The following is a 72,089-nucleotide window of genomic DNA, read 5'->3' on the forward strand; positions in this document are numbered from 1 at the left end:
AGAAACCCTGAGCTGACTCGGGAAGCGGGATTATTGTAGTTTATACTTTAATGATGGCGTTTTATTTGCTTTTACATGTTTGCTTATTATAAAAAGAAAAGTAACCAATTAATATAAATGCAATTTATTACAAAAACTGCCTTCTGAAGCTTTGATTTGATTAAGAACATACCACAGAGAAGTCTTCTGACCACATTGTAAGTAATTTAAAATGCTTATAATTTAGGCCAGATTCGATTTATCTTACCTAACCTGAGAATAATAAATAATAAGGTAAGGTGTTAAGATCAAAGTACACATTGCGAAACAACAGCTAACAAAACAAGTTAATGGAAACTTTATCATAAGGCCATACATTTCCCAAAATCTAGGGCATTCTTGTACATGAAAAGCTGTAAATCAGGTTAACAATTACATTTAATGTTTTTATACTGGTCATTTAATTTAATATCTAACATTTGAAGGACTTTTGTGGATTCAACACAAGTTAAACTCTATCAGCATCATTTGTTTCATTAGTATTAGGTTTCAACATTATATATGTAAACGTCACTTAATATTTATTTTTTTCTGTGTAAATTAGCATCCAGTCTTTACTTTTTTGTCAAAACATAGAGCTTATAAGCCTGTTAACTTTTATACGATATGCACATGGATACCAGAGAGTGGTGTAAACATCTATATCAGAGGTCAGAAATATATCAGAGGTCGGGATAAGCACTGGCATGTGACAATAGATAATGTATTTAATTTAAATAAAGTCACTCAAACTTACATACGGACGTTTTGAGGTAATTATTCCTCATAGTCATACAGCATGTTTATTAAGTTAGATAGTATAAATGCTATTGAAGTGTGATATTTTAACCTGCGCTGGTGCACAGATCAGACAATCCATTCACACAACTGGAGCTTTCTTTGATCCCTTCACATGCTATAAGGTTATAAAGATGCCGACCTCTTATTTATATAAAAATTTAATGGTTTGAGTCAAAGTTATTTTCTGTTGAGATCAACACAGTGTAACACATGTTGTGAATAGAGATAAACATCTACTGAACCCGGAACATCCCTTTGATTATGATTAACAATTAACTTGAACTACTTATTTATCTGAAGCAATGTAAATCATGTACAAAAGACAGTAAATCAGGACACTATAAAAGGAACATGAGAGGATGTGAGGATGAAGAGCAAGAGCTGGAAACAAACATCAGTGAAGAATGAAGGGTTTAGTGTGTTTACTGCTGCTGTTGGAAACCTTTGTGTTTGTCGTACAGCATCAGCATCGTACAGCATCAGAAGACAGAATCCACCTCAAACAGACACTTTGAGAGATGAAGCTTCAACTGACAGCCAACAAAACTACCATCTGTGCTTCAGTGACATCCATGCAGCGCTGAGAGAACTGACCGCCACCGTTACAGAGCAGAAAGGAAACATCAGAGAACTGACCGCCACCGTTACAGAGCAGAAAGCGAACATCAGAGCTTTAGAGACGAGACTGAGGGAACAACAGACGTTTATCCTGGAAGAGATGAACAAGAAAAATGATGGTACCTCACCAAAACATTCACTCTTTTATCAATGATCCTCAAAGTAAAACACCAATGAAATACATTGCATGTTATACTTTGTAAAATGTGTTATCTATCTATTACAATAAGCAGTGTGAATGTCATTTAACAGAATATTTATTCCTTCACAGAAATTTCAAATCTTACTCTGGGTCAAGTGGAGGAGTTGAGAAAGGAAAATAGAGGTGAAAGTGTGCTTGAATGATGTTAAATTCAGTGTATACATTCTCAATGAAATAGTAATATGTCACTATATTGCTTATATTTTTCAATATCAGACAGAGAAATAGCTTTTTCAGCTTCACTGATGCAATCTGGCAGCGGAGATATTGGTCCTTTTACCAATGAAATCACAGTAACCTACAGGAATGTCTTCACAAATATAGGGAACGCCTACAACCCAATTACAGGTAATTATTAATTAATAAAATGGAGTCATAAAACCCAGTTTATAGTAATGGAAACCCTTCTGCTCCATTCAGACCTCTCTGCAGTTGTGTAATGTGTATAAGAGAATTAAAATTATCTGCAATCTTTCAAAACTATTACACAGTGTTCTTTGTAATTAAGCAATCATGCAGGAAACAGCTGATTCTGTATCTTTTGTTATTTGATTTAGGTGTTTTCACAGCCCCACTGAAAGGAGCGTACATGTTCAGAGTCTCTGTATTTGGTCATGGCCCAACTCCAGCATCTGTAGCCATTATTAAGAATGGAGAGCATGTGGTTGTAGCCAATGCTCTTCAGGCTAAGGATCGGTTAAACTCCTCGAATGGAGTTGTGTTGCTTCTGGAGGTTGGAGATGTTGTCTATGTGAGACTTTGGTCTGGCAGGAGGTTATATGATAGCAAGAGTAACCACAACACTTTCAGTGGTTTCCTACTGTTTCCCTTAAGAGAACAGGAGCTTTGCAGAATGTGATTCCAATAATTCTGAACCTTCAGCGTATGATTTAAGATGAAAATCATGAAGAGTCATTAACATATGAACCTTTATTAATGAGGACTAATGTGTGTGTTTGAAATTTGCAATAGATTACTGTATGACTTTATATGAGACACTATAATCATAAGTTCTGTCAGGACCACTATCGTCAAATATGATTGACAATTAGCATACAGTTTGGATTGGCGGTATGGTTCCGTTCTGGGCAAGAACTCCCTTCGCATCCATGAAGCCTAGCATAGATAAGAGCAGGGAGAGCAGCAATAATCCCCCATGGGGTAAACAGAACAGAACCAACATGAAAGTTTGCAAATATATTTAATTCAAGATTTTAAAGTACAACATAATTCAAGAATTTATTCTGATTCAAGGGGAATCAGAATGCCAAATCCTGACTGACAAGAGGAGGAGCTGAGGAGGGAGGAGGCTAATTAGCTCCTGAGAAACGTAATAGCTGCTGATAATACTGAAGGAGCTTATATATGTATACGGTGATAGGCGTCGTATTCCTATAGGTAGACGTGGATCAGCTGAGAGTCAGCTGATGCGAGCTTGACTAACGTGACCTTCCAGAAATGACGCTACGCTTGATTTCTGAACTGTCTATAAATGTAACTTTGTATAAAGAGTTTCAGCACTGAGACAGACAGGACCCATGAATATCACAATGGACTCAAAAGTGTTATGTTAAAGTAGTAAATCTAGGCCCAGTTTCAGACAGGGCTTAGATTAAGCCAGGATTAGGCCTTAGTTCAATTAGGACATTTATAAAACATTACTGTGAGCATCTTGAGACAAAACAAAGGCACTGACATATTTTACTATCAGGTACAACTTGCAGGTTGTTTTCTGTTAAAAAAGCTCAAACATCCATTTTAGTCCAGAACTAGACTAAGCCTTGTCTGTGAAACCAGGGTCTTGAATGTTAATTAATATCTTTTTAAATGTACTGTAGCTTGTTATTGATCCTTGATCTGTATCTCTTCATCCTACATAAATAAATAATATAATAAAGAGACAGTGTGGCATTTTCTTTTCCTCATATCTTCATGAACATTTCCCTAACAAAGTTTGATTTGAAGCACTTGTGGTGTCATATGTATCAGTTCCACCAAGATTTCATGATTTAAAAAAAAAAAAAAAAAATTGTGACCAGAATGACTGATTTCACAGAAATTTGTGAAAAAGTGTTTATCAATCATTAGGACACCCTATTTACCAGATTATGCATTATGTTAGATGCACAATAGTCATACATGTCAAAACTGACAAAATCTGATACATTTTAACTTTTAAGACAACCTATTGACTTTTTTTTTTTCAGGCTTGGAAAGGGGGGTATTGAGTGTAGGGCACGGTCTAATTACACAAGTCTTCACATCTGAAATCATATTATTTATTTATTTTTCAAACTTGTTAGGCTATTAAAGATAGCTAGTCTAGTGGTGTACCAGCTTTTAGCATGAACATATATATGGGATTTATGAGTGTGACAAAGAGGAGGAAGCTTATGGACTGCTTTAAAAGGTAGACTAGGTCTGCATTAGTCATTACTGAGTCACTACTGTAGCATCTGGACCAATCAGACACACAGTTATTCATTATATTTAATGAATAATCCAACAGACACCTCAAGACTGTAACAAGCAAAGGTCCACGCAGGCGCCGGGATGTCTGCTCTCCCACTGATCATTATCAGTTTTTATTCCCCCTGGCTGACACTAAGGGTGGCTCGATACCACTTTTTCAAGTCCGATACCGATTCTGATACCACAACCTTGAGTATCTGCCGATACCGATGCACTACCATCTTTTACTCCCTCTTAAACAATTAAGCTGTTAATTACACATTTGTCAGGAGAATGCACTATGCTTAACCTATCCATCTAAAAAGCATCATGTTCAAACAGTGCAACAAACGTTCTACTCCGCTAAAGGAAGAAATAAAGTAGCCCACAACATGACTCGGTTGTGAAATACTTATGCTTAATTATTATTATTATATTTTCAAACAGAACTTGTTGCAGCATTTTTAATTAGTCAGCACAATTCATAGTCAGCTGCAAATATGGCTTGACCCCAAAAAAATTCTAACAAAAGGTTTCTCAGTGGTTTACAGTAGTATCAGATGTACTTAAAAACATACTAAAAGTTTACCAAAGTTTGACTCCAAGAAAGGCCCCATTTTCAAAATGGCGGCCGTCAGGTCCTTAAAATGACCATTACTCCTTTGTATTCCTCCTAGACCAGGAATACTGGTGTCTGATACCTGTTTTGGCCATGTAATATTCTAATTAGCATATTTCCATGATAAATAAGTGATTACAAGTACAATTATATATTAAAGCAATTGGTTACAAGCATATTTATGTGAAAAAGAAGTACAATAATTGTAAATTTACAATAATTGCATATTTCTCCTTTATCATATCGTTCTTCCTAGTGTTGGTGGTTTCTGTGGTTCATAACCATTATTTTGATTCCAATAAAGAATAAATTCATTAGAACTGTGTGGTACTGTAAAATTAGTCAAAACAGGGCAGCCACGTGAAGGCTCAGTGCCGCTAACCCCTTGTACTGTTTTGTGTTTCATTTTTTTATATATATATTTTTATATATATTTTATAATGCATTTTGTTTTGTTTTTTTGCCTTTTGTTTTTTATATATTTTTTATTCTTTTCTTATTTATACATATCTTTTTCTATTTTCTTCAGTTGTTTCCTCTTATTCTGGTTTATTTTTTATACTTTTTTGCACTGTGACCTTCACTAGATTCACCATTAGTCGTCACACTCTTCCTCCCAATGAGGTTGATTATAGTGTTTCTCACAATTCCCAACTTGCCATGGTCCACAAGCAGGCATGCATGGTAGTCCATATGCCCTGCAACTGCACCGTTGTGTTCGGCAGGCAGTTTTCTGGGGCAGCAGCCTTACTGGTCATAACTGGCAGGAACTGGTTGTCCACCCGTTTCCATCCCCAATCCACTGTGTTCATGTCACCTTCCTTTCCAATCCACACCATGATCTGGAGGTAAACTCTTTGGCAGTGGTATTTGGATGAGGACTCAGTTGGAGGCAGACGTTCTGGGGTAACAAATGATTTGGCGGTAATGATTTTCTTGCTAAAAAGGTTGTAGTGCAAAGAGGCAAGTGAATCGGTACTCTTTCCGCCAAACAACACTGCCATTGCCTTGGTCCTCTATGACATTCCTTGCTTGATGTGGGAGCAGAAACACATTTGTCACCCTTTTTCCATGCCAAGCGGTGAACCAGGGAGCAGTCAAGGACATAATGCTCAGTTGGTGGGATGGAATCCAGGACAGTTTTGTTAGATTTCTTGCTTGAGAACTCAGTGACTGCCTGCGCTAGTCGGGGCTTGTTGGCTTTACGGAAGATTTCCTTGCCTTCGAACAGGGCTGCAGGAAATGAGCAGAGCTCATAGCTCATTACATCTTCCAGTGAAAACTGTCCAGTTTTCGACATGATCAGGAACCGTTGGAACAGCAAAGCAGGATCAATGGTTCGGTCTTGGGCAACTTTGATGGTGGAGTCATCTGCAAGGGTTTTTGCCCGGTCTCTCCGTTTGAAGGATATTCCAAAAACGGGTTTTCCAATCATCTTTTCAATGATCTCATTGCCAACAGTCTCAAACTCATGGACATTTACCTCTTTTTTGGCAACAACACCAGTATCACCAGTATGTTTCTCAGAGATGGGTCTGGAGAGAATGGTGTGCAGATGGTAAGCTTTTCCTTGATCTTTTCTAGATCAGAGTGATCTCTTTTCATCCTTGCTTCTGAGGATTCTCGGTGCTGCTCGCTGGTCGTGTAGGTGAGGTCATTGATTTCCTGCGTGGCGTTGTTGTATTCAGATGTGATGGGTGTAGACATGGTCCACAATGCTCTCATTTCTTCAGTCATTCCACTTCCATGGGTCAAGCCTCCACTGCTTTTCAAGGATCGCATCAATGTCTGCTCGATGACAAGGTCAGAGCTAAGGCCTGCCCAGTACTGGTTGCTGCGGCGGATCACATGGAACCCCCTGGAAATCTTGTCATGTACATCAGGGTGTCTGGTCTCGAGTTGGCACATTTCTTGGAGGTAGAAATATGCCGATTTCAGGTAGTTGTAGTGCCCAGCGGCAGCAAATATTGGCAGACAGTCCAACATTGCTCGCAAATGCATCTTCCAAGATCCTGTATGATCTGCTTTGATCAGAGCTCGGGCTGTCTGCAGCATCTTCTGATAGTTTACCCACAGCCGGCTGGTTTTTGACCTTGTGCTAAGGTGTGCCCTCTTTGTGTCCACCTTTTCCTTGATTTGGTTCAGCATATCTGATGCTGCAGCACTCTCCAAAGTTGTTTCTTTCGTTACCATGGATGAGTACATCTCTCCAGCTTGGTTCACCAATGACTCAAACTGTGAGTCATCCTCCTGCAGCTCTGACACAACTAGGTGATTGAGACATCTGTCCACCAGCAAATGTCCACGAAAAGCTCTTTGCACTGACTTTCCAAGTCATCATGTGCTGGACGGCATTTGATCCATAGACAACTTCCATAATGTTCCTGAGTCCTGTGCCTTCCATCAGTGTGCCTATTGCACCAAGGCCAAGTTGTAATGGAGCTACCACAGCACGTGGTCTTGCTGCCTGGACAATTGCCTGTCCAATTCCTGCAACCTTTCGGCTTGTCTCCTTACCCACAAAAAGACCATTCAAAAGTGTATGGAGAGTCTCAGGAACAAACGAAAGGGCAGAGTCAAGCTCAAGTGACTTTGTGCTCGGATACTGATCCGTAACGGAGAGGACATTGGACTTGATATCACTTTTGATCAATCGCACAGCTGTTTGAATGATTGCTTGTCTCTGGGATTCCTCATCCTTTTCTTGTTCACTGAAATAAGATCGTAGTATTTGTGATGTCTTCTCTCTCATTGTCACTATGTCATGGAGGCCTTCCCCTTCAGTGAAATGTACATTGTCCTGGAACTGTTCTCTCAATTTTCTCTTGAGGTATTGATTTCCATATGGTTCAGAATCTGGGTTTGTCAGAGATTCCTTCATTTTGTCTCGAAGATGTGTAATTGTCAACTGTTCCTCATCATTACTCTCGAGGTAAGAGCAAACTTTCATGAATGCCTGCTCCTGATCTTCATTTTTGGGGCGGCCAGACTTTCTGTGCTTTGCCCCTGGGTCTTTCTGGAACTGTATCGGGATGTTATATCCATTATGAAAACTACTACTGCATAAGTGGTGGTAAACACAGTCTGCAGCACGTAGATCATGTCATAATATTCAATCCTGCCTTTCACAGTGAAAGCCCATTGATCTGCACGATTGTCACAACACTCAAGAATGGACTCTGCCAGCGTCTTAACACTACTTGTGTCTTTACTTCCATGTGTTATCGTAGTCCCACAGAAAAGACAATTGGTTTGGCTGTTGAAAGGACCAGTTTCTACTCTGGCACTTCTTTTTGGTGGCTCAGCTTTATTCTCTTGTTGGATTTTAATGTCTTTTTTATTTATGTACTTCTGTCAACATTTTGAGTGTACTATTTCACCAGCGGAAATGTGTACGTCGTCGCCTCTTTGTACACTTGCATTGTTGATTCCATCAGCTCCCTTCTGATGAACCTCAACCACATAGGAGCCATCTCTTAAATTTTTACAGCAAATGAGGCAAGTTTCTTGGTTTACAACGACGTGACTCATGGTCAAAATTGCATTTAGAGTGTACCTCTCTCCTTACTCCTCTCTTAACACACGTGTTAGAAATCTGTCTATTGTTCTGTTGACAGTTGAGTTACCATGGAGACAGGGAAAATAACTGCCAGAAAATAACTGCCAGAAGGAGGGGTGGGGTTTAAATAGTTTTAAGGAGGAATTTTGTTCAAGCAAAATGGTATACACTGTGCTGCCAGCAACATTTTAATGGGGCTAGCAATATCAAATGTCAGTATTATCTTCCACCATCTTCTGAATTGCTGGAAATTGTGAATTTAGTTTTGTTGGGTTTAGTATAATGCCATCTTTATACTCAAAAACATCTATAGAGGATGCATTACATATGTATTACCTTATACAAATTGAAATGAGTGACCATTTTAGAGGGTTCACACACAGGCCTAATTGAAGTTGTTTATGATCAAAGTTATACAACTCCAATTTAAGTTACTTTTAACTCTTACATTGAATGTCAAGTTTGTGTTTTAGCAAAAAAAAGGGTATGTGTCCAACAACACGTACTGAGTAGGAGTTACATGACATAGGCTAAATCGTTTACATCTCTGGTTCACCCCAAAGATGAAACCTTACAGTAATATCACAAAATCATGTATTCCATAAGTATGTAATCATGTCAGTGCAATTTAGACAAATCCAATGGATTCATAGACCCAGAAAACATGGGGTTAGACACCAAGATTACTTGGCTAGGTCAGAGAATGTCTAATAGGAAGAGAATTGGCACTCTCTGCTTACTTCCGGGTTCTGGATTGGTTGCAGTAACACGTCTCTATCCATGCGGGGGCGCTCGCGAGCGAGTGCAGAATGAATGGAGGTCTATGGCGAAATACCCCTCAAAACCCACTTTTCTCAGGATATAATTTTTTGTCTAGTAATTTAAATGTTGTATTCGAAAGGGGGGGCTAAGATAATACACTCAGCTGAAAATTGCATTTTTAAGTTCACTTATCTGCTCTAAAAAAGCGTTCAAAAATGTGATGACGTCACATATTTTCACACTGCCAGAGGGTCTGCTTTACGGCAATTTCTGACTTCCGCTTCATGGCTTCCTTACTCGTGGCATTGACGATAACACCAGCTGCTACTTGAGGTAAGGCTCTTTCGGTTAATACACGAGTTACAAAGAGTTTTAGTTAGCTAATGTAAAAAGGAAAATGCGCGAATATTTTACATATGTATATTACTTACAATGGTAATGGCAGCGACTTTGATTTCTTCGGCTGGCTGTCGAAGAAATCATATTTTCTTCGACAGCCAGCCAACAGTTAGCTATCTGTTATGTAGCCTAACGTTAGCCAATTTATGGCGGCAATGGTGAAGGTAAAATAACCTTATATATTAACATCATTAATTTACGGATGTTGCCTGTATTGATTTTTCTCTAGACAAAGATATACCTACTGAGCTCACAGCTAAAATACATGGATGCATTAATTGAAGTTTGATTTTCTTTAAAACAATGTAGAACAATGGTGATGGCTAATTAATAAATAACAATCGTTCCATGTGGTATTTTTTTTATTTAGACTACTTGTTTTAAACTTCGTTAATATTAAGAAAAAACTTCTTCACAGGAACAGCCACAGCAATAATGGTCTTCTAGCTCCAGCTCCATTCAGGCCGTGAAGGAGGACAGCTTTCTCTGAGCTGCTATGGCGCTTTGTTGTTTGCTCAGCCTCCTGTTCCTCTCGCGGATTTCTGCCCCGAGCCTGCACATCACAAATTTTTTAATAGCTATTGTCTCCAATAGGCTGGCATGCTCAGGGTGCGAGCTAAAGAGGCTGTTGAACACACCCAGATTGCCCAGAGTCCTTTCCATTTTTTGGGTGATCTTGTTGTGAGGCCAGAAAGTGTCTATGTGCCTCGCAAATTCCCCCTCCAAAAGCTGGATTGCAGCGAAAAAATTTTCCGATGGCTTCATGAGGTTTGCCGATGCCGTGTATTTTTTGGCCTCCAGGAATGGGTGGTCCACACTTGCGGCATAGCTGTGGTCCTGATGTCGGTCACCCAACAGCAGCACCTCGCAGTGTGGACAGGCTTGGATTATTTCCTCCTGCTGAAGGACCCGGACAAGCCAGCCAGCGACGTAGAACAGGCCCTCCTCCTCGATGCAATCGCCAACAGTCTACAAGTAAGAGAAAATACAGTGTTACATTGAATATGAGCATTAATATGAGCATTATCATGTCTGTTCCATGTGATTTATTTGTGTCAATGCAGTGTTTTGTGTTGTAGAGATGACCTTATCTTCTACAATGTCCGACATCAACACCAGTTCTTTGTCCTCGATCTCTGTTGTCAGTGAGGTAGGGAGTGCCAGTGAGGTCATTAGAGCTGTTGTGGAAGAGGTAGAGGGGATTGCATCCTCTGAGACTGTGGCTAGTAGGGTTGTTCCATCATCCACCTCGCAATTGGATGCTGCCGATGCAGAAAGGGCAGGTAGGATATTGGAAACACTCAATCCCCTGAGCGCAGCGGTGAACTCTCTCGCACTTGGGTTGTATTTGTGGCCCCCTTTGCCCCGAATCAAGGAGAATAGGTTCTAACAGAAAAAAGCAGGTGGTCAAAATCCTAGTTTTCAACTTTTTATTTTATAAACTTTTTATTTGAAAAGTAATTCTGTGTTGCACTACCTCAATGCAGTCCTGATTTAATTTCGAGGTGCACAGATACTTCATTCCAGCATCTGTGCACCTCTTGTGGACTAGAAGAACGCTCTTTATGGAGAGGCACATTCCGTGCTGGCACGGTGGTGGTTTACGCTGAGATCTGGGGGGTGGGGGTTGGTTAGTGTGTGCCTCAGCCTAGATGTTGATTTGGTGTAGTTTTTCTTTTCTTATTGACTGACCTGAATTGCCAGCCTGCCACCCAATTGACATTCACTCAGGAAGTTCTCTTTTTCCTGGTTTCCAGTACCGAGGGGTCGTCGCCAGGGATTTGAGTCGTTGACGGATCTGCAAGTAGGATAGGTCGTAGTTAATCGTGTGTAGTTAGTAAGTTGTATGTTTGAAGTTAAGGTGCTATTTTTTTTTTTACATAATTACCTGGAATTTAGCACGTCAAAGAGGTGATTTATTTTTGCAACAAATTCTGCTGTATCTTTTGCCTCTGCTGGCAGTCTCTGCAATGTTACCATCGCAGAAATGCCTGGGTCACAACAGATTTGACAATTGAATAGGTGGTCAGTATCACATTACAATCTGCAGTTAGTTATTGAAGAAAAGTTTTTGAAAAGATGGATAAACTTTACCAGCAGAGACAGTGTGGCTAAACACTTGTGTAGCCAAGCTGACGCGCATTTTGGAAAATGCAGGCAGGTGGATGTGCCTCTCTGTTAGTTTTGGGGCCATTCTAATGGCGTGAAGCTTGTCCAGCTCGTAGAATTTTGTGATGTAATTCCAACGAACATTTTGTCCTTGTGTCTAAGGATATAAATAAATATGTACTGGTGTGTGAATCAATGTGATATCTTTTATGTTCAGTATGAGTCATTGCAATTGTGATTGCTTTGTTTACTGTGCTTACCTGTAGGCCATATTTGAACAGGTTGTTCCTGATTGATTTCAGAAGGTGAGGTACATCAAAGATGACTGGAACCCTCTGAACCCCCACCAGGATGCAGTGGGACTCCTCACCTCCCAGAGGGTCCAGGCTAGCCCCGAGGTTACGCACAGCCTTAACATTAGGGCTTCCCTGGTCACATATTACTGCCTGCACCTTTGAAATTGGTTTATACATTTTGTCACACAATGCAGTAATGCATTTGTTAATGCTGTTATTTAAAAAAATAAAAAAATCTGTGCACTACATACTGTCAGCCCTATGTTTTGTAGGTGGTGAATGGCATCTTTAATAATGGCTGCAATTTCCTCCGCTGGCATTGAAGTTGGGGAAAAGAAATATCCTATGGTCTGTTGAAAGACATGATTTAGGTAAATGCGTTTGAATATACACAGCAATATCCAAAACAAATGTTTTTCTTAAATATGGCTTGCCTGCTTCCACTTCCCCATAATGCCCCTAGCCATGACGACCATTGTTTGTTTGGCAGCAGCTCCTGATCCGGATACACCATAAATGGCGTCATTTCTCCGGTCGTAATCAAATTGTTTTTTGATTGCCATCTCGTCCAGGACTACTGTGCACATTCTTTCCACAGGGGTCATAGTGGTGGCGATGACTCCCATTTGGGAGATGATTCCCTACAGGAAGCCAGGCTGTCGGAACAAGTAAGTTATAATCAGAATAATTATATTTATACTTACTCTAATAACTTACTCTAGTTATAATAGAATAATCAGATTTTGTTATATCTTCAAATTATGAAACTGGTCGAAGTTGAGTAGACTAATTTCATAAATTGGTATTTACAGAGAAATATCCCACACGTCCAGTGACATAACGCCTAAGCGTTCTTGTTGAGGGAAGAGCAAATATCGTCTTCAGTTGACGATAGGCCTTTGGACTGCTGTGTAAAAGCTGCAGCCCTAGGTCCTTCATGTTCCGGTCAAACCTCCTTCCTCTGTCTTTTTTCCCTGCCTCTGACAGCTGTGCCTTGATGAATTTCCGGCAGCCCTCAGGACACCTCTGGAGCATCTCAGCCATAATTTCATGGGGACTATGGAAGAACAAGTAAGTAGATTGTAAGATTCAAGATGCATTCCCTTTTTGTTAAATCAAGGGTTTATAATTCTAAAGGCAGCTTTTTTTTGCCTTTTTTTTTTTACATTACTTGGGTTTTTTAGGCCTGACAGTTGGCTTTCTTTTCCTCCGTTTTAGCCTTTCCAGCCGTGCAAGGCGTGCCTCTAGTTGTTTAATTCTCTGTAATAACAAAAAAGGCATCCTGTATGTGTGTCTTGTGATAATGCTAGAGTCACAATCTTGAAATTGAAGAAGATCAGATCATCACCTGGTCCTTTTGTTTGAGTGGAATGGTCACCTGAACCTGAGCCTGTTCTTTTGTGCCTCCATTATCTGTCCCTTCTGTGCTCTCCTCTGTCCTTTCCTCTATCTCAACTGGTGTCTCGAGAGTCTCCTCTGACCTTTCCTCTATAATTTCTGGTGTCTCCTCTGTGCTTTTTCCTGTCCCTCCCTCTGTGTCTATTATATCCCTCTCTTCTTCCTGCTCCTCAGATTGTCTTTGCTTAGCTTTTGAGAATTGAATCAGTCAATTAATATCAAAGGATCAGTTAAAGTTAATTCATTTAATGTAATGTATGTAAATGTAATTTCATGGTCTTGTGTCTTAATTATTTGTTTGGTCTTAGCCTCAGTTGTCATTGTTACCTTCAGTTTTTTTCCGCCTTTTTAGAGGTGGGGAGGCAAGTGTTGGCGGGTTGTCGCAATCCACCAATTTAGGGATGGCATCACTGGTGAGTGTCGCCTTTCCATTGTGCTATTAGAAGCACACAGCACAATGTATCAGTAATTCTATTAATTGTATTATTTATTGTATTATTTTTATTTAAATTGTCATTTCCTTCCAAATGCACAACTCACTTTGACAAGGAAGCATTCCTCAAAATGCATTTCACAAACAACATATCCCCCCTGTATTAACTCCTCGTGTGACATGGAGAGTCTGAGGTCACTTCGTCTCATGTTCATGAGCCATTTCTTTCTCCTGAAATTGAAGCCTGGATTAGAATCATAATTTTCCTTATCCACATATTGGTTCTTCACTAGCAGTTTTCTCCTTTTTATTGTTGAACCACCTTTGTGTTACAGACTTAATGGACTTTATTTACATCATCCAACAATCTCCAATTTATTTAACATTGGTTATTCTTGTTATTATTGTTATTGTTCTTATTGTTAGGTATTCCACTTGTTCTTTTGATAGGTCTTTCACTTTTTATTGTTCTGTTGAGAAGCCCCCTCGCACACACACATACTCCTGAATTCTTTGTTCTTTTGATCTCTTTGTTCTTTATTCTTGAATTTGTAGGACTTGACTTGACTTAGTATAGTAACCTATCCTATCATTTCTCATTATTATTTACTATTGGTTGTGTCCAAGGAACTAAGGAGAATAGGTTCCACCAAAAAAAAAAAAAAAAAAGGTGTTTGAAATCTTAGTTTCAGCAGGCTACTTTTTATTTGAAAAGTAATTGTGTGTTGCACTACCACAGTGCAGTCCTGATTCTATTTTGAGGTGTAAAGATGCTTCATTCCAGCAGCCTGCCACCCAATTGATGCATTCTCTCAGGAAGTTCTCCTTCTCCTGGTTTCCTGCACCGAGTTGTCGTCGCCAGGGGTTTGAATGTTCAGTATTGTTGTAGTATAATATCCTATCATTTTTCATGTTTGTTCATTTACTAATTTACTATTGGTTGTGTTCTTGTTGTTAGACCCCTCGTTTTTACAGTTCTGTTGGTGTGAAGTTTACTGTAGATGTAGTATAAGATGTTCTTTATATAGATTTTAATCTTCTGGTCTTTATCTTAATGTTTTGATGCCTTTTATTTGTATTTCCTAAACTGTGAATAAACTAGCCTGTTGCAATGTTTTGTGTAATTACTGTTTCAATGTGATTATCTGTCTGTCTATTAGGAGGTCATGTAGCCTAGACCATGTTCCTCATTTAACAAATTTGTAGCTTATAATGTGTTGCAGGGCTGATGGTTAATTCAAATTCAATTTCAACGGCTAACAACAAATTATGTTGACAAATTTAACTAATGAATACATACATAACATTTATAACATCAACATAGCTGAACATGAATTCCTCAATTACCTACTTGATTATCTGTTTTGTTTGGTAAAGTAATATTTAGTAGTAATATTATTTACGTACTTTTGTATATGTTATGCATTCTAATTGTATCAACATCTTTTCATTGGTAATGAGAGGCTATCTGACCTACTGCTGCACTCCATCGAGCGAGATATTCCAAATAATTGTGAGAAAGTCATTAAAATATATAAAAACACAACAGACAGACGGGTACTGCTTTAAATACAGGTGATTTATTTTTAAAAAAATCTATGTTTTTTGTGCCCTTTTTGGTTCTTCCGCCCCTGCCCCGGAGGTCTGTGCACACCACTGATACAGTCTAAGCAGATGCTGAAGTTGTTAAATCGTAAACAAACGATCTGTATGTAACAATTGGTTAAGGTACGTTAAGTGTTCGACACCCAACCACTTGGAAGCGCCAGAGAAAGTCTAATAGACAGGCTCTGGCAGCGCGGACTCCTATTAGACATTCTCTGGTCATGCGCGATTTTACCCGCGCTCCAGTTTTTGCCAACATTCCCGCCCAGGTGCCGGTATCCTATGACCATTTATACAGGAGCAAGAAAGAACATTACCTTTTTTTGTCCTTGGGGAATGAAAAGAATGACAGTCCATTCCCACTGTTGGAACAATGCATTGCTGCACATCTACGAGGCATTGTCTTTATTTCTAATTTATGCTATGATCATTGAAATGTTTTTGAGCGGGATATTGACTGGATTATTTAAGGTTGTCATACCATAACCTTACCATGTATATAAACACATTGAACACAAGAATAGAAAAAACACTCAAATTCCATTTATTCCCATGTACTTTTTACAATACATTTATAACGATATGAAAATAAAATTGCCCGCAGCAAAATATAAATACAGTACACAAAAATTAACTTCGACAGAAAGTCCTCCTTAAGATAATGTCAGACATTCCAGAGCCCGTCTACATTAGACATTCTCTGGACATTCTCAGACGGGCTCGAGCTCTTTCTTCTGATTCTGCTTTAGCTTCAGGTGCCATCAAGCGGGGTCTGTGGTCGTAATCAGTCGCAAGTCCGTCACTGACCAATCAGCATTCATTAGCAGAATGCTAGCTTGTTCCGGCCAACAACGGCCCCACCTGTAAGAAATCGAAAGGACATAAGTACTGGTTCATTCAACTTTCGACCTATAACCTATGTTGAACTTGCAAAGCCTACAATAAAATCTGAGATTTCTCAACGGCAATCGGGTGAAAGAGACACATTTAGCCGTATAGCCCCATTGACTCCCATTCAGTCTGCACTCGCTCGCGATCACCCCCAGTGGAATTCTAATGGAACTGCAACCAAAATCAATACAATGGGGCTGAATAGGGAGTGCCAAGGCTCTCCGTAGACGGGCTCTGGCTAGGTCAAATAATGAAGGAGTTAGGATATTTTAAGGGCTTCCTGCCCATCTTGGACGCCATCTTGAAAATTACACCTTTCTAGAGGTCAAACTTTGGTAAACTTTTAGTATTTTATTAAGGACACCTAATACTACAAAAAACAGCTGAGAAACCTTTTGTTAGAATTTTTTTAGGGTTAGGTGTTTTTTTTTCCATATATGCAGCCACCTATCAAACATTTAAAATGAAATTTAAAGTGCAAATTTAAAGAATTATAATTCCATTCGAATACTGGATGTAACTCAACACTCAATGTAGTCATACCTCTAATGTAAACCATAACTTATATAAATAAAATGAATAAACATAAAAAATAATAGCATCTCATTATAAAATGTACAGAAGAAAACAGTGCAATAAGTACAATATTTGAACTATAAATAATATTTGAATGTTTGATTGTAAAACACCTGTATAAAACAGTATGAAATTCCAGTATGAAAAGATACTTGCCATGTAAACAAAAATATAAGTTTTCCCCTAAGTCAAAAAGAAATCGCAGTAGCTGCCTGATCTTAAAACTGTCACAAAAACCACTGACTCATGTTTTTACAGTCCTTCTGTGACTTCCAGTAAGTGTGTTCACTTTAACATGAGGGGCAAATTCTTCTTTAGAAAAATTAGCATTTCATCCTTCTCAGCTGTCAGGCTGCTCCTCCTTTCATCAATAATAATAGAGGCTGTGCTGAAGAGTCTCTCGCTCTCCACTGCGTATTCAGACGAGGTCCCCTCTGCTGGCTCTGAGGCTTCTGATATGGTCCTCCTCAGCACTTCTCCCATCTTCCTTGCTTCTGCCATTAATGCATCCTTTGCATGTTTTGAGGTTTCTGCATTTGTGAAGTACCCGTATCAATATAAATACACATATGTAACATTTAAAATTAGCCTATCCTTAACATCAAGAGATCCTATTCTGAATGCTAAAGCTTGATATGAAATACTTCACACATATCATATTACATAAAGTTAACAGAGACCCCACATACCTGTCTTTATATCTAGGATCAAGGAGGGTGCCTTTCATGGTTTTAATTCCCTCGTCGGCCTCGTTTACTCATGTGAGAACGTGTTTAAGGACACTGACAATGGGGATGACATCAGATGCAGAGGCAGACTTCATTGGCTTGCATTGGCTATAACCATAAGTTGGAGTTGTCTGTATTAGATGCAGTAAAACACTGCAGAGACCAATCATTTTACTGCTTTCCTTGACAAGTTATACTGTTACTGTATACTGTAAAAAACCTAAGAGAGCTTGATGCTGTAGTCTCTTAATTAGGTGCATGTTTGATAGGATTGGTAGATATCTAGGGAGGCTTCATCTTTCAGAACAGTGAAAGCTGTCTGGTCAATGTATGCTAGGTAGAGATGAGAGCTGAAACTCATGTGAAAGATGTTGTGTATGATGGGGCTGCCTTAGATGAAACTAACTGTTTACAGAAAGCTTACATAAAGATTTTGTCATCAAATGTAGCTTTGCATACTGCCAGCATCTGAAATGATTTTGATCAGCATTTTAGGCCACGTCCACACGAAGCCGGTGCGTTCCCGATCCGATTTTTTTTTTTCCTCGTTCTAAAAAAAAATTCCGTAAACACGGCGTCGTCTCAGGAAATATCTGCGTACACACGAAACCACTGAAACCGACTGAAAACGGTGTAGTATATATGCCAGACCAGTATGGGGCGCTGTAATTCTGACACAGAGATACACTATACACGGAGAAGAAGACTTTGAGCATGCGCATAACCTTGCGCGCTGTATACGAACCAAGAAGAAGAGGACGAAGATTATCGCTTGTTGCTCACCACAGTTGCAGTGAAGCAATATATTTTGCTGTAATAAAGTTAGTAGGCTTAGTAGCTTCTGCAGCACGAACACAATCATGTAAGTCCGCCATTATTTTTGTTGCTGTTACGCGTGACACAGACGACACGTGATGTGATGACATCATCGTTTCACAAAATATACGGATTGGCTGTACACACGAAACCGCAAGGGTGTCGTTTTCAGATTTATCCACTTTGGGACCCGGTTTCTAAAAATAGCGGTTTCAGTCTCCCAAAACGCCGGATCCGTGTGGACGAAACGCCAATACGATAAAAAATGTATAGGTATACAGCGAAACGCGTCTCCGTGTGGACGGGCCCTTAGTGTTCATAGTAGAGGACTCTCTCAACTGTTATATTTTAGTTTGTGATTTTGTAGGCTTTGCATACACGTTAGGGCTGGGAGAAAAAATTGATTCACCAAGGTAATCGCGGTTTTTTTTTTTTTAAACGATTTTAAAATATTTTTTTTTATTTCAGAATCGATATTAATTCAAATTAAATTGCTTTATTTTTGTCCTTGCTTATAGATGAGGTTGACCCAAGTTAGCCACTTCCAAAAGAGGATGAAATGTGTCGGTATCTAGTGTTGAGTGACGTAATATCCCTTTCAAGTGGAAGCGTGAAAACGTGAGACTGAACGCACTGAAAAGCCCTGCGCAGCGCTACTCATATGCTGAGAGAGATATAAGACAATAGAGCTGCACGATTCATCATTAAAAGACTGTGATCTCAATTCAAACACCCACGCGATCTTCCACTTAGTCTGTCTATTAAACCTTTGACAAATCATATCGCAACATTCAAAGCTGTGTTGGTGCTGCCACTGACCCAGAGAGAGCAGTCATGAAACAGCTTCACAAACAGTCTTTTCAACCTCATAGTGTCATTATTTCTGTGATACAATAGTTCAAATGATCATAGAAGTACTGGGATAAAAGTTTAAAGTTCAAATATAAACACTGATGTCTATGATAGCGATCAAAATAGAGTAAATCAGCTTTTGATTTGGCACTTTAAAGAACGCATTTATCGATCACATTGTTTCGCCACAAGGTGTCGACAAGTGACTGTTAAAAAATGTATTTGTTATTGAATCATATATTCAAGAGAATGTAGGACTGTATGATGTATGATGCTAAATAAGTCAGAATTCTGACATCTTTAAAGATGTGAACTGTTTTTGTAAATATGACTCATCTTGTACATCATGTACAGTCTGTATAAGTGAATGATTTAACTTTTCCCCATAATCTAGTGTAAAAAAATAAATAAAAAATTGCAATATCGAATCGCAGTTCTTAAAAGTCTCAAGACTTGAGACTTGCTTGACAAATATTAATAAAAGACTTGACTTGACTTTGACTTGATATTCTTGACTTGAGACTTGACTCGGACTTGAGTTAAATGACTCGAAATAACTTGTCTTTTGTTTAATAAATATCTGTTTTTGAACGCACCGCAACCTAACCACATGGCAAGCAGAGAGAGCAAGCAGGCAAGCAGAGAGAGCTAACGTAAGAGCAGTCGTGACTGAACATGGAAAGCGCCACGCCAAAAATAATTAGGTTCAGCTACAAGGATTATGTAAGGATTATTAAGTCAGTCCGGCTGTTTTCAGCTGTCGCTAACGTCTTTGATCACAATTGACCACATAGCTCACAATTGAGTGACAAAGTTCTGTCAAATAATTTTTTTTGCAAGTGCAATGCAAAACATTAAAAAAATTTAACTCATACACACGCACTCACAAATATGAATGAATCACACTCAGTCAAATCACCTCTCTCTCTCTCTCTCTCTCTCTCTCTCTCTCTCTCTCACACACACACACACACACACATACAAACAAATAAAAAGAAAAAACAGTCAAACACAACCATTCACATGCAAACGATACACTTTTCACTCATACACATGCACATACACACATCCACTCACAAATATTAATAAATCACACTCACTCACACACATGGATTAATAATGTACAATAGTCAATCCACCTGATAAACGGGTGCAAGGTTTGTGTGATTCAACTATTATTGTTTTTTTTCTTGTTGTTATTCTCTTATTAAAAAGGAAAGATCTAACTTAAGGATGTGTTCATGTTCCATAAAGGGGATCCCTGTTTGAAGAATGCCATGTGGAGGCATAGAAACCATTAGCCTATACTTGAATTGTTTAATACTTTTTAATGGTCTTCTACAATGTTTGAGGCATATTAAGGTACAGCTGTTTCAATACTTTTCATGCTTTTATGTTGGCCTAATTTCAGTTACATTTACATTTTAGGCTATTTATTTTTAGATTTTTATTGTATTAACAACTCGGCTGTATGTAAGATTCCTTTTGAGTAGAAATGCATATTGTAAATTTTTGTTGTTGCAAATAAAACTCCCTGTAATTTTAACTCATTTTAATATATAAATTCAGTTTAAACAAAAAATATTTGTAAGACTTGTCAGTGACTTGCTTGACCCAAGCTACGACTTGCTTGACATAAAGCAGTGACTTGACTTGACTTGACTTGCTTTTCACAAAAATTGACTTGGACTTGCTTGAGACTTGAAGGTTAAGACTTGAGACTGACTTGTGTGACTTACTCCCACCTCTGGTTAAAACCCATGAGTTTAGTGATATAGAGGAATTTTCATGGGAAAAAGTAGACAATATGCATGGACTCATTCGCAATAAGGCTTTGTCTTTGGCAAGGCAAGATATATTATATTGCTTTAGACACCAGATTAATGTTTATAGAAGTTGTATTACTCTTTGTAATGCTCTTTTGAATGACAAAGAACATTTTTTTTGAAGGATTTTAGAGATACAAAGTCAACTTTTACCTCATTACAACAGTAGTGGGACTTTGGAAAAGCCAAATTAAATAATTTAGCCAACAGTATACCAGAAGTGTCACTAAAAATACAGATAGGTCAATGAAAGTTTTAGAGATGGAAATTGTTAAAGTGGAAGAACAGTTAGAATTTACTAGAGATTGAACTCTAATGAGGTGTCTTTCAGAGAAAAAAAGTCCAAATTCCAAGTTCGATAACACTTTCAAAGCGTTGATAAAATGGATGTCCAATATAAATTATTTTTTGACCTTGAGAAGAAACATGAAAAAACTGATTTTTTCATTGCGGTCTGAGTCAGGGAAGATGTTATCTGATATCAATGGCTAAGGCATTACAAGTATCGTACACTGAACTAAACAGGGCTGCGTTCTCCGAAACTACCTTAACGCTATGTCATTCTTAAGTTGTACCTTAAGAAGTACCTTATCGTTAATACGTGGTTTCCGAAACCTTCTTAGTTAAGTATACCTTCTGTAAGTCATACGTTCGTAAGGTTGGTCTGGAGCGCTCTTAGCTATACCTTATCGCTGCTGACGGTTCATACCGCTAGTGGCCACCACTACGCAAAAAGCTTTTTTACATCGCAGTTTAATTACACATAGAAAATTTTATATGAACATTTAATATAAAATCTTACATTTTTACTTTACTTTAAAATTTTACACATAAAATACTTGTTGTTATAGCCTACAACCAGTGTATGGAAGTGTTTTCATTAATAAAGTTTCCATACACTAATGGTTGTTAGCTTTTTTAATTACTATCCTAAGGCACATCAGCTGGCGAACCATTTGACAGAAAAGGCTTAGGAGTCTATATAAAGAAAGATGAGTTTACACAAACTTTATAGCTATGGCAGCGAGACAGCGAGTACTTGTTTTAAATCAAAGACGGTGCCGTCCGCGGAGCCAGTTAGTGTATGTCAACTACATGGCTGGTGGATAATCAGCATACGTTGTGGAGAACATTAACACACTTATGGCCGTGAGGGTTTGGGATTGCACACTTGCTAAATTATAAACACATACTCATATTTATTTCTGCATGTACATATTTCAATGAGCCCCGATAAATGCAGTTTGTACTATTTCTAAAACGCTTCTTTATAAAGAAGATTGTTTTCTCAATACTTTACCTATACCGCTGTGAAGGAAAGAGCGCACAATCGATCATCGAGGCATCGATATCAACCTATTCAGCGCCTCCACCATGGACAGCACCTGCTAAGGTCGAACTTAAGAAGGTTTACCTTAAGCAACATCCTAAGGTATAGTTCGGAGAACACACGTAGGAAAGGTATACCTGTAGTTAAGGTGTACCTTTTGAGTCTTCGTAGCGCGCTAAGAGACAACGTTATCGGAGAACGCAGCCCAGAGGTTTAGTATAAACTGTGGAATGGTTCTGTTCAGGGCCCGGTTTCCCGATAACGCTCACTCTTAGCGCGCTAAGAGAGCTCGAAAGATATATCTTACCAAAGGTGTTTATGTTCCTAAGTGTGTTCCCCGAACTATACCTTAGAAAGCTGCTTAAGATATACCTTCTTACGTGCGACGTTACCGGGTGCTGTCCGTGGCGATGGTGCTGAATTGTTTGAAATCGATGGCTCGAGAATCAATTATTCTCTCGTGCAGGGGCTGTTTATGTGAGAAAGCGGTGATCTTTATAAAAGAAGCACTTCAGAAATAGTTGAAATTGCAATTTATTATGATTATTGGATATTATAAAAAATAATCCAAACTATAATAGCCTATAATAGCCTAGCCTACATATTTTAAAATTGTAACATATAGCCTATTGCTGCCACAATAACCTTTTCAAAAATTTACGTGCCGCCTTTTCTTTCCCATTTTTGTTCGCTGAGGTGGAGCTGCGATGAAATATTGTTCTTGTGTAAATACTTTCCAGCATTTCAGTAATAAAAGTTTACATCTTGCGTACGGTGCTCGGCAGTGATCAAAAAGGATTTAAACCGTGAATTTTGAATCTCTTGTAAACTCGGAGATGTGGATTCAGACGGCAATTAAATTCCCACACGACCTGTTTGTCACAAAAACAGAAGGTACTAATTTGGCCAGGGATTTTTACGCGGATTGGGTGAGAAAAACACTGATATTATGGATTCGGACGGCACTAAAATCACCGACTCACCCCTGTAAATGTTTAAAATACCGGACGAGCCCATGAGAAACAATATTAGTGTCCGAATAGGACTTAGCTGACAGTAGCCTATGCTTTCACTGGCCTTTAAAAGAGCGTTTTAATTAAATTAATAATATTGTATAATAATATAATTAAAAATCTAACAACAATCAGTGTAATGACAATTTTATTCTTTGCATGAAAACACTTGAATTAGCCTAATTGAATACTGTCTGGGTGTATTAAAACTAAAGAATTATATTCATTTAGACCTGCAACAGTGATAAGGTAAAGCTAAGAGTGGTCCAGACCAACCTTACGAAAGTGTGACTTACAAAAGATATACTTAGTGTACGAACGTTTCGGGAACCGTCCCATAAGGTTAAGAGAGAGGTTAAGGAATAGGTTAAGAACTACTTAGAGATAAGAACGCTTTGGGAAACCGGGCCCAGATGGTTAAATGACTTCTCCATAGCTTCATTAGTTTCTGTTTCGGATTAATTCACTTTCACTTTCCATTTTACCCATGTATGTGTGATTGTGTATATGTGTTTGTTTAGATTAGTTATGTGTTCATTATTTAGTTACATAAAACTTTTATGTACATTAATGCAAGCTGATTCTGGTCCCTGTTTGTCACTTTAACAATGCGATCACAGCTACATGCCATGAAAGTGTTATTTTTCTGTGGCCAAAAAAAAAAAAAAAAATCTCTAAGAGTTGATAGATGATCAATGAGGATTAACAGATTAATTGATTGTATTTTTATTTTTTATTGATTGTAATATTAATTCAGCTACAATAAGTCAATTATATTAACTGATCTAAATATAAATAATTCTTTATAACAAGTTCATATATTACAAGTACATTTATTATAACGTTCCCCTTTTGAGCTAATTTGCTACACATTTCATTTATCTGTGATATTTTTGACCTTACTAAAATGAAATAGTTTGATGTTGGCTTAATCTTTTTAGATAGGGTTGAGCAATATCTTTTAACACTTTAGAAACTTTTGGCTACACAAAAGATTTTGTGGAAAATGCACAAGATAGGTTTTAGATAATGCTTCTCTGTGGTATGTTCTTGCTCAAAGTCTTAAAACACTATAAATCAAAGCCTCAGTAGGAACTCTAAATTCAATCTGTTTATCATAAAGTGATTGTGTCTCTTCAATAAATTTTGACTAAACCACTCAAATCATATAGATTAGTTTTACGATCTCTTTATGAACTTTTATGAAAGCGTCAAAGTAGTAGTTGTGTAGCTGTCAAAGGAGGGACAGAAATCTCTCAGATTTCATCAAAAAAATCTTCATTTTTTGTTCGGAAGATGAAAGTCTGACGGGTTTGAAACGACATGAAGGGGAAAAAAAATATTTGGACAATTTTCATTTTTGATTGAACTAACCCTTTAATTGACTTGCCTGGTTATAGGTAAAAGGTAACAAAAAAGAGACATGAATATTTTTTTATTCTGTATACTTTATTATTACAGATTATACTGTATTAAGCAATTAGTTGTTCAAAACTATCTATTCAGTTTCATTAATGATTAGGCAGCTTTCTTGACTTAACTAAAGAAAGAAAATCATAAAATATTATCTAATCGTCTAATAGTTATTGTTTACACATTTGTGACACATAATTAATATCTGATCACGTGATTTCTTTCTTTGCTTTAATGTGCTCTTTTGAATGAAAGAACTTTAGAGATAATGGACAGGGAAACCCTTTTGTCCCACCTGAACTCTGTCGACTGTTAATATTCAATTTTTTTAAATTCACTGTATTGTGGAGGATTTTCTGCAGGATGGTGATACATGGCAGGGTTGCTGACCACAGATATCTGCAAGAAAAATTATATATGATCAGCTTCCTAGCGTAAAGATTACTTATTTATTGATATTATGAAACAATTAATGCACCCATTACTTAATGATTCACACAATTCCAGTTCATAGTGACACTAAATTCAAATAATCCATTGTTTTGTGGAATTTCTTTGGGAGTAGGGTTAAAAGCTTCTCTTACCCCTGAGTTGTTAAGATCTTGATTGGGCCTAAAATCACAGGCCTGTGGAATTATAACTTGTGGAACAGACGACACCTTTGGAAAAATACACATGTAGAGTTTTATGTCTTCTTACTGTGAAATGCCACACATGCAATGACACTGACAGACAGTTTCAGTATTACAGGTATCAATATAATTCGAATGGAGTAGAAAAAAGCAAAAGACAGAAATCCTGAAATGAAATCAGGACTGAAATGTCCTAATGTGAAACCTTACACCTTCATCTAGATTTTTTAAATATAAATTCACAACTGAAAAAAAAGAAAAAAAAAAAGAAACATGACATTTCCCAGTAGATTCTAATGTGGTTGTTTTTGAAGCAATTAAAGGGATAGTTTACCCATAAAATTAATTCTTTGTTTTTGAGTGAACTATCCCTGCAAACTTTTGCAATTAGTAGAGATGTTTCTGCTGAATACTGTTGAGAGACGTACACACTCAGGTAATTATACACGCTTAATTTATCTCTGAATATCAATGGCTCAAACTTCCATTACTAAAATCATGTTTTGGAATAAGGGATGTATAAGAAAGTAGTAACAAGAAATGGTGCTTTAAGGTCAAAAACCTGACAAATGTATTGAAAGAAAATATTTGAGTAATGTTTCTAAGTAGGGAAAAATTTACTCCATTGAACTATTATGTTGGCTTAAAGCACATAGTGATATACTAGTTAAACTTCTGAGATTACAAATGTGACGACTCTGAGGGGCATTGTAGTTTTAAAGCTCTAGGAGCAGACCGTAAAAGTGGACTTCAAAGATTTCTTATCCAGCGACTAGTCGATATCAAGCTTAAAGCGTCATGGCAGAGTATTAAAGTCAAGTCATAATGGTTAACAAAACGACGTCCAGCAATAATTTTCACACTTCACAACTTATTGAGTAAAATGATACTGGCTGTGTATGAGTTTAAAGACATTTCAAGCATTTATATTTTCGCTCCAAGCTAAATGATGCTTTTTATTGCAATATAGTGCAATTTAGTAATAGGGGATTGTATGTATGTATTTAATGTAAATTCAAATCAATCTCTGCTTATATTCCCAGATATACTATACAGTGTGTTCATGCATAATATTTCCTACATAATACATACATATACGTACATAAATAAATCTATTTTGTGTTAGTTCAGTTACTTGTCAGCAGTGTGCAGTAGACACACCCATCTCAATTTCAATATCTCACTTATCCTTACCCCAAAAAAGACCATAAACATTACAGCTAACGTCCGAAGCAACAATTAATGCACATACATACATCTTAAAAACTGTTCATGTGTGACTGATACACTGCAAATCGGGTGATTTTAGGTCAATGTTTTTGTCTGTAAGTTAATGATGCAGTAAAATATGCAGAATTGATTCATGGGGGCATAAAATCCATCAAACGGTAGAAATGACACATATAGTCAGTTGCGTTGCTTGTTTCAGAGTCATGCTTCTGTTTGTTTGTGGCGCTCGGTGAGTGTAATCTTAAATAATGTGATCTTTCTGTACTACTTTAGAATGATCAGAAATCTAATGACCCATTGGCAAAACAACTGATAAAAATGATCTGTTGTGTCGTAGCAATATCCTTGAGGGCAGTGCTGTCATGTAGCGCAGCTGTGCACAAAGCGATCCAAGTTCGAGTCTTGCCTCGAGGTTCAGGCTCTTGTTGCAAATTGTGACATGTTGCAAAGCATTCACATCTCTTGTGTTTTTATTAATGATGTCATCAACGATAAGTTGACGTTGTTTCGAACAAATCTGAGGTCGTTCAACCCCTAATTCACTTAATTTACATTCACATAGCTCGAGAATTTTACATATTAAAAGTTTGTGTATTTGAACATTTAAAAGAGAAATTTAAGAAATAAATATTTTTAGTGTTTGTTGGTTCTTTTAAAGCGTGAACCCAAGCGTGAACACCCTTAAAAGTAACTATTTTCATTATATATGCATATCTGAGGAGTTCAGCTGACAAACACATTTAAAAACCCTTGGCTTGACACATCACTCACCTGTGGAGAACAGCAGCAGGCGACTTTACAGGCAAATGCTGACAGACAGATGGAGATGATAAACTGAAGGCCGGCGAATATCAACAATACAACACTGATTCCCAAGAAGAGAGTCTGAGAGAGAATTCAACATTAGCACAAATAATAATGACAAAATTATTGATGATTAGCACTCACATCAGTACACAAGCTGTTCAGAATCTATCATTCTTGAGGTTCATATAGTAATACAACATATTTATAGGTCAAACTGGACTGAGTTTATAATGTATAATGCCTTCTTGCATTGTAAATGATCAGTAATAGCAAGAGATCTATAAACTACTTCTGAAATGTTGGGAAAAAGACTGGACAGATTATAGCTTGACTTTTGACAAGTGCTGACCAGACACAGTGATCTTTTTGTGATTACTAAATAAATGTCAAGATAAAAGTTGGCGACATACCTTATACTTTACATCAACAGGAATACAATCATCAACCCAGTACGAGCAGTGACTGTACATCATCGGCCCTATACCCAAATCTATTGAAAGTATGATAAAGGAAATGCCTGCAGTTATAGCACTGAAAATGTTCATTCCAAGTGAACCTTTCACCTGTAGATAGAAAAAAAAATACATAAAATTGATTAATAAATTAACAAGAACTTTATGCCAAGTTCATACTGGTTTGTTTATGTTAGCTTATCCAGTACAGCGCGGAGCGGCTGCGCTGTTAATTTGAAAATGGCGGAAAAAGGCTTCCTGCTGACGAAAACCCTCTTTTAGTGGCAAAAATCGTGCGGTACGTATCCACATACGTACGTATCGTGTGAAACGTTGAAATTTAGATGAATTGCATGTCATAGATCAATTCCAAGTGATTATGGAGTTATCATTTGCAGCTCAACATGTTCTGTATAAGAACGAATTTAACATATCCTTGGTTTCACAGACAAGACTAAAAAAAAAAAATCATGTTTGGGCTGTTTTAACTGAGAGCAACTTGCTCTGACAGATCTTAAAATGTATCAGTGTCATTGTTTTGTCTCAAGATGCACACCAGTAATATTTTATTTCAAAGGCACGTTCATATGCCCTAATTGAACTAAAGCCTTATCCTGGCTTAATCTAAGCTCTGTCTGTGAAACCAGGCCTTAATATCCTTTTTATTTGTATTATTTGTGTGAACTGTTGGGCTTAAACTTTAATGTCAACACCTTAAGAAATCCAATATCAGCCCAAAATGTTACACATTCATTTTTTTTCCACAAAATTTGTTACACATACTAGTTTTCACAATACATACATACATGTACATTTTCTTAAGGTGGGCCATTCAAATTTGAGGTTATTAGTCACTGAAATGTGATTGGCTACTAGCATACATATTTTGACCTTAGCCAAGTCATATTATAAGTTTTGTTTTGACATCCAACAAAGAAAATTCGGTTACACTTTATTTTAAGGTGTCATTGTTACAGTGTAATTATATATTTAAGTACTGAGTAATATTAATTAACTACATGTACTTACTATAGGGTTAGGGTAGGATTAGCATAATTTACTGTTATTACTATGGTAAGTACATGTAACATATGTAACAAGGACACTGTAAAATAAAGTGTTACCGAAGATTCATATTCATTTTTAACTTTACCGATCCTCCAGTTACAGTGTTACAATTTCTGTTGTAGCAGTTAGGTCCAACTTTGACACAATTTGGTGTGAATTCTTGATGTGTCCTTTAGTTTGTGCGTTGCGTTCAGGAGAAAAATGTAAATTTGTGGAAAATGAGCGTTTCTCAATGAGACAGTTTGATTCACTTATATTGGCACAATGCTTCAATTAATCAAAATTAGTTCGATAACTTTTTGCCAGCAACATCCCTAGCTGCAATGTGCAAAATTTAGTGCAGATTGGACCAACGGCCTAGAAGTTTGAAAAATATATATATATTTTAGAAAATGGCAGAAATGTTTATAGACAGAAATAAATTCAGAGATATACATTTGAGGATTCATGGAAAAAAAATTATTCTGTTTCTTGCCATTACTCAAGACAGGTTTGGGGTCTCTACGAATTAGTCACTGATGCCCATACACTTTTTTTTGGTAGAAAAATAAGGAAGAAGAAATCACTACAGAAAATCAGTACAAACACAACAGGGTTCCAGTACCTCTGGTTAAACCCTGAAAAACAACAAGTGGTGTGTACATACCAAACACAAACTGGAGGGTGAATTCGGTTTGTTTTCTGCAGCAATGCAGAGTGAGCCTGCGATGATGTACTGAGAGCAGAGAGAAAGACAAAGGCATGTCTTCTATTGGAATACGCAACTTGTGTTATACAAGACAATACACTTTTTTGTATAATTGTGTTTCTTACGATGAGAGATCCCCAGTAAGGAATACCAATAAAGACAAAAATAGAATCTGCAAAAATTGTAGACACGATTCCCAACAGGAAAGTCCACAGACCAATCATTATCTGGACAGTCTGTGAAGGATAAGAAAGGATTTTAAAGTAAAACAGTATCACACTTTGGGGTACAATATTACATACATAATATAAATTTATAAATTTAGGTACTCTCATTGCAAGTAATGGACAGATTTTTCTCATCTGTAAATCATTCTACTCTGTGACTGATACACTATACATTTTTTGCATTGTCACTTAAAAAAAAAAAAAAAATGTTATGCTTTGTGTGGACTGATTTACTGTGCTCTGAGCTTCTTCCTGCTTAATGGACTACGACTTTGGGTTGTGTTATTAATAAACTGCGCTTTATTTTCAACTGTTGTTGCTGAGTGCTGTCCACAACAACTAAAACCACCAAATCATAACACTCACACTGACATAAACACATAGAAATTATTTGGGATTAAGAACAATTCCTCACCCCGAGGGCTTTTGGTTGGCCTTTCAGAAAAGGCTGAAGTCCATGAAGAGGTGAAACTCCCGCTAGCTGTTGTCCATAAACAGGCACAGGAACATTTGTCCCAGTTCCAGCTGCTGGTGTTTGTGTTGGTGGTTGAAACTGGATGACCAGCGTTGAGGAGGTCACGGGTATGACAGTGTGAGACATTCTTGTTTCTGAATCTGAAATTTACCTGTACAAAATCATAGTAAATCAAGACTAGATATGATTACAAAATAGATTTTATATGTAAACAAACTTTCCAGTTTATTTATTAAATCTTCATGTTATTGAAAATCTAGTAGTTTAGTAGTTATTAACTTTGGTTAAATTATTGTCATCAACTAGAATTAGACCTTGAAACCGTACCATGATAGTAGTTGAACAAACTCAGGATTACAGGATTAGTTTCGAGTTCACAAAACCAAACCAATCCAACCAGGGGCCTGTACCATGATGGTAGTTGAACAAACTCGGGGTTACAGGATTGGTTTTGAGTCGACAAAACCAAACCGATGCAATCAGGCTTTATTGGTACCATGATGCAGCTCATCAACTTTCTCTGTCAACTCAGGCTTTGATCTTTAAGCTATGATTACTCCACGCGCGCGTGCACATAAAAGAGTGACGTCGACACTGAACAACCAATCGCATTCGATATGGATAGAGCGAGAGCTATATATTTTTCCACGCAGGAGCAAGAGATTATTCTTCAGAAATACGAAGAATATAGAAGTGTTTTTCAAGCACGCAGTAACACTGTATCTGCCGCCAAAGCAAGAGAACAATATTGGAGGAAGATTGCTGATTGCGTTAATGCGTAGGTTAAGTTAAACAATTAATGTAAATTTATGTAGGCTAATCATATTAAAAATGTATTAAATGCTAAAATGAAAATGTGTGTATTCATGTTGATATGTACATACATACGTGTGTGTGTGTAGATGTATGTAAAATGTGAATGTATAGGTTATTACATCCTAAGAAAGATTGATATTCATTGACTTTTAGATGCAACCCCAACTCCAAACGGTCTTGGCAGCAGATCAAGACAAAATATAAAAATATAATTCAAAGTGGTGAGTATTTACCACAAACTTTTATTATTTTTGTGAACATTTAATCACAAACACTTGTTTACAGCAAACAGAAAAAAGTGTGAAATAAGGAAAACTGGGGGAGGGCCACCTCCTCAAGATTACACTGTGGCGGAGGAGTTGGCGCTGAGTAACAATAAGGGGCGGCCGATTATGGATGGGATTGCAAGTGCTGTACAGTCTGACCCTGGTGCTGGCTCCTCTAAGCAAGTAACACTGGGTACGTGTGTGCAATGCATTACTAATGTTTAAAAAAAATGGCTGACTCTGTTCTGCAGTAGAGGGAAATACAGTGTCCCTGTTGAAGCCAGCACACATACACACAGTCTCCCACACAGAGGTCAGTATGCAGCAGACAGAACACAATGAACATAACCTGCTTTACAACAGTTATGCTTTACATTGGCCTTTTACTTATTAAGGTGAACCAAATGATGAAGACACTCTGTCTGTGTGTTCTGAGACAGTTGCTGATGTGAATGCACTGGGCTTTTTATTATGGCAAACATTTGAATGTCATAATTAAGTGACTGGCCCTTACACATCTCTTTTGTAGGATTTTTCACAACCTGCCCCAGAAACTGAGGCCTCTACCTCAATGGGCTACAGAAGGAATGTGAACAAGGTAATGCTTTAAACTCTTGACATAAATTACAGTCAGTCCTATGTTTGTAGAAAGTCATGCCACTTTTTGTGATTTGATCAACCTCCAGAAATCGTGTAATGATTGTTTGTGGTGGAATTGTTTCAAGTGGAAACAGACTCAGTCAGGGCCCTGTACAAGAGGAGTCTCGAACTAGACTGTTCACTGAAGGAGCTGGACTGTGAGCTGAGGAGGCTCCAAATTAAAAAATTAAATTGGAGATCAAACAGCTGGAAAAAACAGATCTCAGTATGTGAACTTTTTTTAACCAAGTAACCCTTTAGTATGAACACTATGAATGTTTATTAATGTTTTCTTGCTCTCTTTCTTCCTCCCTAGCCACATGACCAATAAAACAGTTTGAGACCTATCTGCAGTGTCAGTGTGCTTTTATTAAGTGTAATATTGAGTTGTGATTGCATCTCTGACAGCTGCGCCAGCTGGGTGGTCAAGTGTGATGGGGTCAGTTTCATCAGGGAGAAGCTGGTTTTGTGGTGGTACTCACTCCTTTCTGATAGTGGCTATATTATGCAGAATGGCACATGCAGCCACTATCTGTGATGCCCGCTCTGGTGACACTCTTAAACGCCCAAGGCAGTTGGAACGTGCCTTTAGGATGCCAAAGGTCATCTCGATCTTGACCCTGGTTTTACTGAGGGCCACATCGAAGCGGTTTTGTGGCCCTGTCTGAGGGTCAGGATAGGGGGTTAGCAAAAACCTCTGGCATGCATATCTCTTTACCAACAGGCCATCAAAAAGCCCTGTCATAGAACAGAAAAGGGGAAAATTGTGTAAGTTTTGCTATTAAAATTAAAACTTTAAAGTGTACTGTACCAAATTTAACTTGCCTTCCTCAAAGCGCTGACACAAAATAGACTCACGGAAAATTCGTGAGTCATGCACTGAGCCAGGCCATTTGGCATCCAAACTTGTGATCATGCATTCATGATCACAAGTCATCTGCAGATGAAATGTACAGTAAATAATTGTCCTATCTGTTAGTTACTATTTATTTAAAGATTGATCTCAATGCAAATAAAAATCATTTCACATACTGTAGGCTATATAGTAGCCCTACCTGAACATTAAGGCTGTGAAAGGACTTTCTGTTCACATAATCTGCCTCATGTTCTCCTAGAGCTGTGGAGATTGCAACATGTGTGCAGTCTATTGCTCCTATGACTCTAGGGAATCCTATCATAGGAATTGAAAATATGTATTTAAAATCATTCTTAACAGGTAGCTACTGCAGACTATTGTATAATAGCTTTCTAAATGTGAAAGATATTTTTTTGAAGAAGAAAAAAAAAGAGTGTGAAATGTTAAATTTGTTCATGTAATGTCACCCTATCAAGATAACTTACCGGCAATTTTATAAAAGCCCTATTTTATGGACATGGTCGATAAATGTCCAGGGAACACAATGAAGCTATTTATGTACTCCTGCAGAGCGAGGACCACCTTTCGAATGGTTCGACAGACCGCGTTTTTCCCTAGATTCTCTGCATCACCGACCGCATACAAGTATGTACCACTTGCAAGAAAACGCAACATAATACATACCATTTGCGGTACAGTAAGGGCTTCAACGAGTCACATTTGTTATGTGCGGCTCAAGAAGTTCACAAAGATAAGTGTGATGCAGTAGACAGTTGGCAGGCCCAACTGGGTCACCTCGAGTCTACTGCGGACGCGTTACAGTCCGGAAAAGTAAAAATAAAAATGATGGCTCAACCCGTAGCACTCTTCAGAGTATGATGGATTTATTTACAAGTGCCCAAAGTCAAATAATCCAGTGAATATATATATGTATATGGTTGCCTTTGGCTTGCTCAGTTGGGGATATTTTGGGGATATTTAATTTTATTCTATCAATCAATAAATTCCACTAGAAACAAACTTTGTTGTATTATTTTATTTTAATACTGTGAAGCTGCTTTGATACAATCTGTATTGTGAAAAGCGCTATACAAATATACTTGATACTGATACTGATGATATACAAGTGTACCGTCCCGTAAAACAAAGTAACAAAACAACAAAAATAAAACAAAGAGATTAAACTTGTCGAATATATACTCAAACTCCCACGTATCCACAATATACAAAATAACAATAGCTCACGACTCTGCAGTAGTCCGTTGCTCGACTTGGTAAAACAAGTCTTGTTCTGGAGTCTGGCTCCTGCTTTTAAAGGCCAGACTCCGCCCCTTTTCTCGGGGACTACCATTAACAGGTACTTGCCATAAGGTGACAATGTCTTCCACATTTAAATTGTCAAATAACTCCACCTTATAACAAACAAACTTTATACCAACTTATTTCAAAAAACATAATAACATAATAAACAAGACAACCATACCTTAAATTGCGATTTGTCTTTTACGTTCATGACGTCATAACCGCTCACCCTACCTGAGCTCGAGTTTGCCGCCGGCGCAGCTCCCAGCAATCGTTTTACGCCAACATATAACAGACGATTTAATACATAAAACAAATAATGAAAATGCATGAAATGTCCGGAAGAAATAACAGAAGGGAAGTGTGGAATGTGGATGAATGACTAAGTGCTATCGGGATCGCGTGTGCTTCTCCAATAGCGGCATCAACAGGTGAGAAAAGTGTGTGTGGCTGTTGCGTGTATGTGTGTGTGTGTGTGTGATGTCTGCCAGTGCTGCCGCTTGCAGCGGTGAAGAAGGTCACTTCTTCACAATAAGACATTCCTTCCGCGGAAAATCTGTATCTTTCATACAAGTGTAGTAGTCATAGCTGCCTCGTTAATTTTGGTACAACCCTAGTACAAATGAATGGTAATCACCTAATTAGATACAGGTGCGCTATAGGTGCGTGAGTGTGTATAAGGAAGCTATTGCGTTGTTGGAGTGCGTTGATTGCTGCAAACTTGGACGCTATTCTTTCGAGTTGTTCCCTTATGGGGATCTTCGAGCTGAGCCACGCAGTATTTGGGTATGTTACCATGAAGAAATAAATATTTAATGTGGGGCGAGCTTGTTGGCTATATGCATTCTGTTGTTTTTAGTATGCATCCTGGGCTGTTTATCTATCGTGGTCTGACGTTGGAAGGGCTGATTTGTTAATAATCAGGTGGGTAAATGATTTGATTTAATGGGTGGATATCCGCGAAAGGATTTGTTTATATCGTGTTCCCCTCTGTTGTAGCTAAGAGGCCAAGAGCCGGTAATATGTCCGTGTGATGACAGCTGATTGGGACTGTGACCGGGCTTCCCCTTCCTTCCTGTTTGGTCTTTGCCTTCGTTGTCTTGAATAGACTACTGTCGTTGCGCGTTGCCGCGACGTTCCGTCTTGCCTCAACTCAACTGCGCCTGCTTGACCAGTCCATATCAAGTGAACTTGACATCGGGAGATTGTGAGACCCGAATATTAATCCGTGTGTCTTCCGCACTGTTTCAACTGGAAGATTGTGTCTGTGGGGTTTGTATGGTTGTGTGGATGAATTCAAAGTTGATGTGAGTTGTTTGAGTGCGTTTGTTATTGTTGGAGTGTGTGCGAGCGTGTATATGTACGAGTGTGCGAGCGTGAGAAATAAGTATTAATGGTTGTGAGTTTGCGTGATCTTAAATGCATCCTTTGTGTGTGTGTATTGTTAATGGACAAGGTGTAATGTGATTTGCATCTGGTATTTTGTTGCTTTTTTTTGTATTTTGTTGATCAACTTTGTATTTGTATTTTTCTTTTTCTTGTTTATTGATTTGATTTGACAATTTTGATTTATTGTTCTTTTTTTTTCTTGTTTATTGATTTGTGACAATTTGATATTGATTTTGTTAACTTTGTTGGACCGGCTGAGAGGGAGTGCTGACCACTCTAATTCCAAGTTAATGGGTACCCTTGTTCACTGAGTGATTTTGAGTCTTTTGAATTCCCTGTCACTTGAATGCACGTGTGCTTGTGGTGAAGTGAGTACATTACTGTACGTTTGAAGTGCTTGTAGTGAAATGGAATTGGGTAGGTTTGTTATTTCTCCTTGCCATCCGACATGTTATCTTTGATTTTTGTTATTTTCCTTTAGTTTTGATTCTGAAGCCACATTAACCCCTGGTGTATTGAAGTGTGTGTGTGTGTGTCGAGCTTTTAGTCTAGTTATTATAATAAAGTATTATTGTTATTTTCTATATTCACGTCTCTGCTGTGTCTTTGTGGGAACGAACCTGTGTGTCCTTATTGGACCATTATTTCCCTGGGTGAAATTCCCAGGGTGGCGTAGTCGGTGTTGTAATCATAGAGTCCAGAATAACGAAACTCACCTTTTCGATGCCACACAAGTAAGTATCAGGAAAGTCAAATGGATTTTGTCTGTCCCTAAAAACTCTTTCTCTACGAAGTGCTCGTCTAACAATTTGCGCTGAGATGTCCACAGGATTTGGCTGAAAAGGAAAAGGTGAAGCCATTGCAACAGAGAACAGACGCTGGGAATTAGTTACGTCACCTATATGTTTCTTTTGCTCACAGCTGATTGGTCAAACTTCAGTCTGAGATCTTGAATCCAGAACATAACCTGCCCCGGAGCAGGTTAGCCGTGCAGCGTAAGATACCATGGCGACGAACACTGATTAAAGCCAAGCTACTTTCATAGTACCTAAAACCCAGGGTTGGCGGAAACTAAACTGGAACATAGCTGGCTAGCCACCTAAACCGGCTTCTTGGTATAGGCCCCAGGCTTGTTGCTACCATGACGCTGATCATCAACTTGATGAGTTTAGGTGTGACATCAGTAGCGAATAGCCAATCACATGCTGAGAAACTGCGATTCACTTCTCTGTTCTCCAGAATATACTGAGATTGAAAAATATTAAGAATTTTAAAAATTTTATAAAACAAGAAGAAAAGAGCTGTTTATGAAAGAGGACAACTAAAAGAAAAAATATTGCTATATCAGTGCAAGTAAAAGTTATGAAGTTTGTTTATATAGTTGATATAGGAATTGAACATTTAAGCTCACATTTAGCCATTTTCTACAGCTTTATCTATTGATTCTTATGCTTATTTATATTACCTTTATATATTTATAATAATTTAAACTAATAATAATAATAAATCAAATAAAATTGTACATGTGTAATGGATTAAGGGAATAATAATTATAATTTGCTATGAACTTTAATTTGGAGTAGAAACAGGGGGAGTGACTTTATTACATCAGACATTTGTCACTTTGCTCAAAGCTGATTGGTGCAACTGCATTTTGAGATCTCGAACAAAACATGCCCTAGATCAGGTTAACTGTGTGGAGTATAAGTTACTGTGGCGATGAACACTGCTGAAATATGAGCCAAATGGTGTCTAAATTCAAGGATTGGTGCAAACTAAACTGAAACCTGGCTATCTCTCTAAACTGGCTTCACGGTCAAGGCAAGAGTTCACTCTTCTGAGATAAGCCGATGTAAGTCAGATGTCATAAGAGTAACTCCTGATACGGTTTCCCAGAATGAAAGGGGACGCAGGCAGAGATCAGATGGTTAGGAGGGGTAAATGTGCTTATGTTGTAGTTTACAGCAAGTAATCTGCATGCTGGTTTGGAAACAGCCATGAAAATGCCACTGAATGATTTTGTATATTATTTGTATTGATACATTATTAATACATTATTTTGTACCAATATACACTAACGTTCAAAAGTTTGGGGTCAGTAATATTCTTTCTTTCTTTTGTTTTAAAGAAATGAATAGGCTATTTCTGAAAAATCATGTGACACTGAAGACTGGAGTTATGGCTGTTGAAAATCCAGCTTTGCATCACAGAAATAAATAATATTTTTAGAATATATTAAAATAGAAAACCATTATTTTAAATTGTAATAATATTTTTCTGTATTTTTGATCATATGAATGCAGGCTTGATGCGCACAAGAGACATTTTTGACCAGTAGTAGGTTACTGTACTATTATACTATCAAAAATGTTAAAGTCCTTACCATTTTGCTTGTTGTTGTCCGCATACACTTCACATAATAGGCCTATAGGTGACGCCTGGGCTTCATTTAACCAACTATGATAGTTTGATCAAATGGTAAACAGTGTATCAATACATAGACTAAATAAAAAGTGACTTTAATACTACTTACTATTAATGCGACTCTTGGTGCTGGTTTTGTGCAGTGCTCTGTAGTCAATTAGCATCCATTGTTTAAACAACGCAGATTCAGATCGCTTCATAAATGTAAATTTGTCTGTCCATCTAATTTTCAAATGATTTATGAATGACTGGAAAATTACCGCTCCACTTCACACTGTCCAATGAAATTTGAACTTGTGCCAGATGACAATTGTTTGGTGTATTATACATGACAAACAGGCTTCAATGAATTATGTAATATTTTAAAATATGTGGATTTTTAATTGAATCGAAAAAACTACCTTTTATTATTGAAAAAAAAACGTTAAAAATTTGTATGGTTTATTCCTTCCTGCCGTCGAGCCATCACTGAAATTAATTAATTATAATCAAATGCATTTTGTTTTATTGACCACAATATTATCATCATTGATATTTGTTTGAGAAGGGCACTTTTGATTAGTTTTGAAAAAGGGCAGGGGCTCGAGCAACCAATTATGTCATTTGTCCGAGACAGCAAATTTGGGGTTCCAGGAGAACACGGCATCGCTGACCACAATCAAGAAGCGGAGGGATGGCTAGTCCTGCAAAGGTCCGAAAAGAGGGTGAAGACGCGGTTGAAGGATTTATCTATAACGTGTCACCCAGACGGCAGAGTAGGAACAGTTCTTCACCGCGGTGATTCAGAGCACCAGACAGGAGTAACACAGAGTGGTCGTGTTCTCTATGGAGAATCAAGCCACTTTCACTCAAGCAGAAATGAACGGTAACGCAGTGAGGCTGCGCAAAGTCAGGCGCAGCATAAGTAGGCAGCCTAGTTCTTTTTACAGATCAGCCTCACTGATGGCATGTGTTGTGGTTCAGTGCTGGATCGCCAGTGGGCTCGGTTTTACTTAAACTCTTTCGCTTGTTCCTATAGGCTTCTCTGATCCAGACGGATCCGACGTCTTGTGCTCTCGTGGGACGAGCGTGGAGGTGACCAGTCTGCTGTTATTGCGGTGCGCGCCACCGAGCTGCAGAACCATGACTATAGAGGAGGTGAAAGCCCTAGGTCAGAAGCAGAAGATGTGAATCGCAGAGCTGACATTTCCTGAACGCTCCTGTTTGTGGCCGCAATGGATAGAAAACTAATGTTGTGTTTTTGGTGTGTTTAGGTGGGAGAGCTCCGCGGAAAAGTTCAACTTCATGGATCTGTGAGCAAAGTGGTGACATCAATGGGTCGGACTGTGAGCTTAAGGAGGTGCGGATCTGCGACGGGACGGGCGAAATAAAGGTTACGCTGTGGGACAGGTTCGTCAACTCGGCGTAGGACGGCAACTCGTACAATTTCAAGAACCTGTCTACGCGAGAGAGAGACGGGTGCATTTGCCCGTGTACTGGTTCGTCCAGAACCATAGAGCAGATCGCTGACCTGGAGGTGGTGGTGGGAGAAGGCTGTGAGGAAGAGCAATCAACGGCACTTTTCAGCGCCACAATTCAGGGCATCGAGGTGGCTATTCAACGCAAGTGTTCCAGCTGCCAGTTCAAGCAGAGGGAGTTCGTGGAGAAGTCAAAGATGCACAGGTGCGAGGGCTGCAAGCTGAAGCAGGCGTCCCTGTGTTTCTCCGCCTCTTTCAGAGGGAAAGCTCTTGTCTCCACTGACAGCAGTGATGAGAGTGTAGTCCTGACCAGCTCGGCGCTGTCCACCTATCTGTGCGACGCCGGCCTCACCAGTTTGTTCAACGACGTGGAGGCGATCGAGGATCACTTTCTGCAGTCCCCCGCCTTCGACCTGAAAGTGAACCTGGACAGTTTCCTTCTGTCTATCGAGGCAGCCCGTGCTCTCGGCGCGGGGGACAGTCAAGTCATCTTCATTTATAGTGCTTTTAACAATGTAGATTGTTCTGAGCAGTAAAGAATATTATTCTCAGATCAGTGCTAATCGTGGATTTACAGGTTTTAAATAAATGTGTTTTCTTTGTTTCTGCAGTTGTCTGTTGTAGCAATATTGTATTGGACTCACTGGTCGGCGTTTCATTACTTATAAAGTTCATTTCCAGTCATGTAATGTTCTGAATGAAATGTGAAGATTGTGTGAGTTTTACAAATATTTGATACACACATCATGTTTATTAGGCCGTTATATGTATTTAAATGTTACTCGATCTAGGTTTTTCGTACGAGCTTCAAAAATTGCGTACTTAAGCTGTAGTGTCTGTCTTTTGGAAGAGCATAGAGATTTTTATAAATAAGAAGAAAATGTAGGACGTGAATTCATTATTTGGATAGATTGAAAATATTGCCTAGCTGAGCGCTGGAGCTTCAGGTTGCACCTATTGCCTGAATTGAGTTGTTTTTCATGGTGTGAGTTACAGCCTATTGCAATTGTAGTTATTTGTTTTTCTTCCTGAAGTATATTAGAGCAGCAGCTTTGAAGGCATAAAATGTAAGTTTTAACTAAATGTTACAAACATGTTACAAACGGCATTGAATGATCGAAATCATTGTGCTCGCCCCTCTCTCGAGGCGGCCAATCATCAGTCTCAGCTTAATTTGCATATTACAGGGATAAATAGGTCTCTGGTGGCATATTATGTAATTTTTCCGAGACAGCAAATTTGGGACTCCAGGAGAACACGGCATCTGTGACCACAATCAAGAAGCGGAGGGATGGCTAGTCCTGCAAAGGTCCGAAAAGAGGGTGAAGACGCGGTGGAAGGATTTATCTATAACGTGTCACCCAGACGGCAGAGTAGGAACAGTTCTCCGTTCTTCACCGCCGTGATTCAGAGTGCCAGACAGGAGTAACACAGAGTGGTCGTGTTCTCTATGGCGAAGCAAGCCCCCTTCCAAATTTGTATTTTGCATTGATTTTGTATTGTTTATAATGCTGAAATAATGATGATCAGCACAGCATGATTTAAAATACTATAGTGAAAGCAGGTATCAGTCTTTAGATATCTGATAACAAATTAAACTTTTTGCGACTTAGAAGTGTAATAAATCTGAGACCATTAGCATTGATTGTCCTCTTGTCGAATTTCAATCAAATGGTATTGTTGTGTTGTGACTGCAAACTCAGGTAAACACATAATCGTTCCAAAACAAAGCATTTAAGCTCTACCGGTTTTTAATGGTTTTGAATAATAAAAATAAATGACAATGTTCATTTTTGGGTCAACTATTGTTTAATACAAAGTACTGCAATATAAATTGTAAACAATCTCAGTTCTACTCTGTACATTTCTAAGCAATAAATGAAAAAAGTTGAGAAAATAGAGAAAGAATGCAATATTAAAGAATACCAAAACTCTTCTTTCTGAGTGGAAATATAACATTACCTGTACTATGATCTACATCTTTATTGTTTTAACAGGTTTCTGAGGCCACTGTGGATATTCTTGCAAAAGACTTGCACTATGCATAAGACTGACATGACACCTTCATAATCATGACATGACACATGTCATGAATATGAAGGAGGTTTTATGCATGTTTATGACAACTGTCATTAAGTGTCATTCGCACAATTATGACATTGTTTGAGATGTCTTTGTTATGACAACTTGACATAAACCAATACACTTAATGACACTTGTAATAAAAACGCATAAAACCTCCTTCATATTTATGACGTGTCATGCCATGTTTATGGCATCATTTTGAAAGTACTTTCGTGATAGCAAAAAATGCCTTTCTTAAAAATTTAACGAGGTGAAAAAATGCTTTTGATACCTAAAAATTCTTAAATCAAGATACATTTACTAGACAAGTAAAATGACACAAGATACCATGTCAATATTTTCTAGAATTTTTACGTTTTTGCTCAAAACAAGAAAAATTATCTGCCAATGGGGTAAGAAAAATAATATTGTTTCCATTTGAATTACTGTAAAGTATTTTCTTATTCTGAACCTTCTAGGGTTAGTTCACCCAAAGTCAACCTGAAGTGGTGGGTTTTCTTTTAAAAACGGTTTTCAGTCGGGGGACATTTTACAAATCTCGCAAAATGAGGAGGATAAAAAGGCTGCAAGTACTAATAATGTGGATGCTGTAATGGAAACGGTTCAGAGAAGCGTATTGGTCCGAGAACGTTGCCAGCTGTGGTGAGAAAACGGTTCTGCAACTTTCGGGTGCGACAGTGGGCGGGGTTTTGTGTGACGTCCACCTGTGAATGCAGACACGGTGGCTGAATAACATTCCAATCAGAAGTGCATTTACATTTGTCTTTGCAATGTGTATGTGGACAACATCCGGATACAGGTTGCATGTTAATGCCAAGTGTAAATGAATTTTTTCCCTGCCATTCACGACTCTTCTCCAATGGCCTGTGTATAATAAAGTGTCCATTGGATGTGAAATTCAGAAACTTGGCAAATGAAGTAGTATAACGTGTATGCTCCGTTTGGTTTAGTTTTATTTATTTATTTTTATTTTTCTCTGTTCCTGAGTGCCCTGTTGTTGTAAGTTGACCTAGTTTCCTTGTGTGTCAGTTTGTTCCCTTAGTTACTGATCACGTTCACCTGTTGTTCATTTAGTTACCTCATAACCTTTCCTTGTGTGTTTAAGCCCTTAGTTCTCCTCAGTGTTTTTCCTGGTATCAATGTTGCATGTTAGGTTAGTGTCTATCATTCCTGTATTCTCCTGAGTATCAGTTTATTAAAGTCTATATGTTGAATTCTCTATCGTTGTGTTTACTGACCAGCAAAACATAAGTCATCTGGGAACTTTTTCTAATATTTTATGATTACTATGAATTCTGACATAATACTCATTTCACATGCTGCTTTTCACCTACTATATCGTAGGGAGGTATGGTGTCACTGAGTCATGTAGAACTATCTTGGAAAAAAAAAAAATCCTGCAACAGATGGTCTTTCAACAAATGTCCTGACAAACTTTAAAAACATGTAAAATGTGGGCTAAAAAATAAATAAGGAATGATGACTCTTCTCCATCTATATGATAGACCATTTGCTGGAGAAACTCCCAGGTAGGAAGACAATACTTTCAAGAAAGCCTCAAAAACAGTTTTCAACAAAGGGTCTGTTTCTATGGTGAGGCATGCAGGAGTGTTTGAGTAATATTGCCAGATTGTGCAGTTTTGGATTTGATTGTGTAGGTCAAAAGTGGTTTGAGCAGGTGGACAAAATCGGGCTGGATTCGGATCAGTTTAGTAATTTTTAACATTCACATTTTATAGGCAATTAACCGGTGCTGGATGATTCAGAGCGAACCAAAGGAGACATTGCACTGTCCCTTGAGAGGCGAGGAGGACACCTCTGCTTCGTAAAATGTTTCCCAAATATGCTTGCAAGGATGCAAATCACCCTAAGCGATAGGAACTTGTCCTTAACCTAAAGCAGAACCTGCTGTGCTAGCCTGGGGTGTGTTTCCCAAAGCCAACTATGGTCGCAAGTTCCGTCGTTATCAATAGAGTTCAATGGAACTTGCAGCCATAGATGGCTAATGATGCTTTTGATAAACGCACCCCTGTTCAGACGGAACACAGTCTGCTTAGCGGTTTTATGCAGGTGACTACCGTAGTGTTGACCACCCACACTAGGACAGGGTATCCCCTTAAAGGACAACTCCAGTGAAAAATGAACCTAGGGGTAATTAACACATGGTTACCGAGTCGATCGTTCCCTGCGATGCGTTTTCATGAAAATCGAATGTATAGAGTTTAATCTTTAAAAACAGATTAGCTCATAACACTAGTATATAATCGAGTCACGAACGCCGTGCTAAGTGAGCTCTGGTCAATAGGAATTACGTTTGTGAAATCTAACGTAGCACGGCGTTTGTGGCTCGATTAGTCGAGACTGTTTTCCAAAATGGATCCTGCATGTAAACACGTAATGTACTGTCTTTATAAAGTATCTTCTTATTAAACTGTCTGTACACTTACAAAGTTCTCTATGCTTCGGTTTGTATGTAAGGACCCTCATTATGTTACCGTGTTAGTGTGAGGCTATTTTGAGCCTTGTTAGTGGTATTAACTAGCGATTTATTTTTACTTACTCTGTGCCCCATATACTAGTGTTATGAGCTAATATGTTTTTAAAGATTAAACTCTATACATTCGATTTTCATGAAAACGCATCGCAGGGAACGATCGACTCGGTAACCATGTGTTAATTACCCCTAGGTTCATTTTTCACTGGAGTTGTCCTTTAACTGGTGGAGGAAGTACTTCAGGGCCAGAAATACAGCCATCAATTCGAGGCAGTTGATGTGCCAATCGAGATGATGACCTCACCAGATCCCCTGGACTGGGATCCACCTAAGACCACTCCCCAGCCCGTACAGGAAGTGTCTGTCGTTAGCATCTCGCGACGACAACACACATCTAGAGTGGGAACCAAGGTGAGGAACTGGGGTCTATACCTCATACAAAGGGAACGAAGCCACAGTGTGTAACCCTTACCATAAACTTTTAGAAAGGATTTTAGAAAGGGCCGAAGCATTCAGTGCTTGATAGGTAATAATTTAAATAAAATCATCCAATTTACTTCAGCTCAGCATTAAAGTCTCAGAATTGACACATTATAAGACGTAACATACACACTTCCTTTCAAAAGTTTGGGGTCAGTAAGATTTTTTTTATGTTTTTAAAATAAGTATCTTCTGCTCACCAAGGCTGCATTTGATAAAAAACAATAAATAAAAAAAACAGTAATATTTACAATTTAAAATGACTGTTTTCTATTTTAATATATTTTAAACTGTAATTTATTCCTGTGATCAAAGCTGAATGTTCAGCATCATTACTCCAGTCTTCAGTGTCACATGATCCTTCAGAAATCATTCTAATATGATGATTTGATGCTCAAGAAACATTCATTATTATTATCAATGTTGAAAACAACATTTTTTTTCAAAATTCTTTGATGAATAGAAAGTTCAAAAGAACAGCATTTATTTAAAATAGAATATTTTCTAACATTATAAATGTCTTTACTGTAACTTTTGATCAGTTTAACTCATCCTTGATGAATAAAAGTATTGATTTATTTTATTTATTTCCCCCAAAAATAAAATTAAAATTCTTACTGAACCCAAACTTTTGAACTGTAGTGTTTAATGTTACAAAAGCTTTAGATTTCAGATAAATGCTGTTCTTTTGAACTTTCTATTCATCATAGCATCATGAAATAAAAATGTAAATAACTGTTTTCAACATTGATAATAATCATAAATGTTTCTTGAGCATCAAATCATCATATTAGAGTGATTTCTGAAGGATCATGTGACACTGAAGACTGGAGTAATGATGCTGAAAATTCAGCTTATAAAAGATACTTCTTTTAAAAACATTAAAAATCTTACTGACCCCAAACTTTTGAACGGTAGTCTACATAAAAACATCTAAAGAAAGATGAAACACTCACCTCAAATAATATTTGTTAATTCTTTTTCCTCCTCTGAACAGTTGTTGAACAGCAGCTCTTTCACTTCTACCAGACGTGAGAATGAGAATAATGACAGTCAGACACTCTTTATTCAGTCATTTCAAACGAATCCTTCATTCTCAGGAATGCTGCTGAACTTGATCAGAAGTAATTTTACTAGTTTGTGAAAATGTGCTTTGTATGACAAACGTGTATGAAATGTATCAACCCAAAATATTTATAGTGTTGTGTAATGGTTAACTGGATGGTTATGTTTTCACGGTAAAATGTGAACTTGCAAGATTAATAAAAACAGCTTAATTTTCTGTTTGTTAATATGTAACAGTTCTTATTTTTTCATCAGATGCAAAAATGTTTTTCATATAAATGTGTCTTTGCAGTGTGTGGACACAACCACCGTACAATGAAAAAAATCCATTCACTCACTTTTTTAATCCTCAAAAAGCCTAAACACTCTCAATAACCAAGCCATTAATATGATGTCATATTGCTCATGCTCCGCCCACGACCACTGACGGACTGTCCCGTATTAGCATATTTCCTCAGCCAATTGTATACTTTGTATAATTGTATAGGGATGGGGTGCAGTTGCTCATTATCATTTAAAGAGACATGTACCAAAACGGGTCGCTGTGAACAGAGCTGTTTTTGAGGAGGTAAAAGGGTGTTGTTTTACACAATCATTGAGGAATTTTAACCAAAGTGTGTTACAAACTTTACATGAAGACCCTAAAGAATCATACCAACTTGTGGAAAATGGGCATCCGATGACCCCTTTAAAGGTTGTGGTTGTGTTATATATCATTACGTCAGTGGTTCTCAAAGTGTGGGGCGCGCCCCCCAGGGGTGGGCAGAGGTTACTGCAGGGGGGGGCGCGGGAGATCTGCAAAAAAATAAATAAAAAAAATACAGCCGTTACGTTACTACGGCGTTCAAGTGCGTGAAAGCGGTAGTGATAGCGCTCTTCTTTTATAAATCGGCAACGAACGGCAATTACACTGAATCGTTCTTTTCTTTTATAAATCGGCAACGAACGGCAATTACACTGAATCGTTCTTTTCTTTTATAAATCGGCAACGAACGGCAATTACACTGAATCGTTCTTCTTCAGACCGTTGGAACAAGCCCAACCTAGAAGTTGCTCGCCAAAGAAAAAAACCTCTTCAGCGGACCGAATCACGAGCTGCTATTGTGAACGTGGCACTCCGCTGCTGTGCGCGCTCTGGTGAGAAGACCAACCAGAAGCTGAGCTCGTGAGGCACTCTCCAAAGCTGCTATATATTAACTTTTAATTATAAATTAAAAGTTAAAGTTCTGGTTTATTATTCTCTCTTACTGTTGATTCAATGACATGACAAATTAAAACTATTCCTGTTTTTCATTGCACGTTTTTATTTTATTTTGTTATTTTTTATTTTTCAAGGAGAAATACAGAAAGCAGGCCTTCAATAATTTCCTAAATCACTTGTAAGTTTATCATTGCACATATTTCATTGTAAAAAAACTTTCCGCTTATATATATATATATATATATATATATATATATATATATATTATTTAATTTTTTTGGGAGGGGGGGCCCAGATTTTTTTAAAGGTTTAAAGGGGGGCGCGACCAAAAAAGTTTGAGAACCACTGCATTACGTGATGTAAAAATGACTGATATTCTAGTTGACTCAACATGGATTATTTTAAGTTGAATGTTTATTGGTTTTTAACAGGAATAACATAAAATAACACATTTAAAAATTATAAATATATTTTTAAATTACTTAAGTTACTATAAATCTCTGGAAAACACAGGTGAATTGATGGTGGTTTGTCTTTAAAATCTTCAGGCATCTTCAGGGAATGAAAAGAAACTTCTGTGCAAGAGTTATGTCCCCCGGTGCAAGTGTCAAGTTATGGCGTACCAGACCTAGGATGAAGAACCATGTGCCGGCGGCAAAATGTCACAATGTCAGAAAGCGCACAGGGTATTTACGAGCTACAGAAGACTGGCGCTTCCCCTCGGCACAAGTATGTATCATTTTAAAACACAGCATTCCAACTTTGTGAATATTCATAGCGAATTCTTGATGGCATGAGTCTGAACCAAAGGAATGTGTTTTTCAAACTCATGCTGATGTAGACAAAACGATCTTCCTCGCTCTGACTGACAGATTCGAAGACGCCTCAGACAGCGTGTGATCACGATATACACATATACAAAGAATTACAGTATTTCAAAATATCTGTCTTTGCAAGTATTCAGGCAAACATTATCTGTTATATCTAATGTGAACGTTTGGTTATATGTTGGGAAAAACATCTGATGTGTAACATTATATTAGATCCCTGCCCTACAGTAGGTCTTAATATAAAGGCTGTCTGTATGTTAATCAAACAATTGTGGTATTCACATTAAGAGTCAAATCACTCATAAAATATAAAATGGTTCAGTTGTAAAGAAAAAGATGCTGCCATTGAAAAACCAAAGAGAAAGCACATCCAGAATTGATGAGCTGCGCACTATCCTTCCACACCAACAAAACCCAGAATAAAAAATGAAATAAAAATTAGGCTACAATGGACATGATTTTTTATTTTTTTTAATTCAGATGTTGCATCTGAATTGGTATTTAGATATATTTACAGACCAAAATAGATTGGTAACCAAACATCTTTGTTCCATAAAAGAAAGAAATACAGGATTGAAACAGCATGAGGGTGAGTAAATGATGACAGAATTTACCCTTTTGGGTGAGTTATCACATAAATATTGAAAAAAATTTTTTAAATGAAATTATACTCTAAATAAGAAAATAAAACTGCCAGTAGGTGGCGGAAAATGTCTAAATGAGTAATTCACTGGGCCATTCATGCATTTGATTCGTTCAAATGGCTGATTCATTCAATGGCCCATTGAATCATTGGTTCACCCGATTGATTGAAAATAACACAATATTAACTTCTTATTTATTGAACTGTTGTATGAAATTAATATCACATGTGCACTCATGCTATTTGGGACAAAAACAGCACTCATGTGATATTGCTGAAATATATTATATGATATAAATATGAGACAAAATTCATACAGGGGATTTTTCCCTGATATCTTGAATTTTAGGGTCTTTGTAACTGCATTCTATAGGCTTCATCACACAGTGAGTTGTTGCCCTGCTTCATGTTCGTCACCATCAACTGTATATAATGTAAGATGATCTACGTAGGTCTGAGGCGGAGCGGCTGCGTCACGTCATTTTTATCACATTATTTTCATTATTGTGGAAAAGCTTCCTTGTGTATATAAAGACTTAATAATTTGTCTATATCAAAAATAATCTTTATAGACTCACCAAATGTAACCTCAGAAAAAAATGGTGTTATAAAAGATGAATTATTGTTTCTTTATTGGTGGAGGTTAAAGTTCCATCAATTCACCAGCCAGTTCATCCAATGAAGAAATAAAATAGTAAATTTGCTACTGAGAATCAGACGATTCTGCTTTTTAGTTATATATTAACTTGTTTTTTGAATTTCCAGTCATTGTCATAAATTATTGCTTTAAATATAATGATAAAAGGTACTTGCCAGATCTCTCACGGTCTCAGATCCACTCGATGCTTCCCACTTCACCACATACATGAAACAAGAAAAGAATAAAACAGGTGCAACTGGTTTTCAGGCTTAGTAATGAGATATAGGGTGTGAAGAATGAGCCGGTCATCTATACACACACAGAAGCACAACAACTCAGTCGAACTAGTTCCGGGTTGATGACGCAAGACACAGCTGTAGTAACACAACAGACTCGAATAGAGCCGAATGAGCCGGTTCAACCAGTGTGCAGAGGAGTCTAATGAGTGAGTTGACGATACTTGTGTAAGCCTGAGACACGTACTGGAAATAATCTTATTATGACTATTAAATTACATTTTATTAAAACCAAGGAGATCAGGGAGTTTATAAGACTGGCTTATTCTTTCTATATACTATAGTCTATAGAACATATTCGCGTTTGTGCATCAATATCTGTGCCAGGATCCTGTTATCTGTGTTATGTCTTTTATTTTGAAATTTGCCATCAATGTGTTTATGTTCATTTGTAGTTCTGTCCATGGTCTTTGCAGTTCTTTTGCTCTTTGTAATTAGTTCCAGGTGTTCCTTGTTATCATTGTGTCAGTTAGCTATTTGATCTTGGCTGTGTTCAAAATCGCCCCCTATACCCTTAAATAGGGCATTATTTGAGGGGACAGATATTTATAGTGGTGTCCGAAACCATAGTGGAAGATATTGAGGGCACTCATTCAATCCCACAATGCACCTCAATAACGAGTGTACAACTGATGTACGTTCAACGGCTAGAGAATACCCATAATGCACTGAGAGAGTTGCGCATCGAATGAATTCCCGCGTCTGACCATAAGATGGCGCCTGCAGCTGAATCATCCATCCATCCATTTTCCAACCCGCTGGCCCAGTGTGGCTACAGCGTAATATAATACAGGTATAAATTCCTTTTTAATTGATTATTAAATTACGTAGTTTCCATGGCAGAGTTCAAGATAAAGGGCGCAACTAAGCTTTCAATTGATCCAATTGCTTCACAAAATGACGTTCAAAACGCCACACGCTGGTGACCCCTGCTGGTAAGAGCAGTGTAAATGCAGCAAAAAAATCCAGCTAAACATGCATAAAAACAGCTTTTACAATCCCATTTCAAATGTTTTATTGAAAGTATAATATAATAAATGCAATTTTACTAATCATCTAAAATCTAGATAATCTAAAAGTTATACAAAAAACAGCTGTACAGTAGAAAATGAAGTTGAAATTCTAATCAAAGCAATTAACATTGCCACTGTTTTTCAATGTTTAATATACTATAAAGCCACTGCTTTTAAGTAATCTATTGTTTATTCTATAATGTATATAATTAATGTATAAAATCTATAATTAGAGGTGTAAAGAGTACCTGAAAACCATATTTGAGTAAAAGTACATTAAATGTAGCTTTTGAAAAGGTTTAAATCAGATATAAACACAAGTTTTTCTTTTTGTGGTGCCCCTGATGAAACTGCTCTTCATATCTTTTGGGATTGTCCTCACACACAGTTATTTTGGGTTGAATTTTCTGCTTCCGGATTTCTCTTTGCTTTTTAAGGATGTACTGTTTGGTTTCTTTAATATACAAAAAGCTAAATTTAATGAGTATTTTATTATTAATCTATTATTGTTCCTTGCAAAATTTCACATTCGTAGTAAATTCACTCAGCAGAATCCCTTAATCATTGTTTTTAGAAGAGAGGTCCAACAAGACATCCAAAGCATTTCGTTATCTAAGAATCTTAAAGCTCTTAAGACAATAAACTTATTTCAACTTTTTAATTTATTTCATTACAGCTTTCTGTTCTGTTTTTTTATTTTATTTTTTATGAGCATATGTACAGGCTATATGTATATATATGCTGCTTTGCTTTCTTTATTCCGTTGTATGTAATTTGTACATTTTTGCTATGCAAGTTATATTTTTGATACCTTGGCATTAATAAAAAAAAAAAAATAAAAAAAAAATAAATTGAAGAGAAGAGTACTTAGGCATGCGCGAACACACGGGACACAGTCTAAGCACATACACGCATACTTTAAGCGAAGAGGAGAGATTCGCGATTGCACTGAACACGTTTTAAGTGCAGGCATATTCTCTGAGCGAGCCCAGAGAAAATTCTTACAAGAGCAGCGTGTATCTGAGAGCGCGCGCCCAGTTCTCGCACGCGAGCAGAGAGATTCGCACTCGGAACATTATATTTCGCGCGCGAGCAGAGAGATTCGCGCTCGCGCATTATATTCCGCACGCGAGCAGAGAGATTCGCACTCGGAACATTTTATTTCGCGCGCGAGCAGAGAGATTTGCGCTCGCGCATTATATTCCGCACGCGAGCAGAGAGATTCGCACTCGGAACATTATATTCCGCACGCGAGCAGAGAGATTCGCACTCGCGCATTATATTCCGCACGCGAGCAGAGAGATTCGCGCTCGCGCATTATATTAATGTACTTTCGCGCTACAATAATGCACTCTCGACATTTGACAGGAAAATAACGCCATACTACTATTGTAACTCCTGACCAATCTGCACTAACAGTAACTGGTGTTAGAGTCCTGCACGGGAAATTTTGCTCAAACGGGTGAAAAATATCCAACTGTGTCGGACACGGGGGAAACACGGGTTTAAAACGATCACGTGCAAACGTAAAATATATGCATATTTTTAGGAACACATCTACAAAAATATTCCTGTATTTCAAGTTGATAAAATAATTTAAAATCCACATCAGTTTATTTGTGCCCACGCGCCACGCCCTACCAGGATCTATAACTACTACTTTCACTTTTAAAAATTCCTCATAACCGCGCGCGCGCAATCTGCTTGCAGTCGTCGAGATGGATGCTGAGGAGTTGAAGAAAAGAATAGCTAGAGGAGATTGTAAAGTTGTCGACAATACGTCATCAAAAGTCAAGTCCAGTGTGTGGGAGAAATTTGGAGTTATCTGAAGAAAACAATATTGTGAAAGGCTTTGCTGCATGCATTTTGGTGTTGGATAGCCGCAGATGTGGAACATCATCGCCGAGGAAGCACGCAGATAACTGTGGTAACAAACCAAGCAGTTCTGTCGAACAGTATTTTTCAAATTTAACACTGTTAAGTATGTGTGGTGTGCAGGGGGTGTTTGAACCCAAAATTGTCAGATGTAGGCTAGACGAAATTGTGTGGCAGATATAGTGTTGTAGCCGCGTCTGTTAGGCTACTCAGTTTTGTGATAACGTTAGCCATGTTCTTCATGCATCGGCCTTTTGACAGCTTCGGCTGAAGTTGTCCTTGTGTTAGTTCGAGGCGCAGCAGCCACAAACACAACGCTCTGCCCACTTGTCCCAGCATGTGCTTCTTTTTTTATGTATTAATTATGTTCTTGGTTTTATATTTTGAAATGCTTCTCTTGTCTTTTTTTCTTTTGTGAAGCACTTTGTGCTAAGCTTTAAAAGTGCTACATAAATAAAGTTATTATTTTTATAATAATATCACTAGGCCTAACATAACTGCAAATATCATTGCCTTTAATCTGGGATTACCCCAGGACGCATGTTATGCGTCTTATAACAGTCATACAGGAAATAGGAAAAAAACATGAAGCAAATGGGAATCTCTCACTATTGGAATACACTTTTTAAACCTTATATTAACATAGCTAGCCTACGCTACATAATTAACATTTTCTGTTCTCCCTGCAGATCCTGTCAAACGAATCACCCGTGGTTTACAAAACCCAAAAGCACTTTTTAGAGCCAACCTCTATCTATCTCTTCATCATTTTCTATCTGTCTCTTGCAGCCTCTCTGTATATACAGCATCTGTTTGTTTGTATCTGTGTTCGTCTGTCTTGACATAACCTTGACTTGCAGGATCCCCACTATCAAGAGGCTCTTGAACTGAAACATGACCATGTTCTTTCAGGAACTCAAGGTCATCTCTACGGGATTCTCCAGACAAGCCTTCCCAAAAGCTGCTGGAACATCGTACTAAGTGTGGAAGAAGAGTAAGTGTAATTGTTATTACCATATTAAAAAATGTCTTTCCATAAGCAGACAATATCACATTTACTATTTCATTCCATATATCTTCTAGACATTTCAACGGTGATGCACTGCAGCTTCTGGGAGTTTCCATATGCTTTATTTGATGAAGCCCAGCTCTGCTGTGAAGCTCTTTCACCTGAAAGCCGGAAATGTTGGCTCAGCAGAAGGAAACAGAAAGCTATATCGCTTTCACTGAAACAGAAGATGGTCTTTGTTCCAATCTTTTTATTGATTTATTTTCTTACTTTATAGGGGAAATAAGAGGGGCTTTTGTGGATGAAGACAGTGCGGTGTCTAGATTTGTCGAAACCTCACAGAAAGCAGTGAGAAATGCAAGTTTTAATAATAACTTGACAAAATGGTTATTACAAAAATAATCATATATGTCCGACCTTGATTTCCTTCCCACTTCAACTACTTCAGCCTACCAACTATTCCAAAACAAATTGAGAGAATAAATGCCATATATTGTATGACACCATTGCTTTTATTTGATTTGTTGTGTTTGTTATGTGTGTTTTAGACACAGGGAAGAGACACATGTGGGAACTCCCAGTGGAGTGTACACCCAGTTAGTGTACACCCAGTGGGTGCTTGGTGACTTGTGGATCGTGTCACCCAAAGCACTTAAGAACTATGTGGTCTAGGGAAAACACGTATCTGACATACATGTCAGATCTTTGTCTGAAGTTTGGCCCAACAGTAAAGGCTCGAATTGAGCAGGTTGCTCTTTTTTGAGGATGGTATTTAACATGCCATGGACAGTGAGTCCACTTTTGACGAGGAAGCGCTTAGCAATCTAATTAGGATCAAGCCTTTGCTTGTTCCTTTTAGTGATACTAATGCTGATGCTGGGGTCATGTGTGTTGTGCAGAACGTGACCAAGCACATGGTAGGGAAGCTTAGGTCCATTTTTGAAAATCACACTGGAAAAGGAGGGTATGATCCCACATGGGCGGCATTTCAGTGTGAGCTTGGCCTGGAAGAGCTATTCTTTGGCCACCCGTTCTCCACACAGGATTTTCAATACAGTGTGAGTCTGGGCACCAGCTCCAACAACAATAAAAGCCTCACATGTGTGCGTGGGTTTGCTGCTTTTGCCCCTACCAGCAGTGCAAGTGATGGACTTGCTCCACCTCCATTACACCATTGGACATCGAATGAGACCCAGCAGAACAGAATCCAACGTTTATTTTGTTTTTCGGAATCTGTCAGTGCTGGCATGTGTGTTGTAGGGGCAGAGCTGGTGATGGTCCTGCTTTGCGATTTATTTGACCGCAACGATCGCATTCCCATCTCTTCCCTGCAGAAAAGTAGCTGCCCGGGCACACTGAAGGGCTTCATGTCTGTCCAGGGTCTTTGTGAGACCTTGGAAAGTGAAGCTTCTTTTGTGTACCCACACACTTTCTGCAGGGCAAAAGAGGCATATCCTCCTTAAAGTCTGGAATACGCGGACACAAGCTGCGTTTCTTTCCAGCCTTGAAGTTTTACAGTTTGAGTAATAGTAAAAGTCAGCTGGAACTTTAAGGATTTCTGGGAGATCCATGATGTTAGTGGAAAACCGTCGATGGAGGCACGAGCGGTGAGCCTGTTCGGCGATGTGTGTTTGGAGATGGAGCAGAGGGGGCTTAGCTTCATCCAAAATACACAAAAGTACATGGACAATGGCATGCCTTGGGTGAAGGATGTGCTGCTGAGGCTGCCTAAAACTCTCAAAGACCAGGAGATTGTAAGAGTAATGACTTTCGTCAGCTCAGTTGCTCTTATCCAAAACGGGGACTTCATAAGTTTTGAGAAACTTTGAATTCTCATCGAGGAGCGTCCTGTGACCCAGGCACGGTTGCGGACTTTACAGGTCCTGTCCCGTTTTTTGCTGCCAAAGGTGTATGGTTTGAAGCTGTGGGCCTTACATGAAAGCATTCCACACAAGTTGAAGGTCACAGCTGCTTCTGACCCACCAAAGCTTTGTGTAACAGAAAAAAGTATGTCTGAGCCGGAGCCAGTCAGGGTTAGGTGTGTTCTGTGTTGTATTTTTGTAATAATAATAATAATAATAATAATAACAAAAAATAAAAAATAAATAACAAAAAAAATAACAGTAACCCAGCCTCTGACATTACACAAAGTAGTGTAATGTCAGTGCTGGTCCCAAGCCCGGATAAATGGGAAGGGCTGTTATTCACTTGTTGTGAACTTAGAATCGAAAGACCAGGAGACTTGGTTGTTTCTTCAGCAGGTTTCTTTATTGAGAACACGAGCCGTCGGCAGCTGCAGTCACCAAGCCTGACGTGAATGTTCTCTTACAGTTTATATACATTTAGGGGCAGGAACCGAAAAAGACAGGTTTAGGAACTGGTTTTAGACTGAGAGCATTGCCCACCCTAGTCCACTCAGCATATCTATTCAAACACTGAGACCCGAGTACAGGACTGGCTGGACTTTCTTGCTAAAACACAAACTCCAAGAGTTTCAGTAAAACAGGACTGACCAGAGTCGTTTGCTAGAAAACTCTGATAATCATAATTTATACCTAACCTTAACATGCTAAATTCAATGTAAACCTAAATGAAACATTTTAACAAATTTGCATTCCCACACACTCATGGTGGGGTTTGGGGAATAGGTTTAGGGGAATGAAACATCCAAGGCTCAAATCTAAGGTCTGAATCTGGTTGTGCACGGTCCATCCGTCCACTGACCACTTCAGACTAACCCGAGCCAGACCAAGTTCACAAGCATGCACTCCATCTCATTTTTAAATCTCTTATGAGTATGACCTCTTGATCCCTATATTTGGTCCCATAGTACCATTCAAAAGGGTTAGTTCTCACCTTTCCAAAGAGTCTACTTTGATGTCTCTGTTATGTAGGGTTCATGAGATATTGACACTCCAAATTTAACCGGAAGTGGCTGTATCTCTTAATTAGAAGGTCGTATTGAAGTATAAGAGGGGTTAATAGAAAGGTCCGGATGAGGCCTTTAACATGACACCAGATGCATGTCATTCTGAGCTTTGGGGGCGGAGCTATGTGACCTAATATATTTGTGTATCCAAAAATTATCTCAGTCTAAGAAAGTAGAAATGGCTCGTAATTGGTGTCATTGGAAAGGTCTTTCCAAAGGTGAGTGCACATCACATTTTTGAAATGTGAATATATTTTGTCCTATAGCTCCGCCCAGGAAGTTGACATCAACATAAACTAGGTACCATTCGAACGGGTTAGTTTTCACCTTTCCAAAGAGTCTACTTTGATGTCTCTGTTATGTTATGTATACAGTGCATGTACACATGAGAAAAATACAAGGCTCCTTCTCTTACCAGGGGCCAGTTACATAAACTTAGCCACTACGACTGTCTTAAGAACTAGTTTGACCAACTTGCAGTTAACCAAGGGGTAATTTGTCTTTACTTTTCCAATTTAAATGAGACTGATCTGCCTTTTTATGTAACTGACTTTGAAAAGTTATGACTTTTTAAATGACTAGCTTTTAAGACTAGTCTAAGCTGTTTATATAAAATAATATTTATTGGACAACAATTTAGAGAGTTTGAAGAAGTTTAAAGTAGTTTGAAGTTAAAAGTAGTTTAAAGTTTGACAGATAAATTAGTTCGAAAGAAAGAATAGTTAGAAAAAAAGAAACACATTAGTTAGAAAGGAAAAGAAAGATTAGATAGATAGATAGATAGATAGATAGATAGATAGATTAGTTAGAAATAAAGAAAGATAGATTAGTTAGTTAGAAAGATAGATTAGTAAAAAAGAAAGAAAGAAAGATAAGATAGTTAGTAAGAGATAGATTAGTTAGAAAGAAAGAAGGATAGATAAGTTAGTTAGAAAGATAGATAGATTAGTAAGAAATAAAGATAGATAAGTTAGTTAGAAAGATAGATTAGTAAGAAAGAAAGAAAGATAGATAAGTTAGTTAGAAAGATAGATTAGTTAGAAAGAAAGAAAGATAAGTTAGTTAGAAAGATAGATAGATTAGTAAAAAAGAAAGAAAGATAGATAGATTAGTTAGAAAGAAAGAAAGATATATAAGTTAGTTAGAAAGATAGATTAGTAAGAAATAAAGATAGATAAGTTAGTTAGAAAGATAGATTAGCAAGAAATAAAGATAGATAAGTTAGTTAGAAAGATAGATAGATTAGTAAGAAAGAAAGATAAGTTAGAAAGAAAGAAAGAAAGATAGATAGATAAGTTAGTTAGAAAGATTGATAGATTAGTTAGTTAGAAAGATAGATAGATTAGTTAGTAAGAAAGAAAGAAAGATAGATAAGTTAGTTAGAAAGATTGATAGATTAATTAGTTAGAAAGGTAGATAGATTAGTTAGTTAGAAAGATATATTAGTAAAAAAGAAAGATAGATAGATAAGTTAGTCAGAAAGATAGATAGATTAGTAAAAAAGAAAGAAAGAAAAGAAAGATAGATAAGATAGTTAGTAAAATAGATAGATTAGTAAAAAAGAAAGAAAGATAAGTTAGTTAGAAAGATAGATTAGTTAGAAAGAAAGAAAGAAAGATAGATAAGTTAGTTAGAAAGATAGATAGATTAGTTAAAAAGAAAGAAAGAAAAGTTAGTTTTTTGCCAGTTGAGAAGTGACCCACAATGTGAGTACAACAGTATTTTATATATGTCAGTTTGTTTCAGGGGAAATATACAGTTAACATTTGTAAAAGAGTTTGGTGTGGTTTCTTTGAATGTTCAATCATATAACAAAACAAAACATTAAGGAGAAAAAACAACCAACAAAAGGAAAGAAAATTATATACACAAAACCATGGAACTAAGCAGAGGGCCTATTACACCACCTAAACAAAAAATAACCACACATCTAGTATATATGATGTTATTTTGCCAGCATCTAAATTGTGTGTGTGTGTGTGTGTGTGTGTGTGTGTGTATTGGTGTAAACTGTTCATGCACTTCAGCAGTCCTTTCAAAATAAGAGTCATAGGTCACAGTCTAAATGTGACAGCATGTATTGCTACAATCTTGGTATTTCATAATTTCACTCTAAAAAAATATTTCATCACTTTCTTTCTGCGAACTTTTGTGAATGTGTGTGTTTATGTGTTAGGTATTAGTTTTGTGTGTAGAATAGTTAATAAAGTCTCGTTTGTATTAAAAAAATAAGTGTCTTGTGTTATTGTGCTTACAAATTTAATGTCTTAAACTGCTGATCTATGTTACCGTGCTAATAAATAGTATTTTTTACTATAGTTTAGATATTAATATCCGCTAGTTACTGCTCGTTCAAGTGAACGCTGGATGTAAAATAAGTGACTCTTTCAAAATTCTCAATAAATTAATGATTTCTTTTGAGCTTAATTGACATGTTTCCCTTACAGTGCCCATCCTAAGAAAATTAGGCCCAACCTTCTGGAAACTGCCATGATTTTAATCATTTTACTTGCAAAAAAAGAAAATAATAATTCACACACAACAATTTGCAAAATCCAGGTGGGACTGATAAATATTAACGTCTCTTTATTCTCTTATTATTTTATGTAGGATGAAGAGATGCAGATCAATGATCAATAAGAAAGTACACTTAAAAAGATATTACTTAACATTCTAGATTTACTACTTTAACAAAACACTTGAGTCACATGACATTCATGGGTCCTGTCTGTCTCAGTGATGAAACTCTTTATACAAAGTCACATGAATAGACTTTTATACAGTAATCTATTGCAAATTTCAAACACACATTAGTCCTCATTAATACAGGTTCATATGTTAATGACTCTTCATGATTTTCATCTTAAATCATACGCTGAAGGTTCAGAATTATTGGAATCACATTCTGCAAATCTCCTGTTCTCTTAAGGGAAACAGTAGGAAACCACTGAAAGTGTTGTGGTTATTGTAGCTATCATGTATCATCCTGCCAGACCAAAGTCTCACATAGACAACATCTCCAACCTCCAGGATCAACACAACTCCATTAGAAGAGTTTAACCGATCCTGAGCCTGATTAGCATCTGCTATAACCACATGCTCTCCATTCTTATAAATGGATACAGTTGACTGAGTTGCTGAAGTTGGGCTAAAACCAAATACAGAGATTCTGAACATGTACGCTCCTTTCAGTGGGGCTGTGAAAACACCTAAATCAAATAACAAGAGAAAGAGAATCAGCTGTTTCCTGCATGATTGCTTTATTACCAAGAACACTGTATAATAATTTTGAAAGTTGGCAGATCATTTAATTCTCTTATACACATTACACAACTGCAGAGAGGTCTGAATGGAGCAGAAGGATTTTCATTACTATAAACTGAGTTTTATGACTCCATTTTATTAATTAATAATTACCTGTAACTGGGTTGTAGGCGTTCCCTATGTTTGTGAAGACGTTCCTGTAGGTTAGTGTGATTTCAGTGGTAAAAGGACCAATATCTCCGCTGCCAGATTGAATCAGTGCAGCTGAAAAAGCTATTTCTCTGTCTGTTATTGAAAAACATTATCAATATTGCAATTACAATTGTGATATTACTGTATTACACTGAGAATGTATACACTTAATTTAACATCATTCAAGCACAGTTTCACCTCTATTTTCCTTTCTCAACTCCACTTGACTCAGAGTAAGATTAGAGATTTCTGTGAAGGAATAAAGATTCTGTTAAATGACATTGAAACTGCTTATTGTAATAGATACACAATTTACACATTATACATTCAATTTTACACTAACATTTACACTATGTAATGTATTTCATTGGTGTTTTACTTTGAGGATCATTGATAAAAGAATGAATGTTTTGGTGAGGTACCATCATTTTTCTTGCTCATCTCTTTCAGGATAAACGTCTGTTGTTCACTCAGTCTCGTCTCTAAAGCTCTGATGTTCACTTTCTGCTCTGTAACGGTGGCGGTCAGTTCTCTGATGTTCACTTTCTGCTCTGTAACTGTGGCGGTCAGTTCTCTCAGCGCTGCATGGATGTCAGTGAAGCACAGATGGTAGTTTTGTTGGCTGTCAGTTGAAGCTTCATCTCTCAAAGTGTCTGTTTGAGGTGGATTCTGTCTTCCGTCCTCAGATCTGAGCTGTTGACTGATCTCATTCTCATTGAGTCCTCCATCTACCTGATGCTGTACGACACACACAAAGGTTTCCAACAGCAGCAGTAAACATACTAAACCCTTCATTCTTCACTGACGTTTGTTTTGCTCTGTCATCCTCACACCCTCTCATGTTCCTTTTATAGTGTCCTGATTTACTGTCTTTTGTACTTTATCTATATTGCTTCAGATAAATAAGTAGTTCAAGTTAATTGTTAATCAGAATTAGTGGAATGTTCCGGGTTCAGTAGATGTTTATCTCTATTCACTACATTTGTGGCACTATGTTGATCTCAACAGAAAATAACTTTGATTTGGTTTAAGCCTTGTGGCTTTACTTTTGAAACAGTGTGTATTTTAATGTTAACTGCTTGGCCCATTTACATCAATTGTAAGTGCCGGACAAATAATTTTTTTTAAATAAAGAGTTGACATTCATTTCTGTGATGACTGACTTTATGCCACAAATGTTGCTGATGGAGTTTAACTCCACAAAATTCCTTTAAATGTTATTTTCCCCCTCATGCAACAACATCCTGTCACGGTACAGTGTGTGACTTGACTCATTCAGCAGCCATGGCAACTTGTCAGCTGATAAGGTTAATCTAGCCTGAGCTCACCTGTTGATTTTGTTACCCTATATATTCATTCCCAGGAGATGATAGAATGCATTGATACAAAAAAATTTATTTAACATTAAAATTTAACAGGTTAAATTGTTCTCTGATATCTACATAGAAGGTATGCGGCTTAGGTAAGAGCAAAACTTATTTTACATGTTTTACATGTCCATTTACAAGCCTAGGATTTGTCCCTAGAATGAAATGGGCTGTTATTACCTGCTGTTATTTTTTTTTTATTTTTTTTTAAATAAACGAACTAGATGCATTGTCAAATGACAATCGTTTCTACTTAAGTGGTGGAGAAGGTCACGTTAGCTAGAAGGAGCGAGTGAGCTATCTGTAAGCAACCAAACTAACCTAGTTAGCTCCCAATTTATGTGTTACTGATGAAAAATTGGCTAAATTATAATACTACCTGACAAAAGGGATTGATATAGATCTACATTTGTATTTTGTAGATTTATATGACAACACTGGCCCGAAATAATATTAACCTCTGTGTAAATTGGTCGTCATACTGTTTAGTTATCTATGCTCGTTACTTGGAGCTTGCTAGTTGGCTAAGGTTACCGTTACCGTTACTGTACTAGCATCTTGCGTTCGATCTCGACAACACAGGGTAAGTTATCGTTAATGTTGTTAGCTCACTATGAAACTTTCAATATAAACAGAAATGGCTTCAACAGTCAAGAGGTGGATAAGATCACTAATGTTAATTACTGCTTGCGGTAGGGGTTGTAATGGAAATATAACATTAGTTGGAATTGCCCCCTTCTTCAGTATCAAATGCTGAGTGTTTGCCTGCTATTGTCCCAGGTTAGAAAAACTGTCAGTGGTGAAATGGGCAGAGCAAACTAACAACTTTGAAATAAAATGGTGTGGTATCCTGCTATAGATAAGCATCAACCATGCCTGTTCACAGTTCTGTTCTGTGGGAAAAAAATGAGAAGTGCTCAAATCTGCTGCACAGCCTTGAGCATAACATTTATATCCATGATCTGCCATTTTCACTATTGTCCTTGCTTCTTCACAATACCTGCAGAACTTCTGATGATTCGGCTGTGCGGGTCCACGTTAATACTGTCTGGCCTATAACATGGGCTGGTATATGCACATTTTGGGGGCGTATATTTTAATGATCCTGACTTTAACGTCACAGTTGATGCCCTTTTTTCAGTGGTCTTTTGCAAACACGAGATTTACATATGAAGGAGGAAACAATGGTGTTTGAGGCTCACGGTATGTCACTTCCATCTACAGAACTCTTATTATTCAACTATGCCAAGGTATTCTGTTCCATTCTATGTCTAAAAAAAATAAAATAATTATATATACATATATATATATATATATATAATTTTTTTTTTTTTTTAATGGTTTTTAAAATTTAAAACTGGCTAAAATACTTACTAATGAGTTTTCCCCTTCTATTTATTTTATATTGTTATTATTATTAGCCTATTATTTAAAAAGAATCACAAACAAACCATTGTAGGTTTTTGTAAAAGTTTTAACTACTGTAACGTAAACTCGTTGCAAGTCCACGGTAATCCTCGGTATAAAATATTACAGTACACGATATAAACTTAAAATATAACCTGCATGCACAATAAATTAGTAACATTTATTTGCATCTCTCAACAGAAAGGATTTTGCAGGTTTTAATAAAATGCAATGTAATAGTCATTAAAGCATACTATTTCCATTACATGTCTCAGGCTTACATAAGTATCGTCAACTCACTCATCACACCGACTCCAGTTTTACTTGTTTTGTTCTTTTCTTGTTTCATGTATGTGGTGAAGTGGGAAGCGTCGAATGGATCTGAGACCGTGAGAGATCTGGCAAGTACCTTTTATCATTATATTTAAAGCCTTAACTTATTACAATCAATGGATATAAAAAGAACAACCAAGTTAATATATAACTAAAAAGCAGAATCGTCTGATTCTCAGTAGCAAATGTACTATTTTATTTCTTCATTGGATGAACTGGCTGGTGAATTGATGGAACTTTAACCTCCAATAAAGAAACAATAATGCATCTTTTATAACACCATTTTTTTCTGGTTGGTGGTCTATTGGTGAGTCTAGAAAGATTATTTTTGATATAGACAAATTATTAAGTCTTTATATACACAAGGAAGCTTTTCCACAATCATGAAAATAATGTGATTAAAATGATGTGACGCAGCCGCTCCGCCTCAGACCTACGTAGATCATCTTACATTATACAGTTGATGGTGACGAACATGAAGCAGGGCAACAACTCACTGTGTGATGAAGCCTACAGAATGCAGTTAGAATGACCCTAAAATTCAAGATATCAGGGAAAAAAATTCCCCTGTATGAGTTTTTCTCATATTTATATCATATGATATGATTTATTTTAAGCAATATCTCGTTTCTGAATGAATCAGCTGTTTGAAAGAATCGAATGAATGAATAACTCAATAACTTACTCATTTAGACATTTACTGCCATCTACTGGCAGTTTAAGTTTCTTATTTAGAGTATCACTTCATTAAAAATTGAAAAAAATATTTAATATTTTGGTGATAACTCAACCAAAAGTGAAAAATTCTGTCATCATTTCCTATCATTTACATTACGATTTATCGACATTCTTTTACAGAAAATTAAATATATTTTTAAGAATGTTTGGTAACCAAACTGTTTTTTCTCCGTAAATATATCCAAATAGCAATTCAGATGCAGCTTCTGAAAAAAAAAAAAAAAAAAAAAATTCATGGCGATTGATTTATTTATTCTGGGTTTTGTTGGAGTGGAAGGATAGTCATTGATCCATTTTGGATGTGCTTTCTTTCTGTTTTTTCAACGGCAGCATCTTTTTATTTACCTCTGTAACATTATTTCATGAGTAGCCTACTTTTAAAATGCTGACTCTTAATTTGGAGGGGATGAACCATGTGATTAAGTAACTTAAAATTTAAGTAACATTGAACATGCCAAACTACAGCGAGATGGATGGGCCAAATATTGTCCTACTGTTTTAAATCAAACAGTAGAGGTGTGGCCATATTACTTCACAAACATTTGCCTTTAAGTTAGAAATAAATGATTAAAGATAAAGATTTCTCTACGGAGAAAGGGTCACATTAGGCTCTGTGTATGCCCACAATTCCTTTCAAAAAATATGTATCCCTCCTTGTTAAGGGATCAGGCATCCTGTTCCAGCTCATTTACTGTTCAGGGTGGTGGTGACTACAACTGTGTCATGACTGCTGACCTTTGACTGTAAACCGCCTCTGCCAGAAAGCCCAGGCCCTTAAGAGACCTCTGTAATGATCTTAACCTCCTTGACATTGGAGAATTTTACACCTCGAGGATAACGATTTTCATTTCTATTCAGCCCCACTCAAGTCTTTTCAAGGATGGATTCTTTTTTTCATCACGATTAGTGTTGGATAGAATTATATTGTATGATATTGGTCTAATGTCCATCTTAGATCACCCCCCTCCCCCCTAATAATGCATAATAAAATAAAATTTAAAAAAAGGTTATCTGAAAACCAATGATTCCCCAAATGTCTGGCCTTTAATCTTATGGTTGATGGGCAAAGCGGTAACACTTTAAAATACGGATCCTTCGTTAATGAATAACTACACAGGAACAAATGAGTAACACAATATTAACAATCTAGTAACTACAGTTAACTAACAAGTAACTCTGATTAACGAATTAGTAAGTAATAGCACACAGATTTAAGTGGTAGTTCACTATTAACTAATCAATAACTACTATTTTTTTAATACTTCCCAGAGAACTACTGAATTTTTTACAGATTTAAGTGGTAGTTCACTAATAACTAATCAATAACTACAATTTTTTAATACTTCCCAGAGAAATAATGAAAAAAATTCACAATTCATGCAAAACTTAATAACTAATGCAGGAAAAATTACTAGCACTAGATTAACATTACTGCTAGATACTGTACACTAATTATCAATATGTAGTAGCGTAGCAGACTTATGATTTGGGAAAGCTGTCAATAATTAGCCTATGCACTGCTGTCTTTTAGAGAACTATTCATAAACTAAATAATTTTTAAGAATTGTTTTTATAAATGCACTTGTCTGGAACACTTACCCTGTGGCCGATTTTCCGGCATTCCTCTGGACTGGCTTTGAATAACTAGACTCATCATGGTGAGTACTGGAACATACTGAGTCATCAGCCATCCAAATACCAGTTATTTTATTATTTAACCTACCTCTCAAAATTGTTTTTATGTTCATATGTATATATATATATATATATATATATAAATATGTGTGTGTATATATATATCCTGTGAATGATTAGATGATTCTACCCTTTCGGGTTGGCTCTTCATTAGTAACTACAGCATGGAATCATGATAACTAGTAATGACTCAAGTGTTAATGCATACTTTTATAGGACTTACAAATTATTTGGATCCGTATTCTAAAGTGAAGATCATGTTAACTAACTAGTAATGACTCAAGTGTTACTACATACCTCTATAGGAACTACTAATTATTTGGATCCGTATTCTAAAGTGAAGATCATGTAAACTAACTAGTAATGACTCAAGTGTTACTACATACCCCTATAGGAACTACTAATTATTTGGATCCGTATTCTAAAGTGAAGATCATGTTAACTAACTAGTAATGACTCAAGTGTTACTACATACTTCTATAGGAATTACTAATTACGTGTTGGACACACGCAACATATTGAAAGAGCTTGGTTAACCTACAAAAGCCAAATCTGGCGACTGAGGGGAAACAGGACAGAGCAGCTTCTAAAAGAACATCTGTCTTTTATTGAGTGGACTTACTGGCTGGGACACAAGCACAGATATGGTCCTCTAGGTCGTCTTCTGAAAGACATTAGAAGGCATTACAGCAATTAAATATTGTATGCTAGAAGACAATAAATAGTTTTTTCCAGTTCAGGCATCACATATGTGAAGTTGTTGCATTAAATGGAAATGGTACCAGACGCTTAATAAATAATTATAAAATATATGTTTATAAAAGCTACTTTTTTCATGCCTCATGTTTAAACAAATTTTTCTAGTCATGATTTGTGCAACCAAACACAAGTCATTTCAAGCGTATGAGATATTGTTTGTGAACTTTTAAATACTATACTTTTAGAAAATTTCTTTAGAAGTATGCATTAACACTTGAGCCATTACTAGTTAGTTAACATGATCTTCACTTTAGAATACGGATCCAAAGCTAAAGCTTTTTTAAGAGGTGCTGTCATCTCATATGCTTCGTCATTAAAGAATGAGAGTATAAAAAAGCAGGTAAAACTTGAATCTAAGCTTGCAGGCTTAGAATCTAGGGTTAAAGACTCACCGGATAAGCATTTGTACAAAGAAATACGAATGACAAGATCTGACCTTCACCAAACTTTATAAACAACAAAATAAATCCTCCTTAATTTTTGCATTTTACACAATGTATGAAATAGGAAACAAACCGGGGAGACTGGTTAAAGGCAGGCAAACACACAATAAATAAGCTTATAACAGAATATAATTCTGTGAACACTTAAAGGCACAATATGTAACTTTTTTTGCTTTAAAAATAGCAAAAATCACTATATCTATGTTATATATTTTTTTTAGTTGTGTACTTACATTATCCCGACTGTCTCCAACAACTTTCAAACCAGGAGAAATTTGTAATTTAATTCGAGAAACGTCCCGTTTCTTTATTTCCGTTTTGTCGCCGCCAATGCCGTCATATCCGCGTTGTCCCTGGTTTCCGCTCGTGCTGCCATGGCAACCAGAGCTATGAACTACTAGAGCCGTCTGATAGTAACCAAAGCAACTGACGCGGACAACTGTGTAGTTCGCAATGTCTATCTGCACGCTGTTGTTGTTTCGTTCAAACATTATGGACCATGGCAAGCAGACTTTGGATAAAAAAAGGAGAACTAAAACGAGAATCAATATCAGCGCGGTGTTTTCGAGATGCCGAGAGCTCCCATAGACAGTAAGTTATATAAACGAGAGCTCCACGTCCGAGACTTCGACTGCTCCTACATGTACTTTATTAAACAGGTGAGCACATTTACATAAAACTAATCAATGTTTTATAGTTCAACAATGATAAAATGTCAGAATATGATCTGTATATTATTCTAATGTTGATCTAGCTTACTGCTAGTCTCATACAGACAGACTAACACATACATTTAAACACATTCAAATGCAGTTTAGTGTGCTAGTGTAATGTTAGACCAAGTGAAACAGCGCTGCGTTACCTCACAAGTTTAATTTGTCTAATAAACTGACCTGTGACTAGTAATTCTGCGTGTAGTTCGGTAGAATGAAATGTCCATATTCCTTTTATATCCGCGGGACTCGCGTCGCGTGTGGAGCTGATAGCTAGGGATGGGAATTGATAAGAATTTAACGATTCCGATTCCATTATCGATATTGCTTATCGATCCGATTCCTTATCGATTCTCTTATCGATTCTTATTGGGTGAGGGAATAAGTACAAATTTGTTTGTATTAACTCGCTTTAATATCTGATCAGAAGACACAGCACAGAGTATACACAAATTATGTGTAGCAACCTCAGAACAAACCTAAAAGTAGGTGAGCTACTTCTCAAAGTAAAGTCCAGGGACCTAATAGCCTAGGGCAGTGTTTCTCAACCAGTATGCCATGGCACACTAGTGTGTGCCTTGAAAGATTATCAAGAAGAGTGCCTTAGGATTAGGAAATTGACAATTTTCACATTCATTGGTCCGGACAAAAAAATAAATAAAACTGCCATTTATGTGCCATAAAAACTAAAAACACAGACTGAAAACAGTTTAGGAAGAGCTTGTGTCTTTTGGAATATTAACAGTGCTCATTTGGATTAGGCTATTGAGTTACTAAAACAATCTTTGTCAAATAATACACGGGTTTTCTTCACATTTTGAACGTTTTTGTTTCCATTTGTTTAATTTCAAGATCTGATGTGACTTATCCATTGTTGTTTTTACAGCTACAAAGCTGGGAGCACTAAATGATATTCAGTCACTTTATACACGCTTTTAACATTAAATAAAGCACAAAAATAGTACCTGATATTATCATTGCCACACTTTGAGATTGTTGTTCCAGCGCGACGTCGCAGTAAAATAGGATCCGTTTCAAATAGAATCGTCGCGTGTCGCGGCTGGTTAAACTTTGATTAACATGGAAAATTATACTTTTTATCGCGTGTCGCGCCGTCGCGTCGCATGTAGTTAGGACGCGGTCAGAGCGCTTCTGCCTCGATGCCATGTTTGCTCATAGTGTTTGCTACGTTCTGAACCAAAACAACGCAGCACGTGTGTGACGTCGTGTCACATTTGAACGAGCGGAACCGATAAGCGGAATCGTTAAGCAGGCATACTAACGGTTCCAAGGAATCGATTCACTGGGCACCGGTTCTGAAGAAGAACCAGTTCTCGGTTCCCATCCCTACTGATAGCTGTCTCTAAGCAATCCCGAACTGCTTCATATCACAGTCATGATAAAAACATTGATGTATTCAGTCATTCATAAACATTATTAGATCGGTCGGCTTGACGTTGACGACAAGATCCATAATTCTTAGCAAATGTTGCGTCATCAAACTACGCCTTTGTTATTGTAAATAGATTAGCGACCCCTAGTGGCGAAAAATGCTATACTGTACCTTTAATTAGTGATCAGTTACACTACCTTTGACCAGGCAAATATCTTATTCTCAAAAATAAAATAAAAACAAAAACAACTGCAGATGAGTGCTCAGCATCCTATTTCTTTAACAGTGATGGCACTGCTGTGTGCACTTGGATGAGTGAAATGGAGAGCACAAATTCTGAGTATGGGACACCAAAAAAGAAAAAGAAACCAAGGCTGACAATCTCCAAACTACACTTACCAATCAAACCCGGTGGTTTTGCCCTCCCAAGGTTTAGTTTCTATAACTGGTCTTGCCATCCTAGAATCCTTCTAAACAGAGGCCTGTTGCACGAAGCTATCTGAAAAACTCTGAGTTTCAGAGTAATTTTTTGAGTTGGCAAATCCAGATAAATCCAACCTGGTTTAGATCAGGTTCAGCGGTCTCACAAAGCTCTGTATAAACATTCTCTGTCTGTCAACTCGGGTTTAATCCAGAGTTTGCGATTAACTCTGAAGCGTGAAGTGTGACACGTGCGGCAAACAGCCAACCATAAGATTCATGATGTGAATCAAAGAAATAGGCCTAATAATTATTAGTTTCACAAAGTGCTCAAATGAATATACGTTGTTTAAAAGCATTATATATGAATGTATGTATTATAATTATATTAATTTAAAAGCTAAGTTTAATAGTACTTGTCAATTAATATAATAATTATATGAGTACATTATATTAATTAAAAGTAATTATAATTTATAGAATATTAATATAATACATAATTAGCAGCAAAAGAGTGAAAAAAATTATCTGTGAGCTCGTAAAACAGCAAAAAATCGCACCGTGTACGCCAGCCTTTACATGTGTTTCATTACCATCATGCACATCATTTAATTATTCCAGCTGCTGTGAGAAAAGGCTATAAATGATCCGCCATTTGCAGCATCCTCACATGTAGCCTACTAAAGGCGGACGGACACGGTGCGATTTTTGCTGTTTTACTGTAAGCTCGCAGCTTATTTGGAGAAATCGAGTGTAAATCGGTGATGGTCGCGGCTCGCAGCGTGTGAGAGGAATTACGAGCCGAGCCGAGAACGTTACGAGCACCTCCCGACCCCCGATAATTTTTAAACATGTTTAAAGAATTCGGGGAGTCGGATGATTTTCACCAGCATATAGGCTGTCCCCTATTCCCAAATCATACTCAACCACAGGCTAGATCGATGGGGCTATACTCAGTGGCAGCAACCATACAGGCAGTGCACATACACACATACACACACACACACACACACACACACACTTCTCTCTCTCTCTCTCTCTCTCTCTCTCTCTCTCTCAAAGTTTTTATGTTGAAAGGAATGGTAACTGTTCTCTGCTTTTCAACAAATAATTTGCACACACATTTGTCATTTTTCTATCTGAAGCTATAGTTGCCTGCAACATTGAAAGCTGAACGACAAGCTTGTATTTCCCGCGAAAACCCACCAGTACCACTCAAATTAGAACATGTCATCTCAAGCTTACCGGTGTGAATTGGGCTAAGGTAAGGTGATAATTTTAAACACTCGCTGGTTATGTACTTGCTCAAATTCATGTTGGATAATTTTTAACCAAAAGTAGTTATGGACTGCAGATTTAAATGATCTTTTGCGGGTAATTTGAGGTAATGTATCAGTTAAAATAACATTATCTACCAATTAGCATTACCACTTATAGTATACAAATTGAGCGACAGTCATTTTTACATCACGTAACGATATGGAACTGTAACGACAATGAGAAGAAATCAACCACAGACTAATTTTCTTCCAGAAAATTAATTCAAACTCTCTACTTCCTGCCGAACAAAACAGAAGATTGGTTCAGAACGTCAAATGATCCTCATCACTCTGGCTATTTAAAAGAGCCTCCCCCAACACTAACTAAATAACTGGTCAATGGCTAGCTTTGTGGCCAACTACGGACTGGTTAAGATAAAGACAGTGTCCTCACAGTCCAGAGCCATAAGTCACCCATCCTGGCGCCACAGAGTCTGCAAAAGACCCTTCTAATGACCAAACCAACGAAAACCCCCCAACTAAGAACCTTTATGAGCCCAGCTAAAGGAAGAACTTGTCAATATGAGGGGGTTTTTAAAAGACAAATTGGTTCAGAAATGACACCACAGCATTCCTGACCCCCTCCTCCTTAAGACCTCTGAACAGAACAAACAGTGTTCTGTCTCTTCAAACCAGAGAACTGATTCTTACCAATAAACTACATAAAATCATTTAAGAACAATTCTCAATGGACTTACAATCAAACAATCACGCAACTACATAATCCTGTGTGTTTCCACCACTTATATGCATATTCTAATAAGATATGCTTTAATCCCATATAATTCATGTAATTGTTATAATTATTAGGTGTGTGAATGACAGTGTGTACTGTTTCATATCAATGCTATCTTACGAACACAACTAGCAAGATGGCTTGAATGATATCGGTGTAATATGTTTTGATCTTCTTTTAATTAGAAATCATGTCTAAACTGTGGCCTCTGTCCTCTCCGCTTAAAAGTTAGAGAACACACCAACACTCCAGATTTACGATGAGACAAAGCCAGTGTCTAATTGGTCCGCTCTCTTCAGGAGGGGGGACAAACTTTTAGTTAAATCCTTAGACCCCAAAAACTAAGCTCTCTCTCTCGCTGCTCTCAAAGCTCTAAGCTCTCTAAGTTCCGGCAGACTAGTACCATGTAACAAACGAGCAGAAATAACCCAAATCAAGATCTGAAGAACATGGGTTAAACAGTTTCATTCAAGCCGTCTTACTACTCTCGTCTAAGTCTTCTTTTCTTTTCTAAGTCTTCCTTTATTTTCCGATTGAAAGTCTCGGTTTTAAGTTAAGTTTTGCTGCAAAGTTTCGTTCCACGATTCGCGGCTGCAACGCACGCTTTCAACTTCAAAGACTCATTCAACCATCAGCAACCGCCAGCCACACGTGACTGGTTCTCGCCCCATCTATCCAGGCACAAGGAGACCACAGCCGACGAACGAACCCGGGGAACCCTCTGTTACGCAACGAAGGGAATTCCCAAAAAGGAACGAGAAGACAAGCAAGTAACCTCCAGACTGAAAGCTAAACTGGTGTATTTATATAACTTTAATAACCTGCCTAAAACGATAGAAGGGTTAAATTAATGTTTGATGGTTCGTTCAGGTCATGTCTAAGTGCATTATGGAATCGTGAGATTTCATCCTTTCACTCTTAAACCCACTCTTTCCTCACTCTCTTCCTTTCTGCAACTCGTATGAATGTGTGTGTGTGTGTGTGCGTGTGTGTGTGTTTGTGTTAGACATTAGCTGTACGTGTTAGTATATAATCAATAAAGTATTGTTTGTATTTGAAAAGAGATTGCTTGTGTATGTGCTTATCAAATTTTATTGTCTTGAACTTCGATCAAAAGTTACCTATGATTTTACCCTATTTCTTAATTTACTGTTAGGGGGTTATTCTTTCTTGGCCAGGAAGATATTATATTTCCTAGAGTTAATAATTGTTTATGCTTTCTGTTCATTGGATGAACTGATAAATTATCATATTATTGATTCTGTTACAGTAAATAATTGAAAATAATTAAATTATTAATTATTGAT

At 37.4% G+C, this 72,089-nt stretch overlaps 3 protein-coding genes across 11 annotated transcripts; 1 reads left to right on the forward strand and 2 right to left on the reverse strand.

Annotated features, from left to right (window-relative positions):
* Positions 1 to 9,329: 9,329 nt before the first annotated feature.
* On the forward strand, positions 9,330 to 14,777 carry LOC311080983 (uncharacterized protein). Of its 9 annotated transcripts, none has more exons than XR_014605772.1 (5): positions 9,330 to 10,404; positions 10,509 to 12,502; positions 12,647 to 12,905; positions 13,585 to 13,645; positions 14,405 to 14,777. XR_014605772.1 is itself a non-coding variant. In XM_084111305.1 (5 exons), exons 1-3 carry the CDS (start codon positions 10,206 to 10,208, stop codon positions 11,828 to 11,830), a joined length of 429 nt encoding a protein of 142 aa, XP_083967431.1. In that variant the 5' UTR covers positions 9,330 to 10,205; the 3' UTR covers positions 11,831 to 12,502; positions 12,647 to 12,905; positions 13,585 to 14,339. The 9 variants fall into 9 exon arrangements, 3 of the variants coding, with proteins under 3 accessions (XP_083967431.1, XP_083967429.1, XP_083967430.1); XR_014605774.1 differs by lacking the exon at positions 14,405 to 14,777 and having other exon boundaries at positions 10,509 to 12,205; positions 12,325 to 12,502; positions 13,585 to 14,339; XR_014605775.1 differs by lacking the exon at positions 14,405 to 14,777 and having other exon boundaries at positions 10,509 to 12,205; positions 12,328 to 12,502; positions 13,585 to 14,339.
* Positions 14,778 to 24,722: 9,945 nt separating this feature from the next.
* LOC311081729 (membrane-spanning 4-domains subfamily A member 4A-like) lies at positions 24,723 to 45,606 on the reverse strand. The gene is made up of 8 exons (XM_084112348.1): positions 45,459 to 45,606; positions 30,235 to 30,445; positions 29,718 to 29,828; positions 29,551 to 29,619; positions 27,795 to 27,947; positions 27,349 to 27,462; positions 25,300 to 25,374; positions 24,723 to 25,114 (listed from the first exon to the last, which is right to left on the reverse strand). Exons 2-8 carry the CDS (start codon positions 30,418 to 30,420, stop codon positions 25,028 to 25,030), a joined length of 795 nt encoding a protein of 264 aa, XP_083968474.1. The 5' UTR covers positions 30,421 to 30,445; positions 45,459 to 45,606; the 3' UTR covers positions 24,723 to 25,027.
* On the reverse strand, positions 32,494 to 33,193 carry LOC311082080 (putative nuclease HARBI1; the record flags this gene model as incomplete). Its single annotated transcript, XM_084112824.1, has 3 exons — positions 32,494 to 32,753; positions 32,841 to 32,952; positions 33,071 to 33,193. The coding sequence occupies 3 exons, from the start codon at positions 33,191 to 33,193 to the stop codon at positions 32,494 to 32,496; spliced, it is 495 nt and encodes a 164-aa protein (XP_083968950.1).
* Positions 45,607 to 72,089: the final 26,483 nt, after the last annotated feature.

Source organism: Abramis brama (assembly GCF_963993115.1).
Source record: "Abramis brama genome assembly, chromosome: 4".
NCBI lineage: Eukaryota > Metazoa > Chordata > Actinopteri > Cypriniformes > Leuciscidae > Abramis > Abramis brama.

Excerpts from the sequence above, each read along its gene's own strand:
- LOC311080983 (XM_084111303.1), top strand. The coding sequence starts at position 10,206 with ATGCCGTGTATTTTTTGGCCTCCAGGAATGGGTGGTCCACACTTGCGG. Across the intron at positions 10,405-10,493 it reads CAATCGCCAACAGTCTACAA|TGTTTTGTGTTGTAGAGATG; the intron begins GTAAGAGAAAAT and ends GTGTCAATGCAG. Across the intron at positions 10,713-11,840 it reads TGCCGATGCAGAAAGGGCAG|AAGGTGAGGTACATCAAAGA; the intron begins GTAGGATATTGG and ends GATTGATTTCAG.
- LOC311081729 (XM_084112348.1), bottom strand. The coding sequence starts at position 30,420 with ATGTCTCACACTGTCATACCCGTGACCTCCTCAACGCTGGTCATCCAG. Across the intron at positions 29,829-30,234 it reads GCCAACCAAAAGCCCTCGGG|ACTGTCCAGATAATGATTGG; the intron begins GTGAGGAATTGT and ends TATCCTTCACAG. Across the intron at positions 25,375-27,348 it reads CCTGCTGCTGTTCTCCACAG|GTGTCGTCTGTTCCACAAGT; the intron begins GTGAGTGATGTG and ends ATTTTTCCAAAG.